This window comes from Rhinolophus sinicus, chromosome 16 (assembly GCF_057876585.1).
Source record: "Rhinolophus sinicus isolate RSI-liver-muscle chromosome 16, RSI-T2T, whole genome shotgun sequence".
NCBI lineage: Eukaryota > Metazoa > Chordata > Mammalia > Chiroptera > Rhinolophidae > Rhinolophus > Rhinolophus sinicus.
In genome coordinates this window covers 78,439,611-78,511,699 of record NC_142516.1, presented here as the reverse complement: position 1 = coordinate 78,511,699, position 72,089 = coordinate 78,439,611, and the positions used below count along the sequence as shown (strand labels likewise).

At 46.5% G+C, this 72,089-nt stretch overlaps 2 protein-coding genes and 1 pseudogene across 2 annotated transcripts in view; 2 read left to right on the top strand and 1 right to left on the bottom strand.

Annotated features, from left to right (window-relative positions):
* Positions 1–20,401: 20,401 nt before the first annotated feature.
* Positions 20,402–20,667, top strand: LOC148755049 (NADH dehydrogenase [ubiquinone] 1 alpha subcomplex subunit 3 pseudogene; annotated as a pseudogene).
* Positions 20,668–35,383: 14,716 nt separating this feature from the next.
* Positions 35,384–41,752, top strand: LOC141569921 (NUT family member 2G-like). The gene is made up of 7 exons (XM_088793425.1): positions 35,384–35,399; positions 37,442–38,159; positions 38,843–38,971; positions 39,204–39,340; positions 39,800–40,095; positions 40,368–40,511; positions 40,982–41,752. The coding sequence occupies exons 1-7, from the start codon at positions 35,384–35,386 to the stop codon at positions 41,750–41,752; spliced, it is 2,211 nt and encodes a 736-aa protein (XP_088649551.1).
* Positions 41,753–65,758: 24,006 nt separating this feature from the next.
* LOC141569904 (NUT family member 2G-like) overlaps positions 65,759–72,089 on the bottom strand; it is a 6,357-nt gene continuing 26 nt past the window's right edge. Inside the window, exons 2-7 of the mRNA XM_074324392.2 lie at positions 69,340–70,057; positions 68,528–68,656; positions 68,159–68,295; positions 67,406–67,701; positions 67,000–67,143; positions 65,759–66,529 (exon numbers count right to left, since the gene is read on the bottom strand). Of these exons, the coding sequence (XP_074180493.2) occupies positions 65,759–66,529; positions 67,000–67,143; positions 67,406–67,701; positions 68,159–68,295; positions 68,528–68,656; positions 69,340–70,057 (2,195 nt within the window). The remainder of the gene's footprint in view (positions 66,530–66,999; positions 67,144–67,405; positions 67,702–68,158; positions 68,296–68,527; positions 68,657–69,339; positions 70,058–72,089) is intronic.

The window sequence follows — 72,089 nt, the reverse complement described above, 5'->3', positions numbered from 1 at the left end:
CTCCATGATAAATCACATATTAGGTCACAAAACAAGCCTTAATAAATTTAGGAAGACTCACTGATACAAAGTATCTCTCCTGCCCACCATGGAATGTTAACTAAAAATCAATAAGAGAAACACTGGAAAATTCACAAATACAGAGGGTACCCAAAAAATGTACACACATTTTAAGAAATGAAAAGACTGACAGAAAAGGCGGTGAGAGGTGGGTTTCTTGACATCTCCCCTGGAAGTTACCACAAAGTGAACATCTATAATTCATCAAGGATTCTCTGCTCATCACACAGAACAGCTAAGAGACACACGCAAGGATTACCTGAAGGGGGGCAAACTGGACGAATGGGGGAAGAGGGACTGAGGAGACGCTGGACCCCATGACACAGACTTGAGATCCTAACAGCCAGGCTGTGGGCTCTCTCCTTGTGCCCCACAGTCCTGCTGAGGGATTAGCACATAGGACAGCAGCACCCAGCACTCGAGGCAGAGACCTCAGCTGAGAACTGCAGCTTGGGCTCTCGTGGTCAGGCAGAAATCAGAGAAAGCATCGTGCCTGGACCCCTCCTCCCACCCTCCCACACTCTCCCTACCCCGCCAATTCCAGAGTTTTAAGCAGGTCCCGGAATTGGAAGAAGTAGTGTCAGATTACAGAGGAACTGCAAAAACTGGAAAAACTGCTTTGACAAGTGAAGTGTGACCTAGGGAAGAGGCTGGGCTGGGAGGAGTGTGATACTTCTGGGCTGGCCAGGGAGACAAAGGCACCTGCCTACCCAGCCCCCACCATTTCTGGGTGGCTCCCAGCAGGAGAGTTAGAGCTGCTGAGATACACGCAGGTGTCAGCAGTGGCTTGCAGAGGCAGCTCTGGGTTTTCAGAAGCTCAGAAGTCTCACGCCCTCCACACCCCCCAACTGAAGAAGTGCCCGACGACCAAGGTGACCTGCGCACAGAGAAGAAGCCCACCTCCCGGTGGCTGACTGTGGTGTTCTCAGCGCATTTTTTTGCAGGCCAGAGCACAAACTGCACTGACTGAGTAAAAACTACCAACCACACCCCATAGTCCCGCCCACTTAGAACTGCATTGCCAGGGTCACTCTCAGTGCCAGGTGTCCAGCGCTGCCCCCACAAGATGCAGAGGAGATTTTCTATAGCAGAGGAAAACCTGGAGATAGCTTGGTGGACTTAAGCCAAGACTGGTGGTCATTTGTTAAAATTTTATTGTTATCATTTTTAGATATATGAAGTCAGACAATTAAGTTCATGAACCCATCCTAGAGAAAGTGATATATACCTCACTGCTGAACCTCATTACGGTCACTTTCGAAGTACTCCCCTGGGGAAGTTATGCACCTATGCCAGCGCCTGGTTCACCCTTCAAAGCCATTTTGACTCATTTTTAGGAATGGCCATAAGAGCTGTCGTTGTATTACCCTTGAGGTCTTGAATGTCATCAAAATGTCTTCCTTTCAATGTTTTCTTTATCTTTCGGTAAAAAAAGAAATCACTGGGGACCAGACCAGGTGAGTAGGGAGGCTGTTCCAATATAGTTATTTGTTTACTGGCTAAAAACACCTTCACAGACAGTGCTGTGTGAGCTGGTGCACTGTCGTGATGCAAGTCCATGAATTGTTGGCGAAAAGTTCTGGTCGTCTCACTTTTTCACGCAGCCTTTTCAGCACTTCCAAATAGTAACCTTGGTTAACTGTTTGTCCAGTTGGTACAAATTCATAATGAATAATCCCTCTGATACCAAAAAATATTAGCAACATCGTTGCAACAAGTTTGCAAACTGACTTGTCAGACCTTGTATATATTTTTTTCCCTTTTTTCTCCCCTTTCTGTCTCTCTTCTTTACTTTTCTTCTTTTCCTTGCTCAACTTTTCCTCCTTCTTTGTTTCTCTGTAATGATTTTTTCGTTATTTTTTGTTTTGCTTCATTTTTGTTTTGATTTTGTATTCTTGATATTTTTTTTGTGTTGAGTGTTGGTTATCAGTTGTTTTTTATGTGTGAGTGTATTATTTGTTGTTCTTGTTGTTGTTGTGTTTGTTGAGTTGCTTTGTTCTGAAATTTCCCTGCGGGAGAGCCTAGCCAAAGAGGCATAAGAATCAACAAAGCCAGAGGCCAACTCCAGACCAAACCAGAGTATTACCGGGTCTGACCTACAAGTGACACACCCAAAGGGACTTCTCTACAGGCACACAAGCCCACAGGGGACAAGACTCATCTGAGGGGTCAACTCTCACACAGCAGCTCATACACTGTGGGCACAGACAGTTCTCAGAGCGAGTCAGCCTGGGAGTCCATCTCACCCACTGACAAACCAAAAGCAATTAAAGCTCGCCTTCAACAGGAGAATACACACAAGGGACACCTCTGGAACACAGGATAATAGGGAGAAAGGGCAATTCAAATATAAAGTACACATACTACATAAGACCACCCAGCTAAGACTGAGAGACATAGGGGATCTACCCAATACATTGAAGCAAACACAGAGTGACAGCCAGAATGAGGGGAAGAAAGAAACACGTCCCAAATAAAAGATCAAAAGAAACCTCCAGAAATGGAACTAAATGAAACAGAAGCAACCAACATATCAGAGACAGAGTTTGAACACTGATTATAGGAATGTTTAAGGAACTTGTGAGATTCTCAACAAAGAGACAGCAAACATAGAGAAGGATACAGAAATCATAAAAATATAACCAGTCAGAATTAATGAATACAATAACTGAAATGAAGAACACACTCGAAGGAATTGCCAGCAGATCAGATGAAGCAGAGGATCGAATCAGCGATTTAGAAGACAAGATAGCAGAAATCACCCAATCGGAACAACAAGAAAGGAAAAAGAATAAAAACCAATGAAAATGTTTTAAGAGACCTCTGGGATAACATCAAGTGCAACAACGTGCGCATCATAGGAATACCAGAAGGAGAAGAGAGGGACCATGGGATTGAGAACATATTTGAAAATATAATGACTGAAAACTTCCCAAACCTGGTGAGGGAAATCAACATATAAGCCCAGGAAGCACAGAGAGTTCCAAACAAGATGAACCCAAACAGGCCTACACCAAGACACATCATAGTTAAAATGGCGAAGTTTAAAGATAAAGAAAGAATCCTAAAAGCAGCAAGAGATAAGACATTGAGTTACTTACAAGGGAGCTCCCATCAGACCATTAATTGACTTTCTACAGAAATTTTGCAGCCCAAAAAGGAGTGGCAGGAAATATTCAAAGTGATGAAAATCAAAGGCCTACAATCTAGATTGCTCTACCCAACAAGGCTATCATTTAAAATTGAAGGAGAGAGAGAGTTTCCCAGAAAAGAGTAAGCTAAAGGAATTCATTACCACCAAGCCAGCAATGCAAGAAATGTTAAAAGGGCTTCTTTAAGCAGAATAAAGATGAAAACAAACAAACCAACGAAGAACAGAAATACAAATAACAAATGGCAATAACTATGTACCTATCAATAATCACTTTAAATGTAAATGGAGTAAATACTCCAATCCAAAGACACCGGGTGGCTGAGTGGATAAGAAAACAAGATCCTTGCATATGCTGTATACAAGAGACTCACCTCAGATCAAAAGACACACACAGGCTGAAAGTGAAGGGCTGGAGTAAGACATTTCATGCAAATGGAAATGAGAAAAACATGGAGTAGCAATACTTATTATATCTGACAAAATAGACTTTAAAATGAAAATATATTAAAAGACAAAGATGGGCACTACATAATAATAAAGGGATCGATCCGACAAGAGGACATAACCCTAGTAAACAACTATGCAGCCAACACAGGAGCACCTAAATATATAAAAGAGATATTGACTGACATAAAGACAGGGATCAACAGTAACGCTATCACAGCAGGGGACTTCAACGCACCACTGACACCAATGGACAGGTCCTCCAGATGGAAAATAAATATGGAAACAGAGGCCTTAAATGACACATTGGACCAGTTGGATTTAATTGATATTTTCAGAGCATTTCACCCAAAGCTGCAGAATACACATTCTTCTCAAGCGCACATGGAATATTTTCCAAGATAGACCACATGTTAGGCCACAAAACCTGTCTCAATAAATTTAAGAAAATTGAAATCATACCAAGTGTCTTCTCTGACCAGTGCTATGAAATTAGAAATCAGTTACAAGAAAAAGACTGGAAAACACAAAAATACATGGAGGCTGAATAACATGTTACTAAATAATGAATGGGTCAACAATGAGATCAAGGAAGAAATCAAAATGTACCTTGAGACAAACGAAAATGAAAATGCAACAGCATCCCAAAATCTATGGGATGCTGTAAAAGCAGTCCTAACAGGGAAATTCATAGCAATGCAGGCCTACCTAAAGAAACAAGAAACATCTCAAATCAACCGTCTATCCTTACACCTACAGGAACAGGGAAAAGAACTGCAAAATATGCCCAAAAGGAGTACAAGGAAGGAAATAATAAAGATCAGAGTGGAAATACATGAAATACAGACTAAGAAAACAATACGCAAGACCAATGAAACCAAGAGCTCTTTTTTTAAAAGATAGACAAATTTGACAAACCTTTAGCCAGACTCATCAAGAAAAGGAGAGAGAGGACCCAAATTAATAAAATCAGAAATGAAAGAGGAGAAGTGACAACAGACACCACAGAAATACAAAAAAATTTAAGAAAATAGTACCAGCAACTATATGCCAACAAATTAAACAATCTGGAAGAAATAGATAAACTCCTAGAAGCACACAATCTTCCACGGCTGAATCAAGAAGAAACAGAAAATCTGAATAGACCAATTACTACCAATGAAATTGAATCAATAAGCAACAAGCTACAAACAAACAAAAGTCCTGGACCACATGGCTTCACAGATGAATTTTACCAAACATTCAAAAAGAACTAATACCTATTCTCCTCAAAAGTATTCCAAAAATTCCACAAGGAGAGACGGCTCCCAAGCTCATTTTATGACATCACCATTACCCTGATCCCAAAATCAGACAAAGACATTGTAAAAAAAGAAAACTATAGGCCGATATCCCTAATGAGCATAGATGCAAAAATCTTCAACAAAATATTAGCACAGCGAATTCAGTAATACAGTTAAAAGATCATAGATCATGATCAAGTGGGATTCATTCCTCATATGCAAGGTTAATTTAATATCCACAGATCAATTAATGCGACACACCACATAAACAAAATGAAAAATAAAAATCATATGTTCATATCAATAGATGTAAAAAAAAGCATTTGACAAAACCTAGCATCCATTGATAAAAACTCTCAGCAAAGTGGAAATAGAGGGGACATATCTCAACATAATAAAGTCCACATATGACAAACCCACAGCTAATATCATACTCAATGGGGAAAAGCAAAAAGCATTCTCCTTTAGATCAGGAACAAGACAAAGATGCCCACTTTCATCAGTTTTATTCAACATAGTTCTAGAAGTCCTAGCCACAGCAATCAGACAAGAAAAAGAAAAAAAAAAAAGGCATCCAAATGAGAAAGAAGTAAAATTGTCATTATTCACAGATGATATGATACTATATAGAGAGAACAGAACCCCAAAGATTCGACCAAAAAACTATTAGAACTGATAAATGAATTTACTAAAGTAGCAGGATACAAAATTAATATCCAGAAATTGGTTTCATGTTTATACACCATTAATGAACTATCACAAAGAGAAATTAAGAAAACAATCCCATTTACAATTGCATTAAAAACAAACAAACTACGAATACGTTTAACCAAGGAAGTAAAAGAACTGTACTCAGAAAATGATAAGACATTGAAAAGAGATATTAAAGGAGAGACAAATAAATGGAAACTTATACCATGCTCATGGGTAGGAAAAATTAATATAATTAAAATATCCATACTACCCAAAGCAACCTATAGATTCAGTGGAATCCCTACCAAAACACCAATGGCATTTTTCACAGAAGTAGAACAAATAATCCTAAAATTTATGTAGAACCATATAAGACCCCGAATAGCCACAGCAATCCTGAGAAAGAACAACAAAGCTAGATGTGTCATGCTACTTGATATCAAATTATACTGCAAGGCCATAGCAATGAAAACAGCATACTGTGTTTCCCCAAAAATAAGACCGGGTCTTATATTAATTTTTGCTCCAAAAGATGCATTAGGGCATATTTTCAGGGACTGTCTTATTTTTTCATGTACAACAATCTACTTTTATTCAAATACAGTCATGTCATCTTCTTCTGGAACATTGTCATAACGTACTAAATGCGTACGTCTGGCTGACAATCTTAACCTGGGCTTATTTTCGGGGTAGGTCTTATTTTCAGGGAAACACGGTAGTATTGGCATAAAAACAGACACACAGATCAATGGAACAGAATAGAGAGCCCAGAAACAAATCTATCTTTATATGGTCATTTAAATCTATGATGAAGAAAGCAAGAATCTACACTGGGGTAAACACAGTTTATTTAACAAACGGTGCTGGGAAAACCAGAGATACATACAAGAACCCTGAAACTGGACCACCTTCTTACGCCATATTCAAGAATAAACTCAAAATGGATTAAAGACTTAAATGAAATACCCGAAACCATAAAACTCCTGGAAGAAAATATAGGAAGTAAACTCTCAGACATTACCCTTAGTAATATTTTTTATTGACATATTTCCTCGGGAAAGGGAACCAAAAGTAAAAATAAATGCATGGGACTACATAGCTAACTAAAAAGATTTTTCACAGCAATGGAAACCATCAACAAAACAAAAAGACATCCTACTGAATGGGAGAAGATATATGCCAATGACACATCCGATAAGGGGTTAATATCCAAAATGTATAAAAAAAACAAAAACTCATACCACTCAACACCAAAAAAAGAAACAATCCAATTAAAAAATGGGCAGAGGCCCTGAATTTCTCTAAAGAGGACATACAGATGGCCGATACACAGATGAAAAGATGTTCAACGTCAATAATTTTCAGAGAGATGCAAATAAAAAACACAACGAGATACCACTTTACTCCTGTCAGAATTGCTACATCAGTAAATCAACAAACCACAAGTGCTGGTGAGGATGTGGAGAAAAGGGAAACCTTGTGCACTGTTGGCGGGATTGCAAATTGGTGCAGCCACCCTGGAAAACAGTATGGAGGTTCAAAAACTTAAAAATAGAACTACCTTATGACCCAGCAATTCCACTCCTGGGTATTTTGCCAAAGAAATCCAAAACACTTGTTTGAAAAAATACATGCACGCACATATTCATTTTTTTTTCAAGAGAAGATCTACAACCTACTTTTTAAATTTAATAATCCAATATCAACATCTTTTCATGTCTGTAGCTATAGATCTATTTCATCTTAAAAATAAAAGTAAACCCACACACACCCCAAATGTAATGTTGTGGATGGTGTGTATGTGTTTGTTTCATCTCTCCAATGCCAGCTAGTTGTTTAACAGTTATAACCCCTGCAGCTTCACTATTTAGATTACGAACTGCCGAGGTGAAGCCCTGGGTCATTTTCTCCTTTCTTTGCCTGCATTCCCTCTCTGAGTCCCATGAATCAGTCTTGGCCACAGACACCCAAACCTTTCCCTCCCGTATGAGGAAGGTTTTCCAGTAATGACACCTCCTTTCTTTGCCTTCTCCTCCAGCCTCCCCAGCTTCACCGTTGTCTCCACCCGGTAGGAAGGTGCACCTCAAGGCCAGCCCCTCCTCATGCCCTCCTGTGACGGCCGGAGGTGTCTCTGTTCAGAAAAATCCCTCCACATATCTCTGTAGCTCTGGTACTTTTTCACGCCAAGTCTGGTTCTGACTGTCCTAAGGTCCCTAGGACTCACAAATGTAAAAAACATCATTTACAGGCTAAGTATGATAAGCTCCACCAAGAGATTTCCAGGTGAGACGGGGTATAAAAATGACACATTGAATATATTCTTCAAAAATGGCCTTGTTATGAAAAAGAAAGGCTGAGAAACTGATCCAGATGAAAGGAGACTAAAGACACAGAACAACTAAATGCAATATGTGATTCTAGACTGGCTCCTGTGATGGAGGTTTAAAAAAAAGTCACAAAGGACATTACTTGATAAATTGCTCAAAATAGTATATGAATAGGAGATTCGTTATAATAAAAGTCTTATGCCAAATGTTAACTTTACTGAAAGGAATAACTGTAGTGTATAAAAGAGACTCTGCTTTTTCTTAAGAAATGTACAATGAAATATTCAAGGAGAAAAAAAGTACATGATGCATGAAATGTATTCTCAGATATTCAGGAATGTATGCATAGTTTTCATGCATGTATGTGTGTGTGTTCATACAGAGACAGACATGGAAAGGAGGCAGGGGAAGAGGCAGAAACAGAGAGCAAGAAAGGAGAGAGATGGTACATGAGTCAAAATATTAGTAGATAAATCTGGATAAACAGCTTATGGCTTTGCCATCCATATAACTTTTCCACAAGTTTATTTTGAAGTACATTTTTAAGTGGACCATTCACTTTTTTAAAAAATTGTTTTTACCTGACCTTTGAGATTTCTGCCTTTGAAACCCACAGCTACCCTCGCCACCACACCCAGACCCCAGAAATGTGCAATGCAACTTGCAACTGTTACCTTGGGTCCTGTCCCAGGAGAGAAACCTGGGATCCTCTGCACATTTGAAGCATTCTAACATTGCCACAGGATTTCACAAACTACTGGAGCACTCCCTCCCCTCCAAAATTGTTTTTTTCTTAATAAAAAACAGTTTTGAAAAACCACAATAAATTGAAGACGTTTACAGGCTGGAATCCCTAATTTCTCCCTTTCCTGATGCAAACGAGTTGTCCGTCTTCTGGGTTTTGTGGTGTGAATTGGTTTGCTCTGCTTGTCACTTACCACTCCTCCAAGGATTTCCATCTTCCAAAAATGCGTTGGCATCTTTTGTCCTATCCTCTTCCCTTCTTGTCATGCTCAAGCACTTAGTCTTTTAAAATCCTTTACTTGTTTTAACAGCTTTATTGAAATTATACTTCACATACCACACAATTCACCCATTTAAAGTTCGTAATTCCCTGATTTTTCCTATATTCACAGACATGCGCTTCATCACAATGTTAAAATATTCATGACTTCAAAATGAAACCTCGTAACCTTTAGCTACCATCCAAGTCTTCCCTCCTCCCCCCAGCCCTTAGCAACTGCTAATCTACTTTGTAGATTTATGTGGACATTTCATAGCAATGGGATCATACGCGGTCCTTTGTGACTGGCTTCATTCACTTACATAATGTTTTCAAGGTTCATCCATGCTGTAGCATGTACCAGTATTGTTTATTGCCAAAGCGTTGCATTGTATGGATACTCCATATTTTATTTACCCATTCATCGGTTGGTGGGCATTTCGGTTATTTCCAGCTTTTGACTCTATGAATAATACTAAGAATATTTGTTATAAGTTTTAAGTGGACATGTTTTCATTTCTCTTGAATATATACTTAGAAGTGGTTGCTGGGTCATATGGTAACTCTATGTGGACCATTTTGAGGAAGTCCAGACTGTTTTCCCAACTGGCTGCACCGTTGTTCATTCCCACCAGCAGTGTACGAGGGTTCCACTCTCTCCACATTCTCAGTGACACTTATTATATGACTTTTTGATTCCAGTCATTTGTGTGAGTGTAGTGCTATCTCGTAGTGGTTCTGATTTGCATTTCCCTGATGGCTAATGATGTTGAGCATCTTCTCATCTTTTACTTTTCATGGCTTTTTGGGAAGTAGAGGAGATAAGTGTGTCTGACCTACTGTGTTTTAACTCAAAACACAATAGCTCATTTCAAACGTTAAACAGGAGAACATTTCTTCTAAATAGTTGAAAACATGTATGTGTATAGTGACACCAAGTCCTTACCGACATGTACAGATTTCAGGTTCTATACTTTGTACGTTAGTATAGTTACTGTGTGATTAAGGGACAGCAATACTGTGCACTGGGTTTGCTCTGTAAGATTACTTCTTGGGTGGACTTGAGGGGGACATTCACTCAAATTAATCCTCATGGATGAGTAAAAGGCAGAACAGGACTGATTGCCGAAGCCTCTGGAAGCACAATGTTTTTTCGTCACCAATGAGGTTTACGTCTGTGGTGTATAAGTGTGTTCCACGGGTGATAAATATTAGAGAAATGTGAGATACTTTGACAGTGCACATAGCATATGATTGAAAGGTAGATGGCAAGATGCTTCAATGCGCTTTTTCACTTGATTGTGGTGTAAAAATGGGACGCATCACACATGCCAGATGATAACTGTGAAAGTTGGGTGAGGGTACATGGAAGATACATTCTTCTATCTTCTCTTGTGTTTAAACATTTCTGTAATAAAAAGCTTTAAAAAATGAAAGATGTTGGGTGCCTCATAAGGAGAGGGAGGGGACAAAATACTACCTGACCAGGGTGCGTCACTCCATCAAGTCTAGAGTTTAACTATCTCTCAATAAGGAGATTTCAGGAAGTGCCATTCCTTTGAGGTTGGGAAGGAAATATCTTTCCATATAACAGGAAGAAAGAAGATATGGAGGAATAGGAGAGTGTTTTGATGAACAGTTCCCATCTCGTGGCTTCTAGCTCCTCTGTGAACAGTGGTCCAGTACGTCTGCTGAGCACATGAAGACGGCCTCAGTTTGAGGAAAAGGAAAGGACATTTGAAGTACATTTGAGTACATCAGAGAAGAGCATTGACTAAGGAAATAGTGACCTCGGGTCCATTTGTTTTCTTCATGTTAGCAAGCATAGAATAATTATTTGTGGACTGAGTGAATTATTTCCAGGGAGTGCACGGGCTCAATTTATCAGGGCACCAGTAGACAACAATGTGAGAATTGATCCAATAGTGATCAGTTACTTATATGAAGGAATTTCTGGAAAAGGCAGAGAGATGGGCTATTTTCCAGACAAAAAGGATTAAAATGTATTGGAAGGGTCCCACTTACAGTGGAGCTTCTAAAATGTTGGTTAACTGACAGACCATCTGGTCTACCTTGGTCCATCCACATGGATGTTAGAGCCCTCCTATATCTCCTCACCTCTTTAAGTTCCAGGCTCTGGGTCCCATCTCACCTTATTTCCCTCCTAGGACCTCCACAGAATCTGCATTCTATCTGTGACGCTGAGCTTCAGACATTGTAGGGTCAATGACGTAACTCTGGACGAGAAGATACAAGTCAGGTAGTGAGAGAGGGCTGAGGTGGACATCTGTTTTGCTTTTTTTTTTTAACACTGGGTATTCACAGCCTTTATAGAAAAACTTCAAGTGCTCTCTAGGACATTCATCCTATTTTTTGAGTCACAGCCTATACAAGTTGAGATGCGTTCCCTCCAGACCCCTATTGTAAGGATGGGTATCTGTGCTATCATAAGTTTGGGTCAAAAAAGAGCATTCCATGGAAGTCCATGATGAACCCTGAATATCTGCAATCCTTGTGCATAGTCAGGACTCACCTCTGATTCAAGAGCTGCAAATGTTCTGGGGGAGATTTATTATGGCTCCACCATGGCCATGAATATCAAAGGTGACATGCCATCCTCAGAGCTGAATGGTACATGCTAAGGGCAAGATCATGTACATTTGCATCAAGCACGAATGGAAGGAAGGCACCAAGATCACCTTCCCCAAAGACAGGGAGGCCATGCCTGATGACATCCCTGCAAACACTGTTTTACTACTGAAACAACAGCCCTGTGCCTTTCGGTCTAAGGCCCCAGCTCGCTCTCTGGTGCTCTGATCAGCCTCAAGCTGGTGGAGCCGGTGTCAGACTGAGGAAGCTGGGAGCAAGGCAGGGTCCCAGTGTGGGGATGACAACGCATAGACCTTTGTCCCACCAGCAGATTCGTTCTCTCCCTTTCGTTTCTTCTTACTTTCCCACTCACTCTAAGGCATCTTTTCCGTACTTTCAGCTGTATTTTACCTTGGACCGTAGGTAGTTGCCTGGCCAACATTCCCACCACTAACAGCTGAGCGATGCTTTTGCTCTGCTAAAAAAATATCATCAATCCAATCACCTAAAGAAATACCCAGGGGCGGGAACCCCTTCTCCAAGGTGACTTTCCAGTAAGGAAACTTCAGTTTAGACTTTAAAGGATGCTTTCCCAACACATTAACATGTCCCACGAGACAGACTTATAAGCTGCATCTATACTCTTCCTGGACCCCACCCCAACCAGCCCAGGATCCACTGTAGTAATATCCCCCCCAAACACACTCACTGAGGGGTCACCCACCCTGGGATCCTCTGATCACTGATTTCTCCATAATGACCACGCCACTGTTTCTTCTTCACTGATGTTTCCTCAAAATGTACGTGTCCCGGACCCTCTTCAGGTATAGAAGGCCTGTCTTCCCCACCCCCCTAAAGGATATAAAGCATTCCATGAGGGGGAAGGTGTGGTCTGCTATACGTGGTCATTAAAGTTAAACTAAGAGGCAGGAGACACAGCCCATCTCCTCACACTTCGTCAGGGACAAAATGGGCTTTTGGGGGCCACATATCTCTTTCTCAACTAGCGCTCTAGGGGACTGGTCACCTTTTAGAAGCCACGTGTGTCTTTTTAGTTGAGACACACGTCTGAAAGCAGTGCCCTCAGAAGGGGTGAGAGCAGCCTGAGGGTCCTGTTGAGCGCGACCCCTGCAGGTAGGGCTTGGATGGGGCCCAGGCTCCCTGGGGGCCCTGGTTGGGGTGTGTCTGACATGAGAGCTGCCCCTGGATGGGCCCTGCCTGGGCTCGTATTTGGGACTTCTGCTGAGCATTCCCAGACTTCACTGGGAAGGGAAGGGGCTCTTCAGGGAAGGGGATAACTGTTATGCGCCGACGCCCCAGTTCCTCCTGTAGGACCTTCCCAGTGCGTGTCTTCAATTTCTGACCTTTGTTGTCCCAGTGAAGACAGCTCAGCCTGGACCAGAGCCTCTGCTCTGTGTAGATGATACAGGGATGCCCTTTTGCTGGGAATTTTCTTGCTTTTTCATGCACCGTATGCTCCCAGGATTAAGGCACTGAAAACAGCCCTTCATTTTGTTCCCGGAAGGTATTTGAGGAGGAGACTGCCCCTTCTGTGGCAGGGTCTGGGCAGACTTGCTCCCAAGCATCTCCTCTAATGCCATGTCCTGAAGACAAACGCTCTGCTGTCCAGGTGGGGATGTTCCCAAGCCTGGATTGCCTCCGCCAAGCTCTCTGGTTCAGGGCATTGAGGACTCACTCTGTGTTTAGTGTGTGGGAAAAGATTCCTCTGACACCACCTGAAGATGTGCTTACGGAGCCGAGGCTGGTGCCGCTGCTCCAGTCTGACTCCTTGGGCCTCCACACAAACGTGCAGCACGTGGGAAGCTCTCATGTCCACGCTGATCACATGCTCAGCATAAGGCAGGGAGGCTGTGTAAGTCAAGCCATCGGAGGCAAAGGACATGTCAGTGCGTTGGCCTTGGGCCTGGCGACGCTCCCTGTTCTCTATTTCAGACCGTAACTCATGAGAGTTGCTCCTTAGAGTCTGACGATTGAGGATCTTGGAGAACTGGTATTTTTGCTGGGGGACTTTGAGTGCCACAGGGTGACTGACTCAGGGCCCCCTGTCCTTCCTGGCCCACATGTGAGGTGACAGGGAGAGGACGAGCCAGGACGGAGGCTGAGTATGCTGCGGTCACGTCATCTCCATGAAGACATGGACAGCGGCCTCTAAGGGGCATGAAGCCCCCAGATTTGAACTCCACCTCAGAACTAAGGCTTATTGAGGAAGTAAGGTTGGAATTCAACAAGGAATGGGACAAGCAACCTTCAGATCTAGAGACTTCAGTGGATGCAAGGACCTGGGAGGGAAGGTCCCCCAACTTCCTCATGTGAAAATTGTTACTGTTGGCATCCAACATGTCTTGTGGACTGCCGCGAGGGACGGAAAGCTCCTGGCAGGTACTCAGGAAGGCGTCCCCTGCCACTGACGGTGGCAAACTTCTCTGTTCTGTTATGGTGTGGGATTCACAGAACAAGCAGATGTCTTGTCCTACTTGATGTAGTGCATCTACTTGATGCGCTCCGTGATGTAGTGCATGGCTGGGTGTCATGTCCTGCACTACGCACAGGTCCAGGTGGCAGACCCGCCTGGATTTCTTCAAACTCTTTGCTCGACTGTAGTTTCCAGACATTTTCAAGTTGTCTCTGACATAGACCCTGCCCTGACGTTATTGTATTTTCTCCCACCAGACTCAGCCTATGACTTTCCAGGTCTTCCTCAGCGTCATGCACCAGGTGTTTATCTGAGGAGCCCTCTGAGTCACTCAACACATGATCTTTTTCCCCATTCTCTGGGAGCGGGGACTAAAGGTGGTCCTGGGGCAGGGTTTGAATGAGACGTAAGGGCTGGGTTTGGGGCAGGATTTCAGGGGAGGGTTCAGGCTGGTCTGCAGGCAAGGACGGAGGTAGGGGCTGGAAATGTATTGGGTACACGTGGTATGTGGAGGGATTTGGGGTTCTGTTGAAAGTAAAGACTGAGGAACAGTCACCCAGCACGTGGACAGCAGAGGGTGAGGACGTACTGGGCAAAGATGAGAAACCCCAGAAAAGCCGGATAATGGTTTCCAGGAAACATCCTTCCAGGCCTTAGGACGTGAGGGCTGCTGATGGACATGCAGGTACATTCGTTCGCCGTTGCTGCTCCAGAAAGGAAGGGCGACCACCGAGTCATGCTTATCGGCAGCTGATTCTAAGACTTTTCCTGCAGAACGGAGGCGGTAATCTGGCCTATGCTGGTTGGAAAAGAATGCTTTTTCTTCTCCTTTCCTTTCCATGTTAGGAAGTTACTTTTCTTTTGGGCTTTTCTCTCCAGGAGTGCCAGGATGACAAGGCATGGAAACAAAAGGTGACCATACCCTACAAGGCTGGTGGCAGGGTCCTCCCCCAAGAGAGGCCTGTAAGGAATAGAGAGCAGGAAACTCTTGATTGAAATCACAAGGTGGAAGGGAATAAGTCTTTGGCACGAGCTCTACACCAGGAAAGATCTGAAAGTGACAGGCTGGAATGGTCAGCGCCTGTGACTGTTGGGACATAAGTGGACAACGCACCAGGGCTATCTGGAAATGCATTCTATAAATCAGGGTTCAATAGGATGGAAATCGATTTAGAGTGAGTCACAGTGAAGTTGTAGCCTGGTGGTGGTGAGGTAGACAGCACTGGTGGTACCTGATGACAAGCCCATGAGCCAGTGGGATTCCTTGTCGGGGACAAATCTGGTAAGGGGTTAAGAAAGATGGTGTTCAGGGTCAAAGGGGCCTCTGGTTGGAGAAGAGGATCCGCTCTTGGAGTGCCATGTGGTGGGGTGCCAAGGGGTTGGGGTGAGGAATGGTGCGCTGGGAATGCAGATGCCAAGGAAGGAAAGGGCTCTGGTGACAAAGAATGACCTAGTGGTGGGGGTGAAAGAAAGTCAGGTAAGGGGGTCATTGGATTAGGGGAGAGAATTGGGGGTGGCAATGGTTAAAGGCTCAGGCAGAGGGGCTGGTATTGGTCTTCTGGAAGTACTGCTGAGAAGGCGGGGGACAATGGGAACAGTGACTCAGTCCCAGGAGCTGTGGAAATCAAAGGCCACACAGAGGGAATAGCATCTCCCAGGGCCTCAGGGAACAGTAGACAATTGACCTCAGCAGTTGTGTTATTGCTCACCTGACAGAAGGGATCTGGACGTAAGTATTGACAGCGCATGGTATCATGATGCTGGCCCAAGGAGCTGCAAGAGACAGGAGCTACAAAGCTGCAGCCAGGACCAGAACAAAGGAAGGAGAACCTCACGGCCCTGTGGGGCTGGGGCCCCCTGAAGCCTGCTGCCCTTCACATTGCTCCACATCCATGACTTCACAGTGCACTCAATAGCACTCACCCCAGGCCTACATGCCCATCTCCGTTCCTATGGCTACTCTACCCCATGACTATGGAAGGCTGCACCGAGTCCCGGGAATTACACAGAACATGCTGAAGAGGGATCAGGAAAGGGGGGGAAAGACTAGTCACCTTGTCAGGACAGAAATCAGCCTCTGTCTCTCCTCTTCTGCCCACTGGTAACATCTCCAACCTGGGAAACCAGGAGAGTGAGTGATGTGGGATGCAGGCAGAAGCGTAGGTATTATACAGGAGTCCCTTTGTGGGAAACCATTGTAATATTAGACTGTGAATGCCCAAGAATCTGTAGATACGGTCAAATGGTCGATGATAATATTAACAAGCTCCCCACGTGTCTGTTGCTTCATTTGTAAAGTACTTCACAGACTCATTTGATGCTCAAAACCACTCTGTGAAGCACAGAGGTCAGCGGTTACCTCAAAGAGGAATCTGATCATCCAGGAAGTCCAAGTACTTTCACAAGGTCAGAGGACAGAAGTTCTGAGTCTCCATGTCTTTTGGGCAATGTCCGTTGCTCAGGTGCATCACTGCTCATGGCAGTGCAGGGGCAGGGCAGGGATGGCAGAGCAGGCGACCTGAGAGGTGTCTCGGGGTCTGCCTTCCCATGAGCCTCTCCTCTGAGGGCTCTGTTTTCTGAGAGGGACTGTATCTAGCAACTAATATCCCCCGAGACCACGGACCTGGGACCTCATGGAAAGGACTGAGAGCTCAGAAAGCTCCCACAGGAAGCGCTCATCCTTGGAGAGCTCAGGTGGTACAGGCAGAACCTTACCTTTCCGTGTCCCACACTTCCCTCTCCTCTTGGTTCTGCCCTGATGCTGAGAAAAAGAAGAGACTCATTTCTGTCACATCTCTCCACAGGAAACTCAGACATTCATGATCCAAGAGGACCGTGACTATTTTAATTACTAGAACTTTGTGTTCCTTTCTTTTCCTAACGTTTATGTGTTCAAAATGTTTTCAATTTTTCCTTTGAAAATCTCAAAGCAGGATTTTGTCTACGAGGTCCACACTTGGTATTGTCAGTCAGAAGTCCTCTGCTCAAGGAGGACGGAGAATCTGAGGCCAACAGTTGCATCTCTGCTCCCTCAGATAGACTCTGTAACCTGGGGCCGAGCTCAGGCTCCAGCCCCTGCTCAGAGGTTCTCAGAGTCTCAGCACGGCTCTCCTGATCAGCCCAACACAGAGGAAGGCTCGGTGAGGTGATGCCTGACATGGGACTATGACTCCTGATGAAGTGCTGGGGACTCCGTTCTCCTGCAGAGATCCCAAACTCTATATAACGCAAGCCAGGGCCAGGAAATCACTGTTTGGGGTTTGATCCTAGAACCCTCCCCCACACCCAGACAGTCTGTGAGCTTCCAAGGAAACAGTCCCAGCTGAACCCCTAGACCTGCCTTCTCCTAGAAGGATGTTGTATCCTCTCCTCAGAGTCCCCACCTCAGGTGTTACTCTGAGCCAACCATGGTCATTTTAAAAGGTGGGACTAGAAATGGAACAAAAATAAGGAAACTCTGATGGGGTCGCTCAGGGTTCCTTACCTTTGGGATGTTTTTGGTTTCCCAGACAGGTGGTAAAGATGGAGTCCCCATCAGGTAGCACAGGAACAGAAGGAACGACCACAACCCATACAAGCAAGTGAGGATAATCTGTAAAGATACTGAGCCGAAGCTCAGACAAATGTCAATAAGGCTTTTCAGAAATGAGAACGTATTCCATCGTGTGAATTCCATTATCTGAATCGCCAAGCTGCCAGAGGCAACTGAGCTCTGAGAGTGCAGACTCTTGACTTTATTGCCAGGCCTGCATCACAGACCATTGATGAGTTGCAAAAGGTTGTGACACGGCACCTCCTGCCCCCCTACCCACCAGCCCAGCATATCTCTCCACCCCTCTTGGGCGTCTACGTCCCTCTGCCCTACCTTACCATCCTACCTTATGACTCAGCAATTCCACTCTTAGGTATCCGTCCAGAGAAATCCAAGACATTAATTCAAAAAAATATATGCACCCCTATGTTTAGTAGCCAAGACACAGAAACAACTGAAATGCCCACTGGCAGACAACTGGATTAAGAAACTGTGATACATTTATACAATGGAGTATTAGCCATAAAGAAGACTGAAATCTTACCATGTGCAACGATATGGATGGACCTAGAGATCATTATGCTAAGTAAAGTAAGTCAGATGGAGAAAGACAAATACCATATGATCTCACTTATATGTGGAACCTAAAAAAACAGACTAAATGAGCAAACTAATCAGAAACAGTCTCAGAGATATAGAGGAAAAACTGAGGGTTGCTAGATGGGAGGGAGGTGAGGATGAGGGAGAAGGGGAGGGGATTAGAAAGCACAAATTGGTAACCACAATATTGCCATGGGGCTACAAAAGACAGTTTGGGGAATATAATCAATGATGTTGTAAAGATTTTGTAGGGTGTCAGATGGGCACTTGTCTTATTTGGGAGACCACTTCATGGATGGAGTAGATGCCTGACCACTGCAGAGTACCTGAAGCTGAAGCTGAATAATACTGAATGTCAATTATATTTTTATATATAGTCATATAGTCACAGGATGTGGAGCACAGCATAGGGGATAGAGTCAATGGAATTGTAACAGCTATAAGATGTCAGAGGGGTAGCATATTGGGGGAGGGGTTATCACTTTGTGAGGGGTGTAAATGTCTAACTATTACATTGTTTTGTACACCTGAAACTAATAAAAATAAAAGAAAGGAAAAAGCTGTATTAAATTGTAATACTCAATATATGCCAATAACAAAAGATGAATACAAGTCAGGTGTATACATATTTTTGGCACCCACGGTATGTGTAAAGTAAAAAATACACTCTTCAATAACTAGTTGGTCAAAGACGAAAACAAAAGAAATGAGACAATATCTTGAGAAAAATAAAACCAAACAACATACCAAAAGTTATGGGATGCATCAAAAGCAGTTCTATGAAGTAAGTTTATAGTGATAAATTCCTACATTACAGACAAAGAAAGATCTCAAAGAACCTAACTTCACACCTCAAGACACTAGCAAAAGAATAACGTCCAAAGTTATAGCAAAGGGAAGGAAATAAACAGAGCAGAAATAGAGACCAGAAAAAGAATAGAAAAGATCAATGAAACTAACTGTTGGTTTTTTAAAAAAAGATAAAGAAAACTGAAAAACCTTCAGCTAGTCTAACCGAGTGAGAGTGAGAGAGACAAGACTCCAATAAATCAAATGGGAATGAGACAGGACATATTATAACAGATTCCACAGAGATAAAAAGGAATATAAGAGATTATTATAAACAATTATATGCCATGAAATTGCATAACCTAGAAGAAGTGGATACATTCCTAGAAACCTGCAAAGACTAAATAAAAGAGAAACTGAAATTTTAAATAGATCTATCGGTAATCAAAGACCTCTCAACAAAGAAAAGCCCAAGACCAGATGGCTTCATAGGTGAATTCTACCCAACATTTGAAGAAAAATTAATGCCCATCCTTGTCAAATTCTTTCTTAGTCCATTTGAGCTGATATAACAAAATATCAATGATTGGTAGCTTATCAATAGGAATTTATTGTTCACGCTTCTGGAAGCCGGAAGTCTGGGTTTATGGCATCAGCATGGTTAGATGAGGGTACTCTTTCTGGTTCATAGCCAGTACCTTCCCAGTGTGTTCTGACATTGGGGAAGTGGCTAGAGATAGCTCTGGAGCCTATTATTATTATTATCATTATTAGGGATAATGCAATTGACGAGGGCTCTGTCCTCTAGACCTAAGTTCCTCCTAAAGGTCCCGTTAATAATACCATCACAGTGAGCATTAGGTTTTCAACATATGAATTTTAGGAGGACACAGTCATACCATAGCAAACTCTTGCAAAATACTGAGTAAGTAGGGAACTCTTCCAAACTCATTTTATGAAGCCAGCATGACACTGATACCAAAGCCACATGAAAACACCACAAGAAAAGACAACTACAGGCCAATATCTGTAATGCATGTGTACACACACACACACACACACACACACACTTTTTTTAAAAAGAAACCTCATCAAAATACTAACAAACACAATTAAACAACAGGTTGAAAAGAGCAGACACCATGACCAAGGGGGACTTATCCCTACAATGCAAGGATGGTGCAACATATATAAATCAATCAATGTGATTCACCACATTAACAGAACGAAAGAAAGAAAAAAGTCACACGATCATCTCAATAGATGCAGAAAAAAGAATTTGAAAAAGCAGAAAATTTTATGGTAAAAATTCTGACAAACAGTGAAAGAATGACAGTTTTATCTCTGTGATCAGGAAGTTAATGATGTCCACTTTTGATACTTCTATTCCACATAGTTCTGGAAGTCCTGGCCAGATAAACCAAGTAAGCAAAATGAAAGGCATCCAAATTTGAAAGGACGAAATAAAATTATCTCTAGTCACCAGGACCAAGATGGCCAGGAGACTCGCTGCCTTCTTCAAGAATGCCAGGGCAAAGGAGCCAGTGCTGGTCGCGACTTTCACCATCGGGGGTCTCACTATAATTCCCCCCCCCCCCACCATCCCTGTCAGGCCCTAAACCAAGTACACTGCCATGATCAACCAGGTCATACCCTACAACTACCCAGGTCCTGTCAGAGATGATGGGAACATGCGCAACATACCCAGCCACCCCAGGACCCCCAGGGCCCAAGCATAGAGTGGCTGAAGAAACAGTGAGCGGCTTCACTGACAGGGAGGAGGCCCCCCCCAGTGGCCCCAATAAAAATGTGAAAAACAAAAAAAAATTATCTCTGCAGATGATATGATCTTATATGTAGAAAATCCGAGAGAGAGAGAGAGAGAGAGAGAGAGAGAGAGAGAGAGAGAGAGAGAGAGAGAGAATTGATAGAACTAATAAATTCGGTGGAAAGTTGGAAAGACACAAAATCGACATACAAAAATCTGTTACATTTTTACATACTAACAATGAACTATCTGAAAGGAAAATTAGGAAAACAATTCTATTCTCAATTTCAATACAAAGAATAAAATACTTAAGGATAAACTTAACCAAACAGGTGAAAGACCTGTGAAAGTTTACAAAACTGATGAACAAAATTAAGACACTGATATATGGAAAAACATGCTGTTTTTGTGGATTGGAGGACTGAATATTGCCGAAATGTCCACACTACCCAGAATGATCTATACAGTCAATGGAATCCCTATCAAAATCCCAATGAAAATTTTTTACAGAAATAGAACAAACAATCCTAATATTCATATGGAACCACAAAGGACCCCAAATAGCCAAAACCATCTTTAGAAGAATAAAGCTGGAGGCATCACCCTTCCAGATTTCAAAACATGTTTTAAAGCTACAGTAATTAAAGCAATTACAGTATTGGCTTAAAGACAGACATACAGACCAACAGAACAGACTAGAGAGCCCAGAAAGTTACCTATGCATATACAATAAACAGATCTTTCACAAGGGTGCCAAAAATACACAATTGGGAAAGGATAGTTTCCTTAACAAATAGTTTTGGAAAAACTGGCTATCCACATTGAAAAAAATGAAACCTTATCTTGCACCGTACATAAAAATCAACTCACAGTGGGTTAAAGACATGAATGTCAGGCCTGAAACTGTAAAAATCCTAGAGGAAAACAGGGGAAATCTTCAAGACATTGGTCTTGGGAATAAGTTCTTGGATATGAAACCAAAAGCACAAAAACAAAGAAAAAATAGATAAATGTGACTACATCAAGCTCAACGGGTTCTGAAGAGCAAATGAAACAACACACAAAAAAGGCGACGTACAGAATGGCAGAACATTTTGCAAACTATTATCTGATAAGGGATTAATATCTAAAATATATAAGGGACTCCCTCAACTCAATAGCAAAAAGCAAAATAAGCCAATTTAAAACTGGGCAAAGGACTTGAATAGACATTCTCCGAACAAGACATATGAAGGGCTAACAGGTATATGAAAAGGTGCTCAACATCACTAATCAACAGGAAAATACAAATCAGAACCACAGTGAGATCACTTTATCCCTGTTAAGATGGCCATTAAAAAAAAATTCAAAAGATAACAGGTCTTGGGAAAAATTGGAACCCTTGGGTCCTGTTGGTGGAATGTACTGTGATTCTGCCACTACAGGAAACAGCATGGAGGCCCCTCAAATACTTAAAAGTAGAACTACCATATGACCCAGCAACCCCGTTATGGGTAACAGGATGAACATCAGGATTACAAAGAGATATTTGCACTTCCATGTGTTCACTGCAGCATAATTCACAATAGCCTAGATGTAGAAACAATCTACAAGTCATATGACAGATGAATGGGTAAAGAAAAAATATGCAAGGTAATATTATTCAGCCTTAAAAAGGAGCAAATTCAGCCATATCCAAAAACATGAATGAACTTTGAGGACATTATGCTAAAGCAGTCACAGAAGGACAAATACTACATAATTCCACTTATATGAGGTATATAAAATAGCAAAACTTACAGAAGCAGAAAGGGGAATGTTCTTTGCCAGGGTCTGAAGGAAGGGGACAATGGGAGGTGCTGCTCAAAATGTATGACATTTCACTTAAGCACGATGAGAACGTTCTAGTGGATTCTAGGGCTGTACTCAGGAATTTAGTAAATCCTCTTTAACATCCCAATCTCCCTAAGCCTTTGGATATCTTCCTTTATAATACACCAAGAAAGTTCTGGCATTTGAACCTCATTTAGTATAGGCCACCTTTTTATTCCATGTTGCAGCTCTCCAGCCAAACAAATTGTTAGAGCACTGTCTATGCACTCAAGCTACAAAACTGAGTCTAGAATCTCTGCTTAGCAGGCCCATATCAATAAATTAGGCTCGATACAACTTTACGTTCCTTCTCCCATTATCTTACATCCTTAATATCAATTTCCAAACATATTCCCTGGATTTATGTATGTATAAATTGGAAAAATCATGCAGTTCTTTTGGAGTGCAGTGGACCCCTTCTTGGTCACACGTTTTACTTCACTCAGTGTGGCTTGCTGAGATTTAAGTCTAGTTCTAAGTCTAGAAACAAGGATGGGGTAGTGGGGCGTGGGTCTTGAAGAGAATCAGCAGTGTCTTGCAAGGCAACTATCTCAGAGCAGGCCATTACAGTTAATTCAAGCAATAGGGTTAATATCAGATGGTGATGGAATGGCTGTTTCTACAAGAAAAAATATTCAGTGAAATTTAGAGGTTCAGCGCCCCCAGCTTCATCAGAACAGTTACATATGTTTTTATTTCAGTTTTCAAGAATCCATTCCTTCCCGATAAAGTTCCTTGCTTTTAACAGAACACACTCTGCACAGTTGGAAATTCACCTTGCACTGAAATTAAAAATGAGTCTCCGGGTTTTGTTTTCCAAAAAGTCGGGTCTGTGGCTACAGGAGAAAAATGTTTCTTACAGGGAAGACATAGATTCTTTCGGGTCATTTAAATGTATTTCTGACTGGAAATTGAAGCCTTGAGCTCATGCTTTTATTTCCTTCACTTTATTGAGTACAGTTACAGCAAATATTCAATCTTGTTTCATTCCTTAGTTTAACAAAGGATCAATCTGAATTGGTTGTGGGATTTCTAGAATTGGTTCTCTAATTTGATTTGATTCAAAGGCACTAAAGAGTCTATTTTCAGTTGTTTAAAAAGGCACTAAAGTGGTGTGATGTGGAGATTTGTGTATGTGTGTGTGTGTGTGTGAGTGCGCACGCGCGTGCAAGCACATGCACACACACGCACACACACACTCAAAATATCACCACCGAATACTTTCAATCAAATAATTATAGAAAGCAAAGTTTTTGGGTGATTCATGTTTAATATACTTTGTCAGATGTTTGAATCTGAAATGTTAGTAGCCGGGAACATAAGAATACATCCAGTAAAGCAACACTGTTTTATACTAATTTAAAATTAACCCACAAAAGCAGTATGTATGGGCTTCTCGTATCGGGAAAGTTCCTGTCCATCTGTAACAACCATTACATCTTCCAAAATGCAAGCTAGAGTCAAACAAATAGGAGCAACACCAACACAGGCATGTGTTTATTAAAGGAAGTAGTCATTAAACACACCATTTTTCCTATCAGTTTCACCCCCCCACCACTACCTCCAATTTGGATGATATTACAACCTGCTACTAATGAGTGGCACCATATAGTCAACTACCAAAATTTTAGACACTCAGAGTTCAACTTCCACTCTGCCTAATACCGCTTTCTTTTTCTACCCCTCACAAGTGTTGTCTAGTAAACATCCTGTTCCTTAAACTGTCTCCAAGTCTGTTTCCCAAAGAATCCAAACTGTGACAACAATCACCATGTCTTTATCCGACAATGATTTATCAAGTGTCAATGACTGTAGTAAAGGCTTCCTTTTGGATCTTACATTCCAGTGGAGGAAACAGATCACCAACTCCTCAAGTGCACATGCATTACATCTCAACACCCTCCAAATACAACACTCAGTCCCACACACTATCATAACAACACAGGCATGACTTCCCCTTAGTCACAAATGTCCACAGAAAAAACGAACTGACACATTTGAATACACATGAGACTCCCACCAACTAATTAAACCCCGTCTATGCTATGTTATCATGATTTTACAACAGACTTCATTACGATTAGATTTAGCAAAGTCACTCACCTCATTGACAAGAGTGCAATTTGAACATAATGGTTGGTGGATATTTTCATGGTAAGAAGGAAGACATTAGCGAAATTATGCGGATGTACATGAGAGCTTCACTCATTTCCACTCATTCTCAGTGACTTGAGCTACTCTTGCTGAACAGGATGACGATTTTCAAACTGGGACAACCTGCCCCCTAGCTCTTGTATTACTCAGAATGCGGGAGACACAGAATGACCCTCACAGAGCTTAATAGCTCACACACGACGTCATCAAAAGAGCGGCGTGAGGTGAGCCTCTGTAAATCTCCCCTGGAATTTACAACTAATCGAGCAACTATAACTCCACAAAGGACTCACTGCACAGCAGACAGGCAAGACGAAGAGGCCCACTACCGAATTCACCTAAAGCTGGGCGAATCGCGCGAGCGGAGGATGAGGGAAGGGAGAAGTGCAGAGACGCAGACCTAGCTCAGTGCTTCTAGCTCGCTGCATCCTGGAACTACCGCAGCTGCAGGAGAGGGAAGAACTCAGACAGACTGCTAGGGCTCCGTTTATGGCCCACAGGGCTGAGGGGACAGCATATAACACGGCTGTATCCAACGCTCACGGCAGAGACCTCGGAGAAAAGACTGAGGGAAGAAGGTGAAAACGGTGGTTTAAGCCATCACTGCGGAACAGAGAACGGTCGCCTTAGGCACTGAGACTAGCCGCCCCCTCCATACCCTCCCAGAGCTCGCCCCGCCCCCACCGGCCCGGTGCTAGAAGCGGAACAGTAGCAGTGTCAGATCAAAAGAACAGAATATTTGCTGTTATGAGAACAGTGGACCGCAGACACAGATTCACAGCCCAACTAGTTCCGGCAAAGGGGAGGGAGCTGTGGAAGCAGGACTGGCTGTGGCGGTGGTCGCTGTCATTGCTCTGGGCCACCTCTCACAGCTCACCCCGCCCCTGGCCCCACGTATCTGGGCAGATCCCTGCAGGAGTAAACAGAACTGCTGAAACTCAAGGGCTCTGAATCGGGTGCAGGAAGAGCTTTGCAACCTCAAAACCTCTCCGTATACCCACACGGACACTGCGCCCTATGACCCAGGCAAACTATTAACAGAGGAGAAGTCCATCTCCCAGGGAATCCCCCCATTGTGTGAGAAGCTGGAATAGTGCAGAGAAAACATAGCACTACCGTGTGAGAGAGAAAAAAAGGTGGCAGTCGGAGAGAAAATAAAACATTCTACCAACAAGTACTGGAAAACAAAATAAAGACCTCTTCCTATCAACCTGTTGCAGAAGCCACTCCTGTAGATGTCTAGGAAGGGAAATAATAAATCAGTAATTGCCCTGAATAACCAAGGCAACAAGACAGCTCAGAAAGAAAGTGAAAACTCTCCAGGAAAGGAACTTAAAGATATGGAAATATGTGACTTAAATGACAGAGAATTCAAGATTGCAGTTCTGAAAAAACTCAACAAGATGCAAGAAAACACAGAAAGGCAGTTTAATGAACTCAGAAACACAATCAAAGAACAACATGAGCATTTTACGAAAGTGATTGAAATTTTAAAACAGAACCAAATAGAATTGCTGGAGATTAAGAACTCAATAGAAGAAATTAAGAATGAAATAGCCAGCTTAGGTAGTGGAGTTGACTAGATGGAGGAAAGAATCAGTGACATCGAAGATAGAAACCTGGAAATGACACAGATGGAAGAAGAAAGAGACTTGAGACTTAAAAGAAATGAAAGAACTCTACAAGAACTTTCTGACTCCATCAGAAAGAGCAATATGAGAATAATGGGCATACCAGAAGGAGAAGAAAGAGGTTAGGGAACAGAGAATATATTCAAAAAAATTGTCGATGAGAACTTCCCAAACTTGTGGACAGAACTGGATCCTCGAATCCAAGAAGCAAATAGAACACCTAATTACCTCAATCCCAACAGGCCTTCTCCAAGGCACATTGTATTGAAGCTGTCTAAAATCAACGACAAAGAAAGAATCCTCAAGGCAGCCAGGGAAAAGAAGACGGTAACCTACAAAGGAAAGCCCATTAGATTATCATCAGATTTTTCAGCAGAAACTCTACAAGCCAGGAGGGAGTGGAAACAAATATTCAAACTTTTGAAAGAGAGAAATTATGAGCCAAGAATAATATATCCAGTAAAGATATCCTTTAGATATGAAGGAGGAATAAAGACCTTTCCAGACATACAGAAGCTGAGGGAATTTTTTAATACACGACCTGCACTGCAAAAAATACTAAAGGAGGCTATTCGACCACCATCAACAGGGACAATCTGTGGCAACCAAAACATAAAAAGGGGGAGAGTAAAGGCCTGAACCGGAATATGGGAATGGAGAAAGTAAGCACGCTGAAGAAAATGGAATACTCTAAATATCAAACTTTCTTTTACATAAACTTAAGGGTAACCACTCAAAAAAATCCAGAACTGAAACATATACCATAATAAAAGAAGAAACAGAGGGAAACAACATACAATACCTCCACACAGAAATAATAGCCAACAACAAAAAGGCAAAGAAACAATGGAGACACAGCCTTACCAGAAAACTAAAGATAGAATGACAGGAAATCCTCACATATCAAAAAGTAAATGGACTGAGCTCACCAATAAAAAGGCACAGAGTAGCAGATTGGGTCACAAAACTAAACCCAACCATATGTTGTCTCCAAGAGACACATCTCAGCTACAAGGACAACCAAAGTCTCAAAGTGAAAGGGTGGAAATTGACACTCCAAGCAAATGGTATCCAGAGAAAATCAGGTGTAGCCATAATGATATCAGATGAAACAGACTTCAGGGTGAAAAAGGTAACAAGAGACAAAGATGGACATTTCATAATGGTAAAGGGGACTATACAACAAGAAGACATAACAGTCATCAATATTTATGCCCCCAATCAGGGAGCACCGAAATATACCAAGAACTACTAACAGAACTAAAGGGAGAAATTGACCAAAACACAATTATACTAGGGGACTTAAATACATCATTGACAGCTATGGATAGATCATCCAAACAGAAAATAAATAACGAATTAGCAGCCCTAAATGACACATTAGATGAAATGGACATAACTGACATATATAGAGCACTTCATCCTAAAACATCAGACTATACATTCTTTTCTAGTGTACACGGAACATTCTCAAGGATAGACCATGTATTGGGACATAAAATCAGCCTCAGCAAATTTAAGAAGACTGAAATCATACCAAGCATAGTCTCTGATCACAAGGCTTTGAAATTGGATATCAACTGCAAAAAGAAAGCGGGAAAAAACACAAATACATGGAGATTAAACAACATACTTTTAAAGAACGACTGGGTCAAAGAAGAAATTACAGGAGAGATATGACATATGACAATAAAAATACATCCTACCAAAATTTTTGCGATGCAGCGAAAGCAGCTTTAAGAGGGAAATTTATATCATTACAGGCCTATCTCAAGAAACAAGAAAAATCCCAAATAAATAACCTCATGTTACACCTTAAAGAACTAGAAAAAGAGGAACAAATGAAACCCAAGGTCAGCAGAAGAAAGGAAATAACAAAAATCAGAGCAGAACTAAATGAAATAGAGAAGAAAAAGACAATAGAAAAAATTAATGTGACAAAGAGCGGGTTCTTTGAAAAGATTAACAAAATTGACAAACCCTTGGCTAGACTCACTAAGATAAAAAGAGAGAAGACACTAATGAACAAAATCAGAAATGAAAAAGGGGACGTTATCACGGACACCACAGAAATACAAAGGATCATCCAAGAATACTATGAAGGACTATATGCCACCAAGTTCAATAACCTAGAAGAAATGGACAAGTTCTTAGAAACATATAGCCTTCCTAGGCTGAACCATGAAGAACTGGAAAATCTAAACAGACCGATCACCAGTAACGAAATTGAATCAGTCATCCAAAACCTCCCCAAAAGCAAAAGTCTGGGACCAGATGGCTTCACGAGTGAATTCTACCAAACCTTCAAAGAGGATCTAACACCAATCCTGCTCAAACTATTCCAAAAAATTGAAGAAGAGACAGTACTCCCTAACTCATTTTATGAGGCCAACATTACCCTGATACCAAAACCTGGTAAGGACAGCACAAAAAAAGAAAACTACAGACCAATATCTCTGATGTATACAGATGCAAAAATACTAAGCAAAATTCTAGCAAATTGAATACAACAATGCATTAAAAAGATTATTCATCACGACCAAGTGGGGTTCATCCCTGGGGCACAAGGATGGTTCAACATCCGCAAACCCATCAATGTGATACATCACATAAACAAAATAAAGGACAAAAATCACATGATTATATAAATTGATGCACAAAAAGCATTTGACAAGATACAACATCCATGTATGATCAAAACACTTAATAAAATAGGTATAGAAGGAAAATAACTTAACATAATAAAGACCACATATGACAAGCCCTCAGCTAATCTCATAATTAATGGAGAAAAACTGAAGCCCTCTGCTCTACGTTCAGGATCACGACAGGGCTGGGAGTCCCCTATCACCTCTGCTTTTCAACATACTGTTGGAAGTCCTCGCCAGGGCAATCAGGCAAAAGAAAGACATAAAAGGCATCCAAATTGGGAATGAAGAAGTTAATTTGTCACTCTTTGTAGATGACACGATGCTATATATAGAAAACCCTAAAGACTCCACCAAAAAGCTATTAGAAATGATCAACGAATACAGTAAAGTTGCCGGCTACAAAATCAATGTACTAAAGTCCATTGCATTCCTATATACTGACAATGAAATCTCAGGAAAAGAAATACAAAAAACAATTCCTTTTGCAACTGCAGCAAAAAGAATGAAATACCTAGGAATAAATTTAACCAAGGATGTGAAAGACCTATATGCTGAAAACTATAAGACATTTTTAAAAGAAATTGAAGAAGACACAAAGAAACGGAAAGACATTCCGTGCTCATGGATTGGAAGAATCAACATAGTTAAAATGGCCATATTACCCAAAGCAATATACAGATTTAATGCAATCCCCATCAAAATCCCAATGGCATTTTTTAAAGAAATAGAACAAAAAATCATCAGATTTGTTTGGAACCACAAAAGACCCCGAATAGCCAAAGCAATCTTAAGAAAAAAGAACAATACTGGAGGTATCACACTCCCTGACTTGAGCTTGTACTACAGGGCTACAATAATCAAAACAGCATGGTATTGGCAGGAAAACAGACACACAGACCAATGGAATAGAATTGAGAACCCAGAAATAAAACCACATAAATATGGACAGACAATTTTTGACAAAGAAGCAAAAAACATACAATGGAGAAAAGACAGCCTCTTCAATAAATCGTGCTGGGAGAACTGGAAAGCCACGTGCAAAAGAATAAAACTGGACTGCTATCTGTCACCACGTACCAAAATTAATTCAAAATGGATCAAAGACTTAAGCATAAGACCTGAAACAATAAACTGCATACAAGAAAATGTAGGTACTAAACTTATGGACCTTGGGTTCAAGAGCATTTTATGAATTTGACTCCAAAGGCAAGGGAAGCAAAAGTTAAAATAAATGAATGGGACAATATGAAACTTAAAAGCTTCTGCACAGCAAAAGAAACCATCAACAAAATAAAGAGGCAACCAACTGAATGGGAGAAGATTTTTGCAAACAGTGCCTCCGATAAGGGGCTAATATCCAAAATATACAAGGAACTCATGCAACTCAACAACAAAAAAACAAATAGCCCAATTGAAAAATGGGCAGACGACCTCAAGAGACATTTCTCCAAAGAGGACATACAAATGGCAAGTAGACATACGAAAAAATGCTCAACATCACCAATCGTCAGAGAAATGCAAATAAAAACCACAATGAGATATCACCTCACCCCAGTCAGAATGGCTATCATCAACAAGACAAATAATAACAAGTGTTGGAGAGGCTGTGGAGAAAAAGGAACCCTCATACACTGTTGGTGGGAATGCAGACTGGTGCAGCCGTTATGGAAGGCAGTGTGGAGGTTCCTCAAAAAATTACGAATAGAATTACCATATGACCCAGCAATCCCTCTCCTGGGTATCTACCCAAAAAATCTGAAAACATTTATACATAAAGACACGTGTGCTCCAATGTTCATTGCAGCTTTGTTTATGGTGGCCAAGACATGGAAACAACCAAAATGTCCTTCGATAGATGAATGGATAAAGAAGTTGTGGTATACATACACAGTGGAATACTATTCGGCGGTAAGGAAAGATGATATAGGAACATTTGTGACAACATGGATGGATCTTGAGAGTGTAATGCTGAGCGAAATAAGTCAGACAGAAAAAGCAGAGAACCATATGATTTCACTGATACGTGGTATATAAACCAAAAACAACAAAAGAACAAGACAAACAACAAAAGAACAAGACAAACAAATGAGAAACAAAAACTCATAGACACAGACAATAGTTAAGTGGTTACCAGAGGGTAAGGGGGGAGGCGGGTGGTAGATGAGGGTAAAGGGGATCAAATATATGGCGATGGAAGGAGAACTGACTCTGGGTGGTGACCACACAAAGGGATTTATACATGATGTATTACAGAATTGTTCACCTGAAATCTATGTAATTTTACTAACAATTGTCACCCCAATAAGTTAAAAAAAAATAGCTCACACGCATTACCAGCCTCCACTGCAGCCCCCCCCCCCACCCCCAATCACTAAACCGCCCACGCAGCCGGTTCCCAGTGGTGCCAATTCCCTGGTGTAAACAGCACCGGGCGTGAGCCATGTGGGGCCATGAACCCACACTGTGGGGCATCACCCCACACAGACCCGGGAGGCAAATAGCCCACAGTCTGAACAGCAGTGAAGAGCAGTGATACCTGGGGGGTGCAGAGTCCGGCCATCCGTTACCTCCATGTTTACATAACTGACTCCGGAGGCCGCCATGCGAGGCACCGCCCCGAGGCAGGAAGGCCGTTGGGCCCACGCCCAACCGGGCTACGCATGCGCATCTGCCACAGCGAACCAGTGCAACGAACCCTGGGAGCTGTTGCAGGACAGCGGTCCACGCCCACGAGGGCCCCAGCCCCAGGGGCCGTGCGTGTGCGTCCGGGCACGAGACAAGCCAGGAATTGGCCTGCACTGTGCCTGCGGGAGAGGAAAGAAAAGGACGTGCTGGGTGCCCTGCGAAGCTTCTCGGGAGGCGTGTCCTCCTCACAACCGTCCTTGGCCATCCCTAAACCACCGCGTGTGAACTGAGCCCTTAAAACCTTAAAATTGCGATCTTGCAATCCATGTCCTTAGATACGAGCCTCCTCAAAGTTTTGGAGAGCTCTACCTAAAGTACCTATCCTCGAATTGAAGCAAGTGCTTTCGTGCCCTTTGGACGGCATTTCGGTGGTTTCTAAAATTAGTAGGCCATTTTCCCTAGCAAGACGGAAGGTTCCATTAAACAATTCTGGCAAAGAATTTTAGACCTGGGAAGCACTCCAAGACATACTCACCCCTGACTCCATTCCTAGAGTTTTCCCAAACGCATTTACTGTATTAGAATGTTTTCCTTGGTGTGTTCATTTAGTGTACGGAGGGTTTTCAATAAATGTTGCTTCACAGATGTTTCCTTTGCAAGGTTTTTATTGTAACGTTGATCAAGAATGAACAGTCTGGGCCAGTTTCAGTGGACGTTAGCAGGCAGTACGGGAACAATTTTGTCCTCCTTCGGTTTTTTTGTTTTATTTTGCATATATTAGCCCAATCAACTTGCCGACTTGAGTTTGTAATACTTTCCAAAGAAATTTCAGATCGTCTTTCTGGTCATTGGCAAGATTAGAGCGTTTCTCACTTCATAGGATAACTCTCTGGACCACTCACACCTAACAGCACTAAGCTTCTCCAAGTGCACAGACTGAAAACTCCACAGGACACAAACATGGTGTCTCACTGTACCTCCAATGTTCCATGTTTGGGTGGAAGATCCTCTATCGTCTGAGGCCTGTGATTCATATTCAGAAATGTTTTTTATCAGCATTAAATGCCAGCCCTCGACCTTGCTGCTAGAATACTCAGAGCTCTGGATCCAAAGCACATTTAGCTACCCCCTTGCATGACCAGTCTTCCCCAATTCCATTTGAGGTAACCTGTTACATCTTCTTCTTGGGTCTAGGACTTTGACGTAGTACATAAGGGATCGCAGTACTGGAACCGGATGATTTTTCCCCAACACAATTTTTGTCAGTGACCCTGAGAACACTCATTCAAATCCTATCAGAGCCATGAGTGAGAATCTTGTAAATAATTGATTGACTGACTAGACAAGGGGAGGAAGCAACAGGGAAGCCTCCCTTTCTTGAGTGAGTGAGTACCTGAGAACAATCTTTTGCCTCACCATACCTCTGATAAGAAGTTACTAGTTGAACATTATGTAAGAATTCCTGATGATAAAAGCTCAAGTCCGGAGAAATATATTCAAGTTGTTTATTCTTTTCAATCTCCAACAGGATTTTTTTTTTTTCCCAAAATGCAGTTCACTGTGATTTTCCTTGAATGGCTCTCACCTCATCTTCTCATTTTCTCTCGAGACAATTTTTCCTTGCAAGGGGCAAGAAACTTCTTAAGCGCCAATAGTAGTTCTTCTTGGTGAATGTTCAGTGTGGAACAGTCCTTCTAAACCTCTCCTCCCTTCTCCAACGCCCTACCATCAGTAGGAATGCTGCTGCTACAGCAGGGAATGAAGCTTGTCTCCCAAAGGTTTGGTTGCAATCCCCTGAAATTGTCACCCCGGTGTCCCTTGACCGATTTCCTGACAATCCTTTCCTGTCACACCACAAAACACAAATGCTCTTTTATATCATTTTGACAGGGATAAACTAACACTTATAAACAATATGAAAATGAGAAACAAGTGTTTTTAACAGGCTGCTACCATGCATCATATGAAGATGGGACCCCATGCGATGATGGGCCTCGAGTCCAGAGAGCAAGGGACTATGATGCTTACAGGAAATTCAGAAGCTCATCAACGGTGCTTTCATGCTCAGGCTTGGGAGCTACGACTTGGAGGGAAGCAGGTTTGTGTGAATGGTGATTGAACATGGAGGCTAGCACTCTGCCTTTGTATTAGGTGCATATTCATCTCACGTGTACTGGGTTTTTAACACCTAGGAAAACCAGAACCTTAAGATGTTAAGCCCCATTAGCGTGGGGCTCAAGAAGAAGATTTTCTGCCTTCCTCTCCTTTACTTCTGTCCTTACCCACACTAAGCATAGACATTCAGTGCTGGATGACGGCTCTTCCAAATTTCATATCATCCAAAGAGCATGTAGAATCAAGAGTGTGTGCAATTATGTTTTGCAGTAGAGCTACGATGCACGCGTGAATCTCTTTACAGGGGTGAGTAACTCATGATAGCTTAATATATTACTTTTTTGTAGACTTGCCAGATAAAACACAGGATCCCTGTTTCAGAAAAACAGCAAAGAAATTGGCGGTAAGAGTATGTAAAAAATATTGCATGGGACACAATTACCCTAAAAAGACCTCCAGTGTATATCTGAAATTCGAATTCACTTGGCATTCATTATGTTCTACATGTGGCCAACTATCCTTTCAGGTAGTGTGAATTTTAAGGGACTGGAGAACTTCTTGTTCTAGGAATCTAGCCCCCAGAAATAAAAAGAGGAGCCACATTACCAGTACAAAGACAATCATTATAAATATCTGCAAATATATCAGAACATACATCAATCTTTAACCTGAAAAAAAGTGACAGCATTTTAAAAACTGAAAATAGCTTGCATTTGCTTTTCGTCACATAGCACATCTCTGGAAAGATTTAAAGGAAACAGATAATACTGGCATGCTGTGGGAAAGAGGTCTGTGCTGCCGGTGGAAAGGGTAAGAGGAAAACTCGTCACTGCCTTTTCCATTTTGCACAATTTGATTGTGAAGTATGCAGAAGCATTACTTATTTAAAACATTACGTTAAAATCATGTAAATGATAAAAAAAATTAAATGTTTAACAACACGGTACTCTGAGAAACAAAAAGGTGTGATTTCTGGTCTTGGCCTGACTTTGGTGGACTGGAGCAAAAGGGATGGTTAGTAAGGCTGGGCCTGTTGGGGTCTGCAGAGCTTCCAGCACTGGTCGCTACTTGGGGCCACAGGACTCCTTTCTAAAGAATGATGTGCACCCAGCAACCCAACATGCAGGGTCTGCTGAGTCAATCCTAATTTCAAACACTGGGCTCCATGTGGCCATCAGTACCCATGGATTTAGACTATGTGTTGTGAATTTTGTTCAGAAAGTGTAGCCTGTGTTGAAGGAAGCCGAGAGCCAGGTAGAAAGCATGCTGAGGGACACAAAACTACCAGTAGGATGATGGACAAAGAATTGAAACAAAGAGAACATCTAGTAAAACATTGGTGCTCTGAATCTATAAAAGCAACGTATAAATTGCCTCAAGAGGCACACACCAGTTGTGTTGTCACTGTACAATTTGAAAGATGCTTCTGGTTCTTGCCTACCTGCCAGAGGCCTTCACGGAATGTCTCCCCACCCCCACCCAGGCCCACTTCCCCTCCACCCCTCCCCCACTGCAGAATGTCTTGAGCACCACATTCTACTGTTTAAATTCAAACTTTTCCCTCCTTCATTTGGATGCTGAGCATCTGCTGGAGCAGGTCACTCTCTCTGGGTCTTGGACTTGACTTTTTTGATTGTGGAGCATTACTAGGCAGTGCGGTCAGTGTCTCGGTCTGCGGGGATGACTTCAAAAGGAGGTAAGCGGGTAGGTTGGAGGGGGGCATGTTTAGAGATTCTGCCATCCCTCCAATGGTTGGGATATAGGTGTGACATAGTTTGGGTAGGCGAAACAGAGTTTGGACTGAGTAGAGGAAGGGGTTAGCACTGGACCTCCAAGGACACGTCACCTGGGGAGGCTGGGAGCCAGTGGAAACCTGTGACAGACAGCGCAGGACAGGAGAGCTCCTAAGAGGTGGATCAGGACAACTCGGGGGAAACGTCTGGCTATGGAGAAAGGACGGCAGCGGACACACTGATTCCTTCTAGAGGGGAGACAAGCCACTTGGACATGCGTGTGTGGGGTGTAGTGGGTGATGTCGTGCTGGTGGCACCGGGAGGGTCACGGGGAAAGCCGAACCCTGTGTCCTGTTCTTCAGGCAGCTGGAGCTTGCCCCACAATAGCTTTCTAAGGGCTGTGAACTGAGCACATTAGATCGAATGGGGAAGTGGGGAGAGGTGGTCTTAGCCGGAGACTTGTCCAGTGGGGCTGCCTGTGGCCCGGTCTACAGTGAAATGTTCCTCGCCGAGGGCCAAGCTGGAAGGCACTCTAACTGCTGCAATCCAGAGCATTTTCACTCTTTCCTGCCCAGAGCTCACTCCTTCTCAGTCCAGGTAGCTGTTGTCTTGGATTCAACAGGGGCAGGGTCACCGTGTAACTTCCATCAAGATGGGGCTGGGTTCCGTGAGTCGTTCTGAACTGTTCTCCCTCGGTGTAAATCAGTTCTTCAGACCTACTTGATCATGTTGCGTCTCCTCAGGCCTGCGTTGCACCTTGGAGATGAGGGTTTGCTCTAATTCCATGTCACTACTTCATGGACAGGGAACGGATGGGGATGGTAGTTGGTTTTCTGGTGGAACGTCTGTGAAGGTGGATTGCTTTTCTCAGGGGGCTAGGAGAGTAGCACAGAAGCAGGAAGACGATCTTCTATCTTATTATGAAACGTGCTAGGACACCTGTCCTGATGAGTTAGGTGCATGTGGTGTGTACCTTGTTCTCCTGGAACAGGGTCTGCATGAGTTCCTCTGAACAGGAATGTGTCCCAGATAACTCTGTCCCAGTGACACCTGGTTTACTGTGTGTGCACTTTTCACTGTTGGGAGCTGGGAGGGGAAGGGCCACGGACAGTCTGCAGACCTACAACCAATCTAACGTGACAGCAGCTATGGAAATCTCTGGAAACCTCCACTGACAGCCTCACTGCTCTCCATTGCCTGGCCCTTTTCTAATCCTCGGCAGCCATTGCTGGCTGTGAAATGACAGAATCTAAGGGACACAACGCCTACTTCGCAGACCCCTCTCCTGGGCACAGAGCTGCTAAGTGGTGGCAACGACTCTGAGCATGGGGGATAGAGTGGCAGAATCTGTCCCATGTTAAGTGTTTGCTGTGGTTGGTTCTGAGTTGTGCGTACAGGCCAGGTTGGGGTGTTTAGGGGTTATATCAGGGCTCCTGGGTCTTCCTTGTGGAGAGCCATTACTCAAGAGTTTTGTTTTCTGTGCTTGGCCAGGGAAGAAGGAGGGTGATTTACATCAAGCCTCTGGAAAAGGAAGACTGAGGGGGAGATGGGGCGCTAATATTTTAGACACTGCCTGTTCACGAAGGCACTTTGGGTGCCTACAACTTACCTTGGAGAAGGTCCCTATCTTCTAATGAGTCTGTCTATGGCCATTTTCCACAGAGCAGATGTCTGCCCAGTTTCATGACTCGGGAGACAGCCTCTGAGGCTGGCAGGGTCAGAGGTGAGGGAATCCTTAGGAGGCTCCGAGACTCAGAGCTGGCGGGGTGATTTCAGGGAGCCTTGGTGCACAGGCGCATACTCCCCAGTGGAATAATTCTCAAGCTGAGGTCAGAGCATGAAAATCACCCAAGGGCATTTGCAAACTGCAGCTTCCCCATACAAAGGGTCCTTACCTGTTGAGACTCATCGCTCCGAGTCCCCTGTGGCTAAAGGGGACGCAGAGCGCCTCTGTCCTGGTTACTGACTGTCCTACTCCATTCACCCCTTTCGTTTGTCTCAACAGCATCTGCAGGGCTCAGACCGGCAGAGACCACGAGCCCTGGTGCTTCCATGTCTCCTTTCATGGCGCTGCCTTTTCCGCCACCCACTGCTGGCCCCGCATACTGGCCACCTGGGGAGCATTACCTGCCGCCCCTCATGACACCGTCATTTCCTCCTGGCCAGCCCGTGGTGCTGCCGGCTTTCCCTGGGACACCTTCGGTGGCAGGAGATGCTGGCCATGGCCCCACAGGGACTGGGGCCGGCAACATCATTGTCCAGGTCGGATCAGAAGTGGGACGAGCAGAGCTGCCCCAGACTCAGACCTTGGTCCTTACTCAGGCCCCGCTCAACTGCAGTGCTCCGGGGGCCCTCGGTGGGGGTGCTGTGTGTCCTGCACCCCAATTCTTCACAGCCTCTGCGCTGCAGACCGTTATGCTCGCTCCGGCTATTGGGGGCACCCAGGCTGTCCAGGGCAGCTGGTGCCCAGGCCTTCCTCCTCAGGCCCCACCACCAGCTGCCCCGCTGGCTTCCATCGTCTCCCCAGTGAGTGCTGGGCCATGGCCAAATGGGGCTCCCAGAGAGGGTGGCCTTTCCACCTCCCGCTCCAAGGCTGCTTCGAACAACTGCGGTAACCCCAAGAGTGTGTATGAGAACTTCCGGTGTTGGCAGCGCTTCAAGGCCCTGGCCTGGAGACACCTACCCCAGAGTTCCGACGCAGAAGCTCTTTCCTGCTTCCTCATGTGAGTGCACTGGGTAGGGGCACGGGGAGCTCGGCTGGAGCTTTCACATAGAGGGGACGGCGGTTGGGCATGCAGGGCGCCTTATCCTGGGACACAGCAAGGAAGGTCTGAGGGTGGTGTCCACGCTCTGAGAAGGCGCATTCTTGGTAATCCGCATCACATGTCCCGTTCATGACCTCCTCTGAGGTGCCGTGTCTCAACTGACCCCAGCAGCCTGAGTCCAGCTCCTACTACGACTTGACTTGTGACTCTGGGAGGCATTTCCTTCCGCACGCTTGGTCCCTTGTAAAAAGGGACAATTCTACTTAATTCAGAGGACTGCAGAGGAGACTCCTTGGGTTAGTCATTGAAGTGTTCTCAGATTGCCTGGCACAGGCCATGCCTCATTAATGATAGTGATTATGGCACGAACGGGCAATCTTGAAGAGGAAAAGACCTCCCAAAGCCAGAGTGTCCCTGCTATAGGGTGCGAGTGCACGGTCAGCCTCAGGTCCAGGCTCATGGGCCGGTGTGAATGTGAGGCAGCAACGACAGTAGTGGGGGGCTTCTCTTTGCACACCCAGACTCCTCCTCCCACACCTGCATCAGTCATGCTGTGGGGGGCCCGGGTGCACTACACAGCTGGGTGGGTCTGGCGGGTGGACGCCGGGCTGTAGACCGTGACTGACCTTGAGGGCTTACAGCCCAGTGCTCCGGTCCCTGTCCCGTCTGAAGCCCACCATGACGTTGGAGAACGGACTGAAGCGGGCCATGCGGGAATGGCAGCACACAAGCAACTTTGACCGGATGATCTTTTACGAGATGGCAGAAAAGTGAGCCAGCATCTGGGGTCCCGAGGGCTGCAGGGCGGGGGTGGGCTGACTTCAGGCAGGGTCCGCTTTGGTGGTGCTCTTCAGAGAGGGTGTTGGGAGGAGGGGGTCTCGGCCAGCACAGGGCCCTCACAGCGTCAAGGCACTTGCTCTGCCATCCCTCCAACAGCTGCTGCCTTTGCTGGGCTCCGGGCCGGCGTCCTCCTCAGCCGGCTCATGCCTCCCTCTCCCCCAGGTTCATGGAGTTTGAGGAGGAGGAGATGCAGATTCGGAAGTTGCAGTGGATGAAGGCGGAGCAGGGCCTGCCTCCCGCTGCCCCACCAAAGCCTGATCCTTGGGAGCCCCCAGCCCCACTGGTGGGCTCGCAGCCAGGTAGGGCACCGAGTTCCCATGGCCAAAGGCAACTGGGGCTCAGGGCCAGCCATTGTTCCCACATCGGTCCTTTTCTTCAAAGGGTCATTGTTCTCTCAATCACAACAGCCATGGGAGCCAGGGTCTCAGGTGCCCTTTGCCACCACGGGGTCTGGACCTGGTCAAGTTTCGTAACCCCTCTCCCAACTCCCTGTCACAGGATGCAACGTGAAGTCAGCTAAGAAGCGGGTTGGATGGGATGCCCCTCAGAGTGTCTGTGGCTGCACACCTACTCACATGTGACTCTCTTACATGCTTCCCTGTCCCCTCCCACAGTCACAGGACTTCAGGTGGTCCCGACCCGACAGCACTCATGTTAGCATCCCCCAAACACTGCTGTCCCACTGCTATCACCATCTCATGCTCAGGAGGTGGAAGCTGGAGGCCCTCACGCTCCCTCCTCCTTCCGCTCCTCCCCAGCGTGCGTTCCCAGGACGGCCATACCCGGAGCCCATCCTGCCGGCCCGCAACCACACAGAGCCCAGCGGCCCCGGGAGACCAACACACCAGAGGAGATTCCCCCTGAGGCCGTGAGAGAGTACATGGACATCATGGATGAGCTCTTGGGGTCGGCCCACTCAGCCACCGGAGAGCCAGGTGGAGAATGGGAAGAAGACAGAAAGGAGCCGCAGCAGGATGACGATGGGACCTACCCGGCCCCGGGTCTCCTGAGCTACATTGACGAGCTGTGTTCCCAGGAAGACTTCGACACCAAGGTGGGCTGGCTCAGAGCTCTGGGGTCTAAAAGATTCCAGGGAGTGGCACTCTGGCACCCAGCTCTGGGTTCCTGAGTTGTGTGTGGGCGTGGCTGTGAGTGTGTGTGTGTGTGTGTGTGTGTGTGTGTGTGTGTGTGTGATGACCATGACAGTGTAAAACACTCATCTTCTGCATGAGGATGCGGTGGGTCCTAGGTTTTTCACTTTTCCCCCGGTCCTGCCAACTCACAGGTTACTCCAACACTGCTCACAACTTCTTCCTTCTGTTCCAGGTGGAGGAGGTCATTCACCCCCGATTCCTGGAACAATTGCTTTCCTCAGAACCACAGCTGGATCCCGCAGCCTTAGCTGAGGAATTGAAGCAGGAGGAAGCACTCACAGCGGCCCAGGTAAGCCAAGAGATGGAGGGACCTCTGGTTTGTTAGAGGAGGGAGACACCCCAGAAATAACCGGGGAGGGAGGGACCTTGGTTGAGTCAGGAAGGGAGGGACTCCAGGTATGGGGTCGGGTCAGGTGAGCCATGGGAGGGAGCACCCAGGTAAACCAGGCCAGGGAGGACCCAATGACTCTGCCCACCCCTCCCGTGCCTGTAGGCACAGTGTGCAGGGGCCCAGCTGTGGCGTGGGTGCCTTGCAGGAAGACAGGAAGGAGAGGACTATAGGAAAGGGTGGATGGGGTACCCAGAAGAGGAGGGGAGGACACAAAGCTGGGAATGTGGCACAGGATGACGGCAGGAGAGCCACAGGTGTGTCTTTGCATTTGAGTCCCAGGGTCCCCCACTACCCTCCTCTCTCCAATGCCACTGTCCCATCAGCCCTGCTGCTGCTGCTCCTCCTCCTCTCACAAATGTGTGCAGAGCAGTCACTGTCTGCCTCTTCCCTCCCAGCTGGCCTTGAAAGGGGAGGAGAGTGAACAGGCACCCCAGAGCCATCGTGAACCCCGATTGGACTCACCTCCTTCTGTATCTGAGGCCAGTGAAGATGCCAGGAGGCATGACTATGGCCCCCAGCTGGGGGTCAGTGACATAGCCTGCCCACCAGAGGCTGACTTCAAGGACCCTCAAAGGCACTGTCGAGCAGACGCCCACCTGTCCAGGCCCAAAGTCTTTGATGTGTCTTCAGGATGTCAGGAGTCCCCAGCACTCCGGGCTCGATGGCCCCCCTCTCCTCCCGACGGTCCCAGGCGCACTGCCTCACGGCAGGGACCCAGGGATACCTCCATTCCCGGAGAGACCTGTCCTGTTGCGGAGACTCACAGGCCAGCGGACTGGTGCGGTGTGGAGGAGGAAGTGCTCCCCAGCCTGTCCTTCCTCTTGGACTCTCAGAACAGCCTGCTGCCCTGGCGGTTCCCCGAGAGTCCTGTCTCTGCCTCAGGTCTTGTCTTCCCTGGAGGTCGGGGGGACCGGGGAGCTCCTCAGTCCCTGTCTCATCAGAGACTAGGCCTCAGCCGAGTTGACCCTTCAGCTGCCAAGTCTAGGAAGCGTGCTCTGGATGGAGACCCAGCTCCTGCTGAGAAGACCCCACGTCTCGGCACGGACCTCAGTGTCTCTGGGAGGCCAGCCTTGGCTCTGGGGCCAATCTGCTCCTCACAGCCTCAAAAGAGAAAGTGGGACCCCTTTATCATGGGGAAGAGAAGAAAGCTGCACTGCAGCCAGTAGGGAGCATTGGGGTGTTCCTCTTGGTGCCAGCCCCCCGGAGGGGCCAGATCAGATGTGACGGGGCTGTTCCCCACAGGAGCCAAAGGGACCCCTCCTCATACTAGGCCTGATCCTGGCTATTCTACTGACGTGGGAGGGAGGGAGAGAGGGAGGGATAGAAGGAGGGCCAGACCATTAGGGTAGGGGTAGGGGTGGGGTAGGAGCGGCATCTTTGGGGTATCGTGTGTAAATTATGAATAAAGATGGTTTTGTTGAGAAGTGTTCTGGGAGCCGCTGTCTCCATGCTCGGGTCCGTGCTGCTCCGTGGAGAGGGACCTGAGAGGAAGGAAGGATGCGGAAGGTCATGGGCACTATGGATACACAGGTGACCCTCTAGTCCCTTCCTCCAGGTTGACAGGACCTCCTGCAGACTGCTCCTGGAATCATACAGCTCTCTAATCACCAGGAACCCCTCGTAGCATCCCTACTCCCAAGACCAGGCTGGGTGAGGGATCTCCCATCATCATCTGCACCCTGAACCCTCTGGGGATGGGGGACCTGCTTTTGAGGCTTTCATCCCTCTGGACCATTAACCAGTTTTCCAGAACAGAGTCAGCCCTTGTGTTTAGGGAGCTTCTCTGTGCCTCCTGGATGTAGTCAGACTACGGGGCTGGGCTATCCTCAGCTCTTCCAGGGTTTCCTGTGTGGGTGGCCTGGTCGGAGAGGAAAAGGCTGGGCCTCAGAGGACAGGCTCTCTGCCTCTGTGCCTCGTTGCAGGTGAAGCATCCTCTGGTCTCAGTGGGGTGATTGACTATGGAGGGAGGTGGAGGTGGTGAAGACGGAACAAGAGGGAGTGGACTGAGAAGAGAGAAAGGGGGTTCCTCCTTAAGGTGTGTACGCCAGAAATGACAGAGGGCGAGGAGGATACCAAGTCCCTTGAGGGCTTTCTCTTGGGAGCATCTTGTCCAATCCAGGGAGGAGGACCCATCTGCTGGGGCCGGGGGGACTGGGCTCAGGGCCCAAGGGTCTTCAGGGACACCCCACAGCTGCTGTCCCTTCTCTCCCAACAATGGCCGGACTCTTGTGTGACTAGATGCAGACACACATTTATATTCGCATTGAAGACAGTTCCTACTAACAAGCTGCGAGCTAGTTTCACAAGCACAGCACACCCAGCAGGGAACGCGGGAGGGGGTCGAGGCGTGTGCACCCTGGGGCTGAGTGCTGTGGATTCAGGCTGAGTGGAGGGGAGGCCTCAGTTGACCTGCTGTGAGCACTAGCACAGACCCCATGGTCAGAACAGGGCAGCTGAACCCCAGCTGTAAGAGAGATGAACAAACGGTGAGGGACAGGTGCTGAGCCAGGGAGCACACCCTACTGTCTCCCATAACAGCCTTGTCCAAGCCCTAACCCGACTCTCTGTCCCACACGGACACACCCTGGCCCTGACCCCCCTTTCCTCTGGGCCAAGGCCTCTTCTCCAGGTTCTAAGCTCTGATTCCTTATCAGGCCCAGGTGGGGTCAGGACAGCTCAGTCACCCCAAGTGTGGCCCCTGCTCTGCCCAGCATGCAAAGCTGTGGGCCATGGCAGTGGTCCATCAGCAGTGATGGGATGGGACTAAAGCTGCCCAGTTGCACAGGCCCTCTGCTCGACCCCCACACAGAGCTTGGGTGAGAATGGACTCGTGTCGGGGAACCCGTTCACCCCCCATGGAATCACAGGCCAGCCCGAAGGTCCTCCTCTTTCACCTTCTCCCCTCCCGGGCAGTGGGCAGCACCCACATCTCTCAGGGCTCCTGGACCCTTTGAGAAGGAGATTTCTCTTCTTGACCAAGGAACCCCAGCTGCTGGCCCCTCCCTGTCCAGCTGGGCCTCAACACAGAGAAACAGGCTCAGAAGCGCCGGACTCCGAGTGTGTTGTGGGGCTGGTCCAGATGCTGCCACCCCTCGTGGGTGAGTATACTCCTATCCTCCCACCCTCTGTGTCCCTGTCCAGGGCGGTGCCCGTGGCACGCAATGGAGGCAATGTGGTGAGTGATGGGCAGAGCCTGGACCCTCCGTTCACTAATTCCTCTTAGTCCCATGACTTTTCTGGTTTCAGGGTCTTTGTGGCGAAACAGGGTGACAAATCCCCCTCTCAGATCGTTAGGAACACTGAGTGAGTCGTGTTTGAAGGGAACTTGCTTGGTCTTCCCTGTGGGAGCTGGGCCCTCAGACTAGGATGGGAGTCATCATCATCAGCTTCACACCTGGTGCTCACACGTGGCTGCTCCTGTCCTCACTCGCCTGGCTGTTCCTGCCCCTGGAGTCCTTGTGAACGATCAGTTCCCAGGAGGAGGCAGAACCGGTGCTGCACCCACCCTGAGCTCGGTGAACCCTGAAATCTCCCCTGCACCTGCACAGTGGGGCCGACTGCAGGTCCATCGCCTCTCCTTCCACGACGAGAGTGCAACTCCATGGGCCACATGGAATCTTGCAGAGATTTGCACATTAGTCTTTGGAAGACACTAAGGTAGGTGCAAGGGGAAGGGACAGGAGGAGATATCTCAAATTTTCATTGCAGCCAACCTTCTTTATTACAGAAAAACAAACTTGACGTGACCTTGTGCAAGGACAGTGTATGTGGTAGCAATCAGGAAGGAGTTAGTAGTGACTGAAGTAGCATCTGTGAAGAGGACAATGTCATCCCGTCAAACCTCCAAGGGAATCAGGATGCTCATAACAGCAGATGCTCCCCGTGTGCTCGGTGCTCTCTGGTGCTCTACTTCCTTGGAGCTCATTGTGTCTCCACAGAGAGCTGGAGCGAGGCACGCATCACCCTTTTTTTGTGACGAATAGTGCTCAGGGAGGTCAGGGGGCTGAGTGCCGGTCACACACTAGGAACTGGGGAAGCCTGGTCAGCACCATGCAGGTTTGGCTCCAGAGCCCTCCTCCTTCACCACTTGGAATAAATCCCCTGAAGAAGCCGTGGCATCCTTGGGAAATGCCAGTGACGTAGGAGCAAGACCAGTCACCCACCATCCTCGTGGTTCTGAAATGGCATGTCATTATGGGTTGGGATTGAATTTCCCTGGTGTTGAGCATATTTTCACGTATTTAATGGCCATTTGCATATCTACTTTGGAGCCATATATATTCATTTTTGGCCCATATTTTGTTGGTGTATTTGCGTTTTATTGTTGAGTTGTAAGAGTTCATTTTATATTATAGGTAAGTCAGGATTGCGCCTTGCTGGGCTGGGAACCCAGAAATAGGTGGACGGTGGTGGCCTGAGGGTCGGAGGCCACAGCCCAAGGTAAGATGACATCCCTGGAGAGGCTGCCCATGGCCCCCTTTGACCCCTGAGCCCCACAGATGTGCTGACAGGTGCCCCTTGCAGGCCACAGGCTCTGTGGACACGGTCAGCTGTGGCTCCTCACTCCTCCTGAGAGGTGCTGGTCATCCCTCACTGAGAGTCCTCTTCTCAGAAAGTGGCTCACAGCTGGACTGCTCCTGGCATAGGGCCTCATCCCCGTGCTTCACCCCTGTAGTTGACCTGCATTCCTGTCTCCTGTGTGGCAGCCCCGGCCTTCTCCCCCCAGACACCAGAGCGGGCCCCAGGCCTGTGTAGAAGAATGTGGCATCTTGTCAGGCTCTGTGGTGTCAACCTCACCAACCCACTGGCATTGACCCCTAGAAAGCCTTCGAGGAAACAAGACCAAGGACTTTAAAAAAATCCTGGTTTAACGTCAAGGAACGTGGGCTGTAAGATGAAGAATTTCAGTAGTGCTCTCCGTCTGTCAAAAGAAGAAAACAGAAATGGGGGAATTGAAAGTTGCAATGAAAACATGGAGAAATAACAGGTTAGATAAATGACACATTCACGGAGTCAGGGAAATGACCACGGTCCACAGGTGTGCAGAGGAGGTCCCTCACCTCCTGGGCAGCACGGGTAGGAGCTGGGCACCTTTGCACATAATATTCACCACAGCGAAGCTCGGCCAGTGATGCCAGGCCAAGGCCATCGTGGTGAAAGCAGTGACCACGTGTGTCCACCACCCTCTGCGTTGGCTGGGCAAACAGACTTGACAGACATTGAAACTCCGGATCCCCTGGTTGGTTTTTACCTACAAAACGGCGTGTTTCTCCAAGACCATTTTCCAAGTCTCAGACTGCACACATATCTTAGCAGACAACTTGTATGAACGTGCAGCTAAAAGCGGCTTTCTTTGAAGACCCTTGTTAAGCCGTTGGTAGAAAGCAAAGTGCTCCCGGGAGGATTTGGACCCTCTGGCTTCCAGGTGACCCTCTTGTCAGCCGGGGGCAATTCTGTCGGCAACTTATCAGGAAGCTGGGTAGTGTCCTCAGCACTGCCGCCATCCCTCGCATGGCAGGGATACAAGGGACTGAAAGGGGACGGGGGCAGAGGACACCCTCACTGATAGGACAGACCCATCACCCGCTGCCTCCTCACCCGCACTGGACACCGAGGTGACAGATTCCTGTTTCCTAAGCTATAGATACCCCTCCGACTCTCCAACGAGTCTCAAGCACCGACTTTTCACTACTCAGCAGCACGATGGAGAGATGGAGGATGGTCCATGGGAATCAGTGTATGACTTGTTTTAGGGCAAACTTGCTTACTCTGCAATATGTGCTCCTTAGTTAATTGGGGTTAACATGTCCTTTCTTTTATAAGATGGTGTTGACAGTGTTTGCAAAAGAGGAGATTGGCAATCCCATGAGAAACTGTGCTTTTATTCCAGGTGGAGGAGCAAGGGGGAGTGCTGAGAATTTTGATTGTCAAAGTGGTGAGAGGGAGGGCTTCACTTGTCCAAGACCACTTCCCCGCAGGCCGTCCTCACTCAAGGCGTCGTGGACACTGCCCACAGCCAGGGCTTAAGGCTGCCAAAGCTGGTGAGTGCTGCCCGGTGCCTGGGCCGTGGCCTACGGAGCAGGACGTGCCACAAACCCAAGCTCAGAATCAGCCCTGAGCAGCAGCGGAGAGGCTGGGGCTCCTCTCACCCTGAGTGCTGGTTCCATGGAGAAGTGCCCGTGAGTCCCAAGCTCAGTCCAGTCCCTGCCCATACACGGCCTGGGCTTCTCTGTTCGTGCAACAGAAAGCACCAGAGCCCGAGGTCTGAGGCCCTCTTCTGGACGCTCGGGCCCTACTGGATCCGTGGTGCTGCTCCAGACAGCAGTGTGCAGTGGGGACCCAAAAAAAAAAAAAAAAAACTGCCTGTCTCGGTGAACTTCCCCCTGATAAACACGTCTCCTGCTGCCTGTGGTTCATATTTTCAGGGCATCCTCTTACGGTTACTCTATAAGTGAAAAGACTGAGAACTACTGTGTAAAATTACTCCAGTTGGGCAGTTTACTCCAGTGATATATGAAGAATCTCTATGAAGTAACTAAACAAACGCATATGCATTTTCCTTTCCTGTGTCCAAAGTGCAAGCTTTAAATTAATTATATAGAAATGAGAATGAGAAAAGAAAGCCTCCAAACATTTGTAAGTTAAGATGCACACTTCTAAACAGTCTGTGGTTAAAGAGGAATCTCAAGAGAAAACAATTTTAATGACAATTCTCCTCAAATTGATTCCTACATTCAGTGCAGTCCCTATCACAATCCCAGCAGATATTTTCTTGGTGGAAATTGACAAGCTGACCCTAAAATTATGTGGAATTTAGAAAACGTAAAACAGCCTCCCAAAATAATAAATCTAGAGTGCTTTCACTACCGTAGTTCAACGTTTATTACAAGGTATGTTAATGTAGACAGTGGGATTCTGGCATAAGGTTGGCTTCTGCATCAATGCCACAGAATCAGGAGTTCGGGAACAAAACATTACTTTTTATTATCAACTGATTTTACCAAAGTTCCCATGACAATTCAATGGGTAAAAGGTGTACTCTTTTTCTTTTTTAACCAAGAAATGGTGCTGGATCATATGGATATACACTGGCAGAACCAAAAACAAATAAACAAACAATAAAAAACAACCAAACACAAAACTTAGATTGCATTACACAAAAAGATGAATTCAAAATTGATCACAATCCCAAACGTAAAACCAACTCTGTAAAATTCTTAAAGAACACATAGGAGAATATCTTCATGACATTTTACATATGATATCAAAAGTGTGATTCATCCCTGAAAAAAATGATAAATTGGATATCATCAAAATTAAAACCTTTTTCTCTTCAAAACCCAGTGTTAAACGAACAAAAAGACAAGCCACAGACTTGCAGAAAATATTTGTAAGTCACATATCTGTTAAAGAACTTACGTCCAGAATACAATACATAAAGAACTTTTACCTTAATGAAAAGACAGACAACACACTTTTTGAAATAAGCAAAAGATTTGAATAGACATTTCACTAAAGAAGATATATGAGTTACCATTAAGCAAATGCAAACATAGTCAAGGTCATTAGTCATTGAAATGCACATTAAAACTACAATAAGATACCGCTTCACACCCAACAGAATGCCTTTAATAAAAAAGACAGATAATACCAAGTGTTGGCAATCCTGTGGAACAAGTGGAAACTTCACACACTGGAGTGGGAATATAAAAGATGTAGACTCTTTGGGAAGCAGTTTGGCAGTTTATAAAACTTCAGAGATAAACTTGCCAGCAATGTCATTCCTATTAATCTACCCAAGAGACATGGAAACATATATCCACACAAAGACCTGCATATGAATATTCATAACATCATTGTTCGTAACAACCCCAAACTGCAAAAAAATCCAAATGTCCATCAATGGATAATAAAAATGTGGTACGACCATACAATGGACTGAAAAAGAATAAAATGCTGATTTGTGCCACAACATAGATGAACTGTAAAAATGTTATGCAAAGTGACAGAAGCCAGACTTGACAGACTATGTGTTGTGTGATTTCATTTATATGAAATGTCCAGAAAACAAGAATTTAGAGAGACTTAAACTAGATCAGTCATTGTGCAGAGCTAGGGATGGGAGCAGAGATTAATGTACATTTGGTGATTGTTGCACAATTCTAAAAGTTACCTGAAAGTCATGAGTTGTCCTTTGTAATGAGTAAATTTTATGGTATATAAACTATATCTCAATAAAGTCTTTAAAAAAATTTATAAGAAATCTTATAGTTAGTTTTTCTCTGGTTTAAATTTACCACATGCAGTCCTTAGTCTCTTACTGGCTCCTTTTTCTTACATGGCTCTTTGCTATGTTTTGATCTGCAATTTGATTCTACATCCTTTATTTTATTTTATTTTATTTTATTTTATTTTATTTTATTTTATTTTATTTTATTTTATTTTATTTTTATTGACGTAATTGACATATTATAATATTAGTTTCAGTTGTACAACATGATGTTTCAATATTTGTATATATTGCAAAATGATCACCACGATAAATCTAGTTAACATTTGACCCTATACATTGTTAAATATATATATATATATATATATATATATATATATATATATATATATATATTTTCCTTGCTATGAGGACTTTTAACATCTAGTCTCTTAGCAACTTTCAAATAGGCAATACAGTATTATTAACCATAGTCGCCATGCTCTATATTACATTTCTATGACTTATTTATTTTATAACTGGAAGTTTGTCCCCTCCACCCATTTTGCCCATCTCCCATCCCAGCCTCTGGCAATCACCGATCCGTTCTCATACTACAGTACTTTTGGATCATAGCTAGTCATTTTGGATAATATCATGGTTACTGCATTTTGCTGTGTATAATGTGCTTCTGCGTATAATACGCACCCACGTTTTTGGCCCAAACTTTCGGGGAAAAATTCTTTTCATTTTAATTTTTTAGTTCAAATTTGTATTTGATTACATTTAGGTACTTGGTTTTTGTATTATAAAGGAATTTTAGCATTTATTTTTCAACATATTACGGTACAAGATATTTTATGTAACAAATAATTACAAAACACAAAGAGCAGATGCAAAGTACAAGAAATTTTATATACCAGTAACAAATTTACGATATTTACACATCATAGAAAGCCAAGAACTATTCATCATTGCAAGTTCATCGTAAATGCAACAAAACCGATTATCATATTCCAGGGTATTATTTTGCATATGCTATCGTTATTATTGATTTCTAGAGTCACAGTTTTAACGAATAAGTATAAATGAAGGAATTAAAACATTTATGTAGATATGGGTATTTATATAGATAATCCCCTCCCACCTGGTAACCATCAAAATGTTCTCTTTATTTATGAATTTGTTTCTGTTTTGTTTGTTTGTTTATTTTATTCTTTAAATTCAACATATAAGTGAAATCATATGGCATTTGTCTTTCTCTGACTTAGTCCATCCAGCACAATGCCCTCCAGGTCTACCTATGTTGTTGCAGATAGCAAGATTTCTTTTGATGGCTGAGTAATTGTATATGTGTCCCACCTCTTCTTTATCCATTCAACCATTGGTAGGTACCCAAGTTGCCTCCATATCTTGGCTATTGTAAACAATGCTGCAATGAACATACGGATGCACATGTCCCTTCAAAGTAGTGTTTGGGTTTCTACAGAAATACACTCAAAAGTGGGATTACTGGGTCTCTCGTTATGGCCTTTGTTTTAAAGTCTGTTTTGTCTGGTTTAAGTATTGCTACCCTACCGTTTTTGTTTGTTTGTTTCCATTTTCATGAAATATCTTTTTCCATCTCTTTACTTTCAGTCTGTGTGCATCTTTCAATCAGAAGTGAGTCTCTTGCAGGCAGCACATGTAAGGGTCTTGTTTTCTTGCCCATTCAGCCACCCTATCTTTTGATTGGGGCATTTAATCCATTTACATTGAAAATAATTGTTGATAGATACGGACTTGTTGCCATTTTATTATTTAAATTTTTGATCGTTTTTTTCTTCTTCTTAAGCAAGTCCCTCTAACATTTCTTGTAATACTGGTTTGATGTTGATGAATTTCTTCACCCTTTTTGTTGTCTGGAAGCAGGCAAGGGTCAGCTAGGCAGCCAGGAAGACAGCCTCGGAACCGTGGTAGACAGCCTCACATGTTACTCCTCACAGACTCGCTGACTGGAATCACGAAAGTGAAGAGAGTGATGATGGCCTGTGGTGAGCAGCTGAGTGGAGATGGTGTAAACCTTTCAGATGAAGGTGTTTCAGACTTGCCTGTCATCCATTCTCCAGGCCTGAAGCTGTCACTCACTGCTCTCTCCTTCATGTCATAGCCTGGGCCGTAGTGCATTGGCATTGGGTGGATGGGGGTCACAGGTTGAGGCTAGCCAGCAGGGTGACCGTAGCCAGGCCGTGGGTAGGAAGGACAGCTAGGGTAAATGCTTGGTAGGACAAATGGCTGCCCTTAGCCCTCGTTGGGTGGAGGCCAGGCTGCAAGGTGTTGCGGTCCCCAGACGAGGGCAGGGAGGGTGCTGGGGTTGGACATGGTCGCTCAAGGGCTGAGGGGAGACCCCAGCTGGCAGACCCCAGCATCCAGGCTTTGTGAGTCTGAAACCACCTGCCTCAATCTTTTGATGATTTATTTACTCTCACAGCTTCAACTGTCATCTCAATCCCTAAAGTACTCTGTATCTCCAACCCAAATACACTTCCCAAATTCCAAGCTGGTTTTTCCAAATGTCTATTGGATAAATCCAACTCAATATTCCATGGATACCTCAACCTTAATTCATTTAATAATGTCCTCGTTATCTTTGTATCACCACCATCAATCCTATAGTCCCTTCTAAAAATTAAGAATTCTTCCAGTCTCAATATTGAATTATAAATTATTCCTAACACTAGCATAATTTTACCAAACCCTAAATAGTTTTTAAAATTTACTGAAGTTCAAGTTCTAAACTAATCATTCAGGCTGTGGTATCCTTGGTTTCTGCCTTCATTAATAACAGTAGTTATTAAATTGATATTTTAGTGTCTGCTGGGTGCAGTGCTATTTCCATTACTCTCTTACCCCTAGACTCAGTAGTGAATGGAACAATTTCCCTGTAGTCTGGAGTTTACAATCCAGTGATGAAGACAAACACATAAGGAAATGAATGTGAAATGATAGGATCTTACCTCTGCTACAGCAAATCCAGGACATTACACCCTGGAGTAGACAATAGGGAGCATGTCTTGGAAATTTGGATCCTTCCATCACTCCATGGAAAAATATCACTGATTGACAAAAGATTAGGGGTCTTTAACAATCACAGAAAATGTTTACAATTTGTTGGTTGAAAACGACGTTTTTACTTTCATTTTCTAGATAACTAACTAGATTGACCATTTTTCCCCCATTGATGGGTCATTTTAATTTCCTGTCTCATGAATTATCTTTTCACACCCTTTCCCATTTTTCCATGCATAGTCTACTGGCTTTTCTAATTAATTCAAGGGAGTACTGATTGCATCGTGGTCCAGGCCATACTCCCACCTGGTCAAAGGACAGGCACGGCTGGGGTCAGGCCCAGCTTCAGGGAGGAGTTCAGACTGGATCCAGGGCTGGGTCAGGGCTAGTTCAGGGTAGGATGGATCCAGGCTGGGGTTCAGGGCTGGTCAGGGTGTCAGGCTGGAGGCGAGGCCTGTGGGGGTATTTGGGGGACACTCAGGGCTGGGTACCGGCCAGAGTCAGGACTGGGCTGAAGCGGAAGTCGGAGCGGGGACAGGGTGGGGTCAGGGCCCGGTGTTGAGCAGGGTCAGGTGGAGGTCAGGCTGGGGTCTGGACAGGGTCAGTGACTTGGCGATGAGCTGCGAAGCGGGTAGCCGCCGAGGCCGAGGCCAGTCAGTGTCGCTGCTCTGGCTGCTGCTGCTACCGCCCTTGGCCACCCCAGGGCTGCGAGGCTCCCTGCCCATGGCCACCCCCGCCCAGGCTGCAGGCGAGACGTTGGAGGGCAGCGTGTCCGCCCCCAGTGCGCAGCCGTTGGCCCCGGGAGGCCCAGGTACAATGGCGGCGGGCGTTGTGTGGGGTGAAAGCGCTACACTGCAGGGCGGGGGCTGGATTGTGGATGGAGGCCAGCAACCCCGGGTTACCTGAGTTTCATCTCCTCTCCGCCTTCCCTTCCAATAGGCAGCCCAGAGACCACTCAGCACAGACGGGTCTCTGGCACCCCCCTCAACTCCTGGGCCTCTTGTTGGGATCTGCCCCAGGACCTGTGGGTGGGGCCATGAAACTGGCGCTGGGTGGAATAGAGCATCAGGACTCCCAAATGAGGGACCTAGAATCGGGCCCAGGGGTCTCAGTCCTTCCCCGAGGCCCAAGCACAGGCCTGGGACCAGGATCCACCTCTCAAAGGGCCTGGGCACACCCCTGCACCCCATTCCCTCTAAGGTGTGAGTCCTAGAACCAGGGTTGTCGTCATAGCCCAACCCGGCTTTTCGAAATGGAGAGTCCCGAATCAGAGAGGGTTAGTGACCTTCCCCGGTTAACACAGCACCAGACTCACCTCTGAACCTCTCTTCCTGAGATACTGGGGGATGATGGGAGGGCACAGACACTTAAAACCACAGTCTCTTGAGCAAGGAGCATTGGTAACCAAGGAGCATCTGAGACCTTCAGTTCTTTGATCTGCAGGGTGGGTGTGGGGTGTACTATTGAGGAAAATAAGGTCTGTGATGTGCCCAGCCCTTGGCAGGCCCACTCAGCGATGTCTGTCTCCCAGGAGATGCTGCCATTAGCCGATGTGGCCACCCTTGGCCCCCCTTGCCCCATCCTGCTGGACCCCTGGGCCCTCACCCTGCAGGGCTTGCTCAGTTGTGCTCTGCTGTCTAGTTCTTGGTGGCAGCCAGTGAAGGCTGAGTCCTGGAAGTTCTGTCATTTTGGCCAGGCCACTTGACCCTTGGCCTTGCTTTTCCCATCTGTGAGGTGGAGGGCGGCCTCCCTGGTCCTGGTATTTGGGATACCACCGGTGTCTCTATCACAGACAGGGGGAGGGGTTGTCTCCACAGTGTGTGGGAAGCCTAAGGTGATGGGGAGAATCTATGGAGGCCAGGACGTGGTGGCTGGCCAGTGGCCATGGCAGGCCAGCCTGCTGTACCGAAACGTGCACATCTGCGGAGCTGTCCTCGTCAACTCCCATTGGCTGGTTTCTACCGCCCACTGCTTTCTCAAGTGAGTCTTCCTTCCTGGGGCTCCAGCAGAGGGGCTGGTCGGGGAGGGGAATGCAAGGGGAGAGGAGGAAAGGGGGTGATGTGTGTCTCATGTTGGTGCCTTTGGGCTTTGTTCAGGAGCAGTCTCCAAACACATGTCATTCCTGACTTTGACATGCATCCCCTGAACCGGGAACGTCCTCCCCACTCACCTGCCCAGATCCTCCTCATCCTTCATGCTCAGTCCCTGTGCCTGTCCCCCAGGAAATTGGCAGTGTCCATCCTGGCTGCCATGCAGTGTGGACGGGCTCTTTGCTGCCTCAGACCGTGGCTTCTCCGCAGTGTCCCTGCATTCCTGGGTGTCAGACTCTAGGTAGGGACCTGGCACTGCAGGGACAGACAGCAGCTGGGCAATTCTTTTCATCACTTCTGCAAAGCTGCATGCGTGGGAGGATCTGTGATGCCAGGCTGCGTGGGTGGGAGGTGGGGCTCTCTGACCTTACAGAGCAACATGGCCACTCAGGAGTCTAACTCCTCTGGCCCTTCTATATCCAGCTTCTAAACAGATAAGGAGGGGTCCTGAGGGAGCAGGGGCCTCACAGCCTAGGTCAGGGAATTGGAACTCCTGCACCGACTGGCTTTCAGAGCCCAGAGTCCTGTTGGCACATACTCTGTGCCACACTCCACGTGACCCCCTCTGTGGCATAGGCAGTGGCAAGACCCCACGTCACTGTGCCTCTATCCTGTCAGCAGAGAACATGGAGTGAGAAGGGTAGACCCTGAAGGACATGGAGGGAGGTCAGGAGAGGGGCTGTGTTCCCGTTGGCATGGAGCAGGAGGGGATTGCCAGAGCAGAAGGATTTGGGCATGGGGCAAGTGGGGAAGGGCTTTCCAGGTGGGTGAGCCAAGTTATCAAAGTCAGGAGGATGGGACGTTTCATCATACGTGTTCAGGGAACAAGGCGAGGTTTTGTTTCCTGCACTCATTTCTCACTTAACCAATCTTTTGTGAGTGGTTATAACCAAGTGAACCAGCAGCCCTTGGTCAGGAAGGTGTTTAAAGAAAGGAGGGGCAAGAAAGTGTTGGGGCCAGGAGGTGGGTTGTGGGGAATCTTGGGAGGGGTCAGGGTAGAGCTAGGGTTGAGCCAGAGCTCCTCTTGTGTACAACCAAAGGCCCTGATGTGATGGCCCCAGCAAGGACCCTTCCAGCGCTAGGAATCTGTTCCTTCAATTCTACGGTGTTATGGGGAAGCCATGTTTCCTGAGGTTGTGAGTAGAATATCAATCAGCGTCAAAAAAGAATGGCTCCTGACAGTTAGAAGGGGGAGACCAAAGCTGCCTGCATCACGTGGGGTGGAGGGGTCCACAGCAGTGTGAGCAGTTAGACAAGGATGCAGGACAGAGAGCTGTCCACAGAGATGGTGGTGACAGTGGGCCCTTCCTCCTGCAGCAAATCCCATGCCCCGGAGGACTACCAGGTCCTGTTGGGAAGCACCCGGCTGTACCAGCACACCCAGCACACCCGGAAGATGTCTGTGAGCCGGATTATCACTCACCCAGACTTTGAGAAGTTCCACCCCTTTGGGAATGACATAGCCATGTTGCAACTGCACGTGCCTGTGAACTTCACTTCCTACATCAGCCCAGCCTGCCTCCCAACCCCTGCCATGCAGCTGCCCAATCACTTGTCCTGCTGGATAACCGGCTGGGGGATGCTCAGCGAAGAGAGTGAGGGGGTGTGGGAGGGGAGGCATGAGAGCAGGGAGAGGGAGGAGGGAGAGCAGGGGGAGGATAAGGAGGAGAGGGGAGGGATGAGGGGAGGAACAGCTCAGCCTGAGAGGTCCTCAGGCAAAGAAGCCACTGGCCCTTGGCCCTCCGTGCCTCATTTCCAGAGGACTGGAACAGTCTAGTTACAGTTCTGAAAAGGATGTGATTCCAAAGCGGCAGAGTTTCCTAAGTCCAAGGCTCTGCAAGTCGGGGAAAGTTTCATTTTTAAATTAATTTAATAAAAATGAGAATGAGAAGAAGAAATCCTCCAAACATTTGCAAGTTAAGATGCACACTTCTAAACAGTTCATGGTTAAAGAGGAATCTGAAGGTTAAAAAATTTTTAATGACAGTTGTCCTCAAATTGATTCATACATTCAGTGCAGTTACTATGACAATCCCAGGAGATGTTTTTTTGGGTGGAAATTAAAAAGCTGACCCCAAAATTATATGGATTTTCAAAAATATAAAATAGTGCCCCCCAAATATATAAATCTGGAAGGCTTATTTTTGCCACAACATAGATGAACTGTAAAAATATTATGCTAAGTGACAGAAGTCAGACTTGACAGACTATGTGTTGTGTGCTTTCATTTACATGAAATGTCCAGAAAACAAGAATTTAGAGAGACTTAAATTAGATCAGTCATTGTGTAGAGCTAGGGATAGAAGCAGAGATTAATGTACATTTGGTGATTGTTGCACAATTCTAAAAGTTACCTGAAAGTCACAAATTGTCCCTTGTAATGAGTAAATTTTACGGTATATAAACTGTATCTCAGTAAAGCTTTTTAAAAAATTTATAAGAAATCTTACAGTTAGTCTTTCTATGGTTTAAATTTACCACATGCAGTCCTTAGTCTCTTACTGGCTCCTTTTTCTTATTTGGCTGTTTTCTATATTTTGATCTGTAATTTGTGGTTCTACATCCTTTATTTTATTTTATTTACTTTTTGTTGAGGTATAATTGACATAATGTATATTAGTTTCAGTCGTACAACATGATGATTCAATATTTGTATGTATTGCAAAATGATCACCATAATAAGTCTGGTTCACATTTGACCTTATACATTGTTACAAAAATAAAATATTTTCCTTGTAATGAGGACTTTTTTTTTTAATTTATTGGGGTGACAATTGTTAGTAAAATTACATAGATTTCAGGTGTACAATTCTGTATTACATCATCTATAAATCCCATTGTGAGTTCACCACCCAGAGTCAGTTCTCCTTCCATCACCATATATTTGATCGCCCTTACCCTCATCTCCCACTCCCCACCCCCCCTTACCCACTGGTAACCACTAAACTATTGTCTGTGTCTATGAGTTTTTGTTTCTAATTTGTTTGTCTTGTTCTTTTGTTGTTTTTGGTTTGTATACCACATATCTGAAAACATTTATACATAAAGACACGTGTGCTCCAATGTTCATTGCAGCTTTGTTTACGGTGGCCAAAACATGGAAACAACCAAAATGTCCTTCGATAGATGAATGGATAAAGAAGTTGTGGTATATATGCACAATGGAATACTATTCGGCGATAAGAAAAGATGATATAGGAACATTTGTGACAACATGGATGGATCTTGAGAGTGTAAGTCAGACAGAAAAAGCAGAGAATCATGTGATTTCACTGATATGTGGTATATAAACCAAAAACAACAAAAGAACAAGACAAACAAATGAGAAACAGAAACTCATAGACACAGACAATAGTTTAGTGGTTACCAGAGGGTAAGGGGGATAGGGGGTGGGAGAAGAGGGTAAGGGGGATCAAATATATGGTGATGGAAGGAAAACTGACTCTGGGTGGTAAACACACAATGAGATTTATAGATGATGTAATACAGAATTGTACACCAGAAATCTATGTAATTTTACTAACAATTGTCAACCCAATAAATTAAAAAAAAAAAAAAAAAAAAAGATCATCCAAGTAAATCCTGTATTTTGCTGTATATAATACGTGCATTTTTGCCCAAATTTGTGATGGGAAAATAAGGATGTGCATTATACATGGGTAGCGCTAATTCCATATCTATGTAAATGTTTTAATTCCTTCATTTATACTTACTAGTTAAAACTGTAACTCTAGAAATCAGTAATAACGATATGCATATGCAAAATAATACCCTGGAATATGATAATCGGTTTTGTTGAATTTACGATGAACTTGCAATGATGAATAGTTCTTGGCTTTCTATGATGTGTAAATATCGTAAATTTGTTACTGGTATATAAAATTTCTTGTACCTTGCATCTGCTCTTTGTGTTTTGTAATTATTTGTTACATAAAATATCTTGTACCGTAATATGTTGAAAAATAAATGCTAAAATTCCTTTATAATACAAAAACCAAGTACCTAAATGTAATCAAATACAAATTTGAACTAAAAAATTAAAATGAAAAGAATTTTTCCCCGAAAGTTTGGGCCAAAAACGTGGGTGCGTATTATACGCAGAAGCACATTATACACAGCAAAATGCAGTAACCATGATATTATCCAAAATGACTAGCTATGATCCAAAAGTACTGTAGTATGAGAACGGATCGGTGATTGCCAGAGGCTGGGATGGGAGATGGGCAAAATGGGTGGAGGGGACAAACTTCCAGTTATAAAATAAATAAGTCATAGAAATGTAATATAGAGCATGGCGACTATGGTTAATAATACTGTATTGCCTATTTGAAAGTTGCTAAGAGACTAGATGTTAAAAGTCCTCATAGCAAGGAAAATATATATATATATATATATATATATATATATATATATATATATATATATATATATATATTTAACAATGTATAGGGTCAAATGTTAACTAGATTTATCGTGGTGATCATTTTGCAATATATACAAATATTGAAACATCATGTTGTACAACTGAAACTAATATTATAATATGTCAATTACGTCAATAAAAATAAAATAAAATAAAATAAAATAAAATAAAATAAAATAAAATAAAATAAAGGATGTAGAATCAAATTGCAGATCAAAACATAGCAAAGAGCCATGTAAGAAAAAGGAGCCAGTAAGAGACTAAGGACTGCATGTGGTAAATTTAAACCAGAGAAAAACTAACTATAAGATTTCTTATAAATTTTTTTAAAGACTTTATTGAGATATAGTTTATATACCATAAAATTTACTCATTACAAAGGACAACTCATGACTTTCAGGTAACTTTTAGAATTGTGCAACAATCACCAAATGTACATTAATCTCTGCTCCCATCCCTAGCTCTGCACAATGACTGATCTAGTTTAAGTCTCTCTAAATTCTTGTTTTCTGGACATTTCATATAAATGAAATCACACAACACATAGTCTGTCAAGTCTGGCTTCTGTCACTTTGCATAACATTTTTACAGTTCATCTATGTTGTGGCACAAATCAGCATTTTATTCTTTTTCAGTCCATTGTATGGTCGTACCACATTTTTATTATCCATTGATGGACATTTGGATTTTTTTGCAGTTTGGGGTTGTTACGAACAATGATGTTATGAATATTCATATGCAGGTCTTTGTGTGGATATATGTTTCCATGTCTCTTGGGTAGATTAATAGGAATGACATTGCTGGCAAGTTTATCTCTGAAGTTTTATAAACTGCCAAACTGCTTCCCAAAGAGTCTACATCTTTTATATTCCCACTCCAGTGTGTGAAGTTTCCACTTGTTCCACAGGATTGCCAACACTTGGTATTATCTGTCTTTTTTATTAAAGGCATTCTGTTGGGTGTGAAGCGGTATCTTATTGTAGTTTTAATGTGCATTTCAATGACTAATGACCTTGACTATGTTTGCATTTGCTTAATGGTAACTCATATATCTTCTTTAGTGAAATGTCTATTCAAATCTTTTGCTTATTTCAAAAAGTGTGTTGTCTGTCTTTTCATTAAGGTAAAAATTCTTTATGTATTGTATTCTGGACGTAAGTTCTTTAACAGATATGTGATTTGCAAATATTTTCTGCAAGTCTGTGGCTTGTCTTTTTGTTCGTTTAACACTGGGTTTTGAAGAGAAAAAGGTTTTAATTTTGATGATATCCAATTTATCATTTTTTTCAGGGATGAATCACACTTTTGATATCATATGTAAAATGTCATGAAGATATTCTCCTATGTGTTCTTTAAGAATTTTACAGGGTTGGTTTTACATTTGGGTTTGTGATCAATTTTGAATTCATCTTTTTGTGTAATGCAATCTAAGTTTTGTGTTTGGTTGTTTTTTATTGTTTGTTTATTTGTTTTTAGTTCTGCCAGTGTATATCCATATGATCCAGCACCATTTCTTGGTTCAAAAAGAAAAAGAGTACACCTTCTACCCATTGAATTGTCATGGGAACTTTGGTAAAATCAGTTGATAGTAAAAAGTAAGGTTTTCTTTCCGAATTCCTGATTCTGTGGCATCGATGTAGAAGCCAACCTTAGTGCCAGAATCCCACTGTCTACATTAACATACCTTGTAATAAACGTTGAACTACGGTAGTGAAAGCACTCTAGATTTATTATTTTGGGAGGCTGTTTTACGTTTTCTAAATTCCATATAATTTTAGGGTCAGCTTGTCAATTTCCACCAAGAAAATATCTGCTGGGATTGTGATAGGGACTGCACTGAACGTAGGAATCAATTTGAGGAGAATTGTCATTAAAATTGTTTTCTCTTGAGATTCCTCTTTAACCACAGACTGTTTAGAAGTGTGCATCTTAACTTACAAATGTTTGGAGGCTTTCTTTTCTCATTCTCATTTCTATATAATTAATTTAAAGCTTGCACTTTGGACACAGGAGAGGAAAATGCATTTACGTTTGTTTAGTTACTTCATAGAGATTCTTCATATATCACTGGAGTAAACTGCCCAACTGGAGTAATTTTACACAGTAGTTCTCAGTCTTTTCACTTATAGAGTAACCGTAAGAGGATGCCCTGAAAATATGAACCACAGGCAGCAGGAGACGTGTTTATCAGGGGGAAGTTCACCGAGACAGGCAGTTTGTGTTTTTTTTTGGGTCCCCACTGCACACTGCTGTCTGGAGCAGCACCAGGGATCCAGTAGGGCCCGAGCGTCCAGAAGAGGGCCTCAGACCTCGGGCTCTGGTGCTTTCTGTTGCACGAACAGAGAAGCCCAGGCCGTGTATGGGCAGGGACTGGACTGAGCTTGGGACTCACAGGCACTTCTCCATGGAACCAGCACTCAGGGTGAGAGGAGCCCCAGCCTCTCCGCTGCTGCTCAGGGCTGATTCTGAGCTTGGGTTTGTGGCACGTCCTGCTCCGTAGGCCACGGCCCAGGCACCGGGCAGCACTCACCAGCTTTGGCAGCCTTAAGCCCTGGCTGTGGGCAGTGTCCACGACGCCTTGAGTGAGGACGGCCTGCGGGGAAGTGGTCTTGGACAAGTGAAGCCCTCCCTCTCACCACTTTGACAATCAAAATTCTCAGCACTCCCCCTTGCTCCTCCACCTGGAATAAAAGCACAGTTTCTCATGGGATTGCCAATCTCCTCTTTTGCAAACACTGTCAACACCATCTTATAAAAGAAAGGACATGTTAACCCCAATTAACTAAGGAGCACATATTGCAGAGTAAGCAAGTTTGCCCTAAAACAAGTCATACACTGATTCCCATGGACCATCCTCCATCTCTCCATCGTGCTGCTGAGTAGTGAAAAGTCGGTGCTTGAGACTCGTTGGAGAGTCGGAGGGGTATCTATAGCTTAGGAAACAGGAATCTGTCACCTCGGTGTCCAGTGCGGGTGAGGAGGCAGCGGGTGATGGGTCTGTCCTATCAGTGAGGGTGTCCTCTGCCCCCGTCCCCTTTCAGTCCCTTGTATCCCTGCCATGCGAGGGATGGCGGCAGTGCTGAGGACACTACCCAGCTTCCTGATAAGTTGCCAACAGAATTGCCCCCGGCTGACAAGAGGGTCACCTGGAAGCCAGAGGGTCCAAATCCTCCCGGGAGCACTTTGCTTTCTACCAACGGCTTAACAAGGGTCTTCAAAGAAAGCCGCTTTTAGCTGCACGTTCATACAAGTTGTCTGCTAAGATATGTGTGCAGTCTGAGACTTGGAAAATGGTCTTGGAGAAACATGCCGTTTTGTAGGTAAAAACCAACCAGGGGATCCGGAGTTTCAATGTCTGTCAAGTCTGTTTGCCCAGCCAACGCAGAGGGTGGTGGACACACGTGGTCACTGCTTTCACCACGATGGCCTTGGCCTGGCATCACTGGCCGAGCTTCGCTGTGGTGAATATTATGTGCAAAGGTGCCCAGCTCCTACCCGTGCTGCCCAGGAGGTGAGGGACCTCCTCTGCACACCTGTGGACCGTGGTCATTTCCCTGACTCCGTGAATGTGTCATTTATCTAACCTGTTATTTCTCCATGTTTTCATTGCAACTTTCAATTCCCCCATTTCTGTTTTCTTCTTTTGACAGACGGAGAGCACTACTGAAATTCTTCATCTTACAGCCCACGTTCCTTGACGTTAAACCAGGATTTTTTTAAAGTCCTTGGTCTTGTTTCCTCGAAGGCTTTCTAGGGGTCAATGCCAGTGGGTTGGTGAGGTTGACACCACAGAGCCTGACAAGATGCCACATTCTTCTACACAGGCCTGGGGCCCGCTCTGGTGTCTGGGGGGAGAAGGCCGGGGCTGCCACACAGGAGACAGGAATGCAGGTCAACTACAGGGGTGAAGCACGGGGATGAGGCCCTATGCCAGGAGCAGTCCAGCTGTGAGCCACTTTCTGAGAAGAGGACTCTCAGTGAGGGATGACCAGCGCCTCTCAGGAGGAGTGAGGAGCCACAGCTGACCGTGTCCACAGAGCCTGTGGCCTGCAAGGGGCACCTGTCAGCACATCTGTGGGGCTCAGGGGTCAAAGGGGGCCATGGGCAGCCTCTCCAGGGATGTCATCTTACCTTGGGCTGTGGCCTCCGACCCTCAGGCCACCACCGTCCACCTATTTCTGGGTTCCCAGCCCAGCAAGGCGCAATCCTGACTTACCTATAATATAAAATGAACTCTTACAACTCAACAATAAAACGCAAATACACCAACGAAATATGGGCCAAGAATGAATATATATGGCTCCAAAGTAGATATGCAAATGGCCATTAAATACATGAAAATATGCTCAACATCAGGAAAATTCAATCCCAACCCATAATGACATGCCATTTCAGAACCACGAGGATGGTGGGTGACTGGTCTTGCTCCTACGTCACTGGCATTTCCCAAGGATGCCACGGCTTCTTCAGGGGATTTATTCCAAGTGGTGAAGGAGGAGGGCTCTGGAGCCAAACCTGCATGGTGCTGACCAGGCTTCCCCAGTTCCTAGTGTGTGACCGGCACTCAGCCCCCTGACCTCCCTGAGCACTATTCGTCACAAAAAAAGGGTGATGCGTGCCTCGCTCCAGCTCTCTGTGGAGACACAATGAGCTCCAAGGAAGTAGAGCACCAGAGAGCACCGAGCACACGGGGAGCATCTGCTGTTATGAGCATCCTGATTCACTTGGAGGTTTGACGGGATGACATTGTCCTCTTCACAGATGCTACTTCAGTCACTACTAACTCCTTCCTGATTGCTACCACATACACTGTCCTTGCACAAGGTCACGTCAAGTTTGTTTTTCTGTAATAAAGAAGGTTGGCTGCAATGAAAATTTGAGATATCTCCTCCTGTCCCTTCCCCTTGCACCTACCTTAGTGTCTTCCAAAGACTAATGTGCAAATCTCTGCAAGATTCCATGTGGCCCATGGAGTTGCACTCTCGTCGTGGAAGGAGAGGCGATGGACCTGCAGTCGGCCCCACTGTGCAGGTGCAGGGGAGATTTCAGGGTTCACCGAGCTCAGGGTGGGTGCAGCACCGGTTCTGCCTCCTCCTGGGAACTGATCGTTCACAAGGACTCCAGGGGCAGGAACAGCCAGGCGAGTGAGGACAGGAGCAGCCACGTGTGAGCACCAGGTGTGAAGCTGATGATGACTCCCATCCTAGTCTGAGGGCCCAGCTCCCACAGGGAAGACCAAGCAAGTTCCCTTCAAACACGACTCACTCAGTGTTCCTAACGATCTGAGAGGGGGGTTTGTCACCCTGTTTCGCCACAAAGACCCTGAAACCAGAGAAGTCATGGGACTAAGAGGAATTAGTGAACGGAGGGTCCAGGCTCTGCCCGTCACTCACCACATTGCCTCCATTGCGTGCCACGGGCACCGCCCTGGACAGGGACACAGAGGGTGGGAGGATAGGAGTATACTCACCCACGAGGGGTGGCAGCATCTGGACCAGCCCCACAACACACTCGGAGTCCGGCGCTTCTGAGCCTGTTTCTCTGTGTTGAGGCCCAGCTGGACAGGGAGGGGCCAGCAGCTGGGGTTCCTTGGTCAAGAAGAGAAATCTCCTTCTCAAAGGGTCCAGGAGCCCTGAGAGATGTGGGTGCTGCCCACTGCCCGGGAGGGGAGAAGGTGAAAGAGGAGGACCTTCGGGCTGGCCTGTGATTCCATGGGGGGTGAACGGGTTCCCCGACACGAGTCCATTCTCACCCAAGCTCTGTGTGGGGGTCGAGCAGAGGGCCTGTGCAACTGGGCAGCTTTAGTCCCATCCCATCACTGCTGATGGACCACTGCCATGGCCCACAGCTTTGCATGCTGGGCAGAGCAGGGGCCACACTTGGGGTGACTGAGCTGTCCTGACCCCACCTGGGCCTGATAAGGAATCAGAGCTTAGAACCTGGAGAAGAGGCCTTGGCCCAGAGGAAAGGGGGGTCAGGGCCAGGGTGTGTCCGTGTGGGACAGAGAGTCGGGTTAGGGCTTGGACAAGGCTGTTATGGGAGACAGTAGGGTGTGCTCCCTGGCTCAGCACCTGTCCCTCACCGTTTGTTCATCTCTCTTACAGCTGGGGTTCAGCTGCCCTGTTCTGACCATGGGGTCTGTGCTAGTGCTCACAGCAGGTCAACTGAGGCCTCCCCTCCACTCAGCCTGAATCCACAGCACTCAGCCCCAGGGTGCACACGCCTCGACCCCCTCCCGCGTTCCCTGCTGGGTGTGCTGTGCTTGTGAAACTAGCTCGCAGCTTGTTAGTAGGAACTGTCTTCAATGCGAATATAAATGTGTGTCTGCATCTAGTCACACAAGAGTCCGGCCATTGTTGGGAGAGAAGGGACAGCAGCTGTGGGGTGTCCCTGAAGACCCTTGGGCCCTGAGCCCAGTCCCCCCGGCCCCAGCAGATGGGTCCTCCTCCCTGGATTGGACAAGATGCTCCCAAGAGAAAGCCCTCAAGGGACTTGGTATCCTCCTCGCCCTCTGTCATTTCTGGCGTACACACCTTAAGGAGGAACCCCCTTTCTCTCTTCTCAGTCCACTCCCTCTTGTTCCGTCTTCACCACCTCCACCTCCCTCCATAGTCAATCACCCCACTGAGACCAGAGGATGCTTCACCTGCAACGAGGCACAGAGGCAGAGAGCCTGTCCTCTGAGGCCCAGCCTTTTCCTCTCCGACCAGGCCACCCACACAGGAAACCCTGGAAGAGCTGAGGATAGCCCAGCCCCGTAGTCTGACTACATCCAGGAGGCACAGAGAAGCTCCCTAAACACAAGGGCTGACTCTGTTCTGGAAAACTGGTTAATGGTCCAGAGGGATGAAAGCCTCAAAAGCAGGTCCCCCATCCCCAGAGGGTTCAGGGTGCAGATGATGATGGGAGATCCCTCACCCAGCCTGGTCTTGGGAGTAGGGATGCTACGAGGGGTTCCTGGTGATTAGAGAGCTGTATGATTCCAGGAGCAGTCTGCAGGAGGTCCTGTCAACCTGGAGGAAGGGACTAGAGGGTCACCTGTGTATCCATAGTGCCCATGACCTTCCGCATCCTTCCTTCCTCTCAGGTCCCTCTCCACGGAGCAGCACGGACCCGAGCATGGAGACAGCGGCTCCCAGAACACTTCTCAACAAAACCATCTTTATTCATAATTTACACACGATACCCCAAAGATGCCGCTCCTACCCCACCCCTACCCCTACCCTAATGGTCTGGCCCTCCTTCTATCCCTCCCTCTCTCCCTCCCTCCCACGTCAGTAGAATAGCCAGGATCAGGCCTAGTATGAGGAGGGGTCCCTTTGGCTCCTGTGGGGAACAGCCCCGTCACATCTGATCTGGCCCCTCCGGGGGGCTGGCACCAAGAGGAACACCCCAATGCTCCCTACTGGCTGCAGTGCAGCTTTCTTCTCTTCCCCATGATAAAGGGGTCCCACTTTCTCTTTTGAGGCTGTGAGGAGCAGATTGGCCCCAGAGCCAAGGCTGGCCTCCCAGAGACACTGAGGTCCGTGCCGAGACGTGGGGTCTTCTCAGCAGGAGCTGGGTCTCCATCCAGAGCACGCTTCCTAGACTTGGCAGCTGAAGGGTCAACTCGGCTGAGGCCTAGTCTCTGATGAGACAGGGACTGAGGAGCTCCCCGGTCCCCCCGACCTCCAGGGAAGACAAGACCTGAGGCAGAGACAGGACTCTCGGGGAACCGCCAGGGCAGCAGGCTGTTCTGAGAGTCCAAGAGGAAGGACAGGCTGGGGAGCACTTCCTCCTCCACACCGCACCAGTCCGCTGGCCTGTGAGTCTCCGCAACAGGACAGGTCTCTCCGGGAATGGAGGTATCCCTGGGTCCCTGCCGTGAGGCAGTGCGCCTGGGACCGTCGGGAGGAGAGGGGGGCCATCGAGCCCGGAGTGCTGGGGACTCCTGACATCCTGAAGACACATCAAAGACTTTGGGCCTGGACAGGTGGGCGTCTGCTCGACAGTGCCTTTGAGGGTCCTTGAAGTCAGCCTCTGGTGGGCAGGCTATGTCACTGACCCCCAGCTGGGGGCCATAGTCATGCCTCCTGGCATCTTCACTGGCCTCAGATACAGAAGGAGGTGAGTCCAATCGGGGTTCACGATGGCTCTGGGGTGCCTGTTCACTCTCCTCCCCTTTCAAGGCCAGCTGGGAGGGAAGAGGCAGACAGTGACTGCTCTGCACACATTTGTGAGAGGAGGAGGAGCAGCAGCAGCAGGGCTGATGGGACAGTGGCATTGGAGAGAGGAGGGTAGTGGGGGACCCTGGGACTCAAATGCAAAGACACACCTGTGGCTCTCCTGCCGTCATCCTGTGCCACATTCCCAGCTTTGTGTCCTCCCCTCCTCTTCTGGGTACCCCATCCACCCTTTCCTATAGTCCTCTCCTTCCTGTCTTCCTGCAAGGCACCCACGCCACAGCTGGGCCCCTGCACACTGTGCCTACAGGCACGGGAGGGGTGGGCAGAGTCATTGGGTCCTCCCTGGCCTGGTTTACCTGGGTGCTCCCTCCCATGGCTCACCTGACCCGACCCCATACCTGGAGTCCCTCCCTTCCTGACTCAACCAAGGTCCCTCCCTCCCCGGTTATTTCTGGGGTGTCTCCCTCCTCTAACAAACCAGAGGTCCCTCCATCTCTTGGCTTACCTGGGCCGCTGTGAGTGCTTCCTCCTGCTTCAATTCCTCAGCTAAGGCTGCGGGATCCAGCTGTGGTTCTGAGGAAAGCAATTGTTCCAGGAATCGGGGGTGAATGACCTCCTCCACCTGGAACAGAAGGAAGAAGTTGTGAGCAGTGTTGGAGTAACCTGTGAGTCGGCAGGACCGGGGGAAAAGTGAAAAACCTAGGACCCACCGCATCCTCATGCAGAAGATGAGTGTTTTACACTGTCATGGTCATCACACACACACACACACACACACACACACACTCACAGCCACGCCCACACACAACTCAGGAACCCAGAGCTGGGTGCCAGAGTGCCACTCCCTGGAATCTTTTAGACCCCAGAGCTCTGAGCCAGCCCACCTTGGTGTCGAAGTCTTCCTGGGAACACAGCTCGTCAATGTAGCTCAGGAGACCCGGGGCCGGGTAGGTCCCATCGTCATCCTGCTGCGGCTCCTTTCTGTCTTCTTCCCATTCTCCACCTGGCTCTCCGGTGGCTGAGTGGGCCGACCCCAAGAGCTCATCCATGATGTCCATGTACTCTCTCACGGCCTCAGGGGGAATCTCCTCTGGTGTGTTGGTCTCCCGGGGCCGCTGGGCTCTGTGTGGTTGCGGGCCGGCAGGATGGGCTCTGGGTATGGCCGTCCTGGGAACGCACGCTGGGGAGGAGCGGAAGGAGGAGGGAGCGTGAGGGCCTCCAGCTTCCACCTCCTGAGCATGAGATGGTGATAGCAGTGGGACAGCAGTGTTTGGGGGATGCTAACATGAGTGCTCTCGGGTCGGGACCACCTGAAGTCCTGTGACTGTGGGAGGGGACAGGGAAGCATGTAAGAGAGTCACATGTGAGTAGGTGTGCAGCCACAGACACTCTGAGGGGCATCCCATCCAACCCGCTTCTTAGCTGACTTCACGTTGCATCCTGTGACAGGGAGTTGGGAGAGGGGTTACGAAACTTGACCAGGTCCAGACCCCGTGGTGGCAAAGGGCACCTGAGACCCTGGCTCCCATGGCTGTTGTGATTGAGAGCAATGACCCTTTGAAGAAAAGGACCGATGTGGGAACAATGGCTGGCCCTGAGCCCCAGTTGCCTTTGGCCATGGGAACTCGGTGCCCTACCTGGCTGCGAGCCCACCAGTGGGGCTGGGGGCTCCCAAGGATCAGGCTTTGGTGGGGCAGCGGGAGGCAGGCCCTGCTCCGCCTTCATCCACTGCAACTTCCGAATCTGCATCTCCTCCTCCTCAAACTCCATGAACCTGGGGGAGAGGGAGGCATGAGCCGGCTGAGGAGGACGCCGGCCCGGAGCCCAGCAAAGGCAGCAGCTGTTGGAGGGATGGCAGAGCAAGTGCCTTGACGCTGTGAGGGCCCTGTGCTGGCCGAGACCCCCTCCTCCCAACACCCTCTCTGAAGAGCACCACCAAAGCGGACCCTGCCTGAAGTCAGCCCACCCCCGCCCTGCAGCCCTCGGGACCCCAGATGCTGGCTCACTTTTCTGCCATCTCGTAAAAGATCATCCGGTCAAAGTTGCTTGTGTGCTGCCATTCCCGCATGGCCCGCTTCAGTCCGTTCTCCAACGTCATGGTGGGCTTCAGACGGGACAGGGACCGGAGCACTGGGCTGTAAGCCCTCAAGGTCAGTCACGGTCTACAGCCCGGCGTCCACCCGCCAGACCCACCCAGCTGTGTAGTGCACCCGGGCCCCCCACAGCATGACTGATGCAGGTGTGGGAGGAGGAGTCTGGGTGTGCAAAGAGAAGCCCCCCACTACTGTCGTTGCTGCCTCACATTCACACCGGCCCATGAGCCTGGACCTGAGGCTGACCGTGCACTCGCACCCTATAGCAGGGACACTCTGGCTTTGGGAGGTCTTTTCCTCTTCAAGATTGCCCGTTCGTGCCATAATCACTATCATTAATGAGGCATGGCCTGTGCCAGGCAATCTGAGAACACTTCAATGACTAACCCAAGGAGTCTCCTCTGCAGTCCTCTGAATTAAGTAGAATTGTCCCTTTTTACAAGGGACCAAGCGTGCGGAAGGAAATGCCTCCCAGAGTCACAAGTCAAGTCGTAGTAGGAGCTGGACTCAGGCTGCTGGGGTCAGTTGAGACACGGCACCTCAGAGGAGGTCATGAACGGGACATGTGATGCGGATTACCAAGAATGCGCCTTCTCAGAGCGTGGACACCACCCTCAGACCTTCCTTGCTGTGTCCCAGGATAAGGCGCCCTGCATGCCCAACCGCCGTCCCCTCTATGTGAAAGCTCCAGCCGAGCTCCCCGTGCCCCTACCCAGTGCACTCACATGAGGAAGCAGGAAAGAGCTTCTGCGTCGGAACTCTGGGGTAGGTGTCTCCAGGCCAGGGCCTTGAAGCGCTGCCAACACCGGAAGTTCTCATACACACTCTTGGGGTTACCGCAGTTGTTCGAAGCAGCCTTGGAGCGGGAGGTGGAAAGGCCACCCTCTCTGGGAGCCCCATTTGGCCATGGCCCAGCACTCACTGGGGAGACGATGGAAGCCAGCGGGGCAGCTGGTGGTGGGGCCTGAGGAGGAAGGCCTGGGCACCAGCTGCCCTGGACAGCCTGGGTGCCCCCAATAGCCGGAGCGAGCATAACGGTCTGCAGCGCAGAGGCTGTGAAGAATTGGGGTGCAGGACACACAGCACCCCCACCGAGGGCCCCCGGAGCACTGCAGTTGAGCGGGGCCTGAGTAAGGACCAAGGTCTGAGTCTGGGGCAGCTCTGCTCGTCCCACTTCTGATCCGACCTGGACAATGATGTTGCCGGCCCCAGTCCCTGTGGGGCCATGGCCAGCATCTCCTGCCACCGAAGGTGTCCCAGGGAAAGCCGGCAGCACCACGGGCTGGCCAGGAGGAAATGACGGTGTCATGAGGGGCGGCAGGTAATGCTCCCCAGGTGGCCAGTATGCGGGGCCAGCAGTGGGTGGCGGAAAAGGCAGCGCCATGAAAGGAGACATGGAAGCACCAGGGCTCGTGGTCTCTGCCGGTCTGAGCCCTGCAGATGCTGTTGAGACAAACGAAAGGGGTGAATGGAGTAGGACAGTCAGTAACCAGGACAGAGGCGCTCTGCGTCCCCTTTAGCCACAGGGGACTCGGAGCGATGAGTCTCAACAGGTAAGGACCCTTTGTATGGGGAAGCTGCAGTTTGCAAATGCCCTTGGGTGATTTTCATGCTCTGACCTCAGCTTGAGAATTATTCCACTGGGGAGTATGCGCCTGTGCACCAAGGCTCCCTGAAATCACCCCGCCAGCTCTGAGTCTCGGAGCCTCCTAAGGATTCCCTCACCTCTGACCCTGCCAGCCTCAGAGGCTGTCTCCCGAGTCATGAAACTGGGCAGACATCTGCTCTGTGGAAAATGGCCATAGACAGACTCATTAGAAGATAGGGACCTTCTCCAAGGTAAGTTGTAGGCACCCAAAGTGCCTTCGTGAACAGGCAGTGTCTAAAATATTAGCGCCCCATCTCCCCCTCAGTCTTCCTTTTCCAGAGGCTTGATGTAAATCACCCTCCTTCTTCCCTGGCCAAGCACAGAAAACAAAACTCTTGAGTAATGGCTCTCCACAAGGAAGACCCAGGAGCCCTGATATAACCCCTAAACACCCCAACCTGGCCTGTACGCACAACTCAGAACCAACCACAGCAAACACTTAACATGGGACAGATTCTGCCACTCTATCCCCCATGCTCAGAGTCGTTGCCACCACTTAGCAGCTCTGTGCCCAGGAGAGGGGTCTGCGAAGTAGGCGTTGTGTCCCTTAGATTCTGTCATTTCACAGCCAGCAATGGCTGCCGAGGATTAGAAAAGGGCCAGGCAATGGAGAGCAGTGAGGCTGTCAGTGGAGGTTTCCAGAGATTTCCATAGCTGCTGTCACGTTAGATTGGTTGTAGGTCTGCAGACTGTCCGTGGCCCTTCCCCTCCCAGCTCCCAACAGTGAAAAGTGCACACACAGTAAACCAGGTGTCACTGGGACAGAGTTATCTGGGACACATTCCTGTTCAGAGGAACTCATGCAGACCCTGTTCCAGGAGAACAAGGTACACACCACATGCACCTAACTCATCAGGACAGGTGTCCTAGCACGTTTCATAATAAGATAGAAGATCGTCTTCCTGCTTCTGTGCTACTCTCCTAGCCCCCTGAGAAAAGCAATCCACCTTCACAGACGTTCCACCAGAAAACCAACTACCATCCCCATCCGTTCCCTGTCCATGAAGTAGTGACATGGAATTAGAGCAAACCCTCATCTCCAAGGTGCAACGCAGGCCTGAGGAGACGCAACATGATCAAGTAGGTCTGAAGAACTGATTTACACCGAGGGAGAACAGTTCAGAACGACTCACGGAACCCAGCCCCATCTTGATGGAAGTTACACGGTGACCCTGCCCCTGTTGAATCCAAGACAACAGCTACCTGGACTGAGAAGGAGTGAGCTCTGGGCAGGAAAGAGTGAAAATGCTCTGGATTGCAGCAGTTAGAGTGCCTTCCAGCTTGGCCCTCGGCGAGGAACATTTCACTGTAGACCGGGCCACAGGCAGCCCCACTGGACAAGTCTCCGGCTAAGACCACCTCTCCCCACTTCCCCATTCGATCTAATGTGCTCAGTTCACAGCCCTTAGAAAGCTATTGTGGGGCAAGCTCCAGCTGCCTGAAGAACAGGACACAGGGTTCGGCTTTCCCCGTGACCCTCCCGGTGCCACCAGCACGACATCACCCACTACACCCCACACACGCATGTCCAAGTGGCTTGTCTCCCCTCTAGAAGGAATCAGTGTGTCCGCTGCCGTCCTTTCTCCATAGCCAGACGTTTCCCCCGAGTTGTCCTGATCCACCTCTTAGGAGCTCTCCTGTCCTGCGCTGTCTGTCACAGGTTTCCACTGGCTCCCAGCCTCCCCAGGTGACGTGTCCTTGGAGGTCCAGTGCTAACCCCTTCCTCTACTCAGTCCAAACTCTGTTTCGCCTACCCAAACTATGTCACACCTATATCCCAACCATTGGAGGGATGGCAGAATCTCTAAACATGCCCCCCTCCAACCT

Bases quoted from the DNA above. Each gene is read 5' to 3' on its own strand.
- LOC141569921 (XM_088793425.1), top strand. The intron at 38,160-38,842 runs GTGAGTGCACTG...GAGGGCTTACAG, and splicing joins GCTCTTTCCTGCTTCCTCAT to CCCAGTGCTCCGGTCCCTGT. The intron at 38,972-39,203 runs GTGAGCCAGCAT...CCTCTCCCCCAG, and splicing joins TTTTACGAGATGGCAGAAAA to GTTCATGGAGTTTGAGGAGG.